Source organism: Malania oleifera, chromosome 13 (genome assembly GCF_029873635.1).
Source record: "Malania oleifera isolate guangnan ecotype guangnan chromosome 13, ASM2987363v1, whole genome shotgun sequence".
NCBI lineage: Eukaryota > Viridiplantae > Streptophyta > Magnoliopsida > Santalales > Ximeniaceae > Malania > Malania oleifera.
Genome location: NC_080429.1, coordinates 76736082 through 76808170, shown reverse-complemented (window position 1 = coordinate 76808170; position 72089 = coordinate 76736082). Strand labels below are relative to the sequence as shown.

Here is a 72089-nt window from a genome sequence, read left to right as displayed (position 1 = left end):
AGATGGGAAACTGGAAGCCACTACATGCATTAAGGCATGACTTAATGTTAAAAGATGGGGAAGTCAAAAGCTATTACGTGCAAAAAGGCAAAGCCTGGTGTTAAAAGATGAGGAAACCAGGAGTCATTACGTGCAAAAAGGTATAACCTAGTGTGGAAAAAGATTGAAAATCAGAGCCATTACGTGTAAAGAGGCATGACATGGTGTTTGAAGACTAGAAACTAGGTGCCATTATGTGCAAAAAGGCACGGCCTAGTGTTGAAAGACTAGAAACTGGAGCCATTACATGAAAAAAAAGCATAACCTATTGTTGAAAGAGTAGAAACCAGGAGCCATTACGTGCAAAAATGCATAGTTTGCTGTTGGAAGACTAGAAACCAATAGCCATTACATGCAAAAAGGCATGACTTGGTGTTTGAAAGACTAGGAACTAAGAGCCATTACATGCAATAAGGCATGGCTTGTCCCAAGTAAGGGTAAGCATTCGGTTGGTTCGGTTAATTTGGTTAATCAACCGATTTAACTAAAAAATTTTGGTTAAAAAATCTCATTAACTGAACTGAATCAAAATTCCATATTAATCAAACTCAAAACCTATCAAACTGAATTTTGATTAAATCGGTTAACCAATTTTATATATTAATATATATATTTAATATATATAAAATATAAATAATATATATAATATATACAAATTTTAATATGTATAATATACAAGAAATATATAAAATTTTAGTATATATATAATATATAAAATATTTTAATATATAATATATATAATTTTTTATTATTACTTTATACTATTTAGCTAATTCGGTTAACCGAATGAACCAAACTCAAAAATTGAACTGAAAACCTAAAACCGAAATTTAATGAAAATGAAAACCAAACCGAATCGAATTGATTGAATTTACTCAGTTAATTCGGTTTTAACCGAATTACGCTCACCTTTAGTCCCAAGTATGAGTAGTTGTCAATTTGTTATAGATGTTGATTGAAATTAAGGTAGAATAAGCCAAACACATTTAAACAATTTTCACAAAAAACAACAAACATCAATTTAAGAGATGCTTTAATTGCATGCTACCCCTGTTGATCACACTAGGAGAATTACATGATTTTAGCACGGATGATAGTCTAATCTTTAGGATAATGTTAGCAAGCCACCTGATCCAAATGATACTATTCCACCTCTACAAACTGCCCTAGTATTGGTAATCTTTATTCTTTTACTCCTTTTTCTAGTGTGTCAATAGCTCCTTCATTTCTGATTATCATCCAGGGTTGGCCTTGGTAGGGATCCATTTAGTCATGTGAGAAGGGTCATGTGTAAGGAAACCTATGAGTGAAATAAGCCTCATACATAAAATAATAATCTCTGCATGGAATTTCTTTGGGATGAAATGTGGCCATAGGTTCCAAAGTACTCACAAAAATTGTATTAATAGGCTCAAAATGTTCCTTTATTTTGATTCTATTAGACTTGGCAATTTGGATTGTACCTATTATTTGAGTCGTAGGTTGCCTACACACCCCATATGGGGGATCAAGTCCTCACGTAGTTTGTCACTGATTTAATTGGGAAAAGATGATGAATCACATCCAACAAGACTTTTTTTTGGTTGTGACGAGGCTAAGATTTTGGGATAGAATAAGAAAGGTATAATAGGCTCAAAAATGAACTTCTAGGGATGCTAGAGTGGTTAATGATATTTTTTTTCCCGCTTTCACTTCTTCAACTTTTGACACTCGGTATATCTTCTCCTCCATCCTCCTCCAGTCTTTCTTTACTTTTGGTCAAATATTTTCGTAGCTTTTTTTTTTTTGTCACCCCCACTTTTTTCCAAAATAAAAACTGCCCTAGTGTTTGGGGTGCCTTTTACATCAAATGTTCCAATGTAGGACGATCCTTAGACTAACTTTTTATCAAAGAATTTCTTAGGCTCAATAGGGTTAAGCAATGAGATACTTTAATGTAAGGATAGCTAGAAAAAACACCTCTTATCATCCTAAGATTTTATCTTTTTTGCAGTTGAAATTTCGTCAAAAGCCAAGTCATAGAATAATAGTAAAAAAAAAAAAAAAAAAAAAAAAAAAGGTCCATTGATACAAGTATCTCTTAGGTTCAAATAGCTAGTAAAGGGATGTTTTATTAGGATCATATGGAATGGGAAGATGATCATATATGGCCATCCTTCATAGATTATCGTTTTATATATAAAGCTTGATTCAAATCACAAAATTACATTTTTCACACATAGAAGTTCTTGATGATATTTGAGTTGATCGATTGGTGAAATGTTTCCGCATCCATGTCTATAAAAATGACTATCCCTAGGAAAAAGCCTTTTTGACAACATAAGGACCTTTATAATTGATCGCAAACTTGCCCCTGGAGCCATTCTAGTTAGCTGAGATTCTCTTTAGCACCAAGTTGCCCCCTTTGAAGCTTTGAGGGAGTTCTTTCTTATTGTATGCTCGCGTGATTATTTATTGGTAGAGTTGTCTATGGAATGTGGCTTGTATTCTTTTCTCATCAATAAGATTTAACTAGTTTATTCAACTCTATATCCATTCCTTCTATGAAATTTCTGCCTCCCTTAGAATTTATAGGGAAAGGATTTCCACTTCTATGCCATAGACCAAAGCTTAAGGGATAATTTTAGTCGAAGTCTTGACATTGTTTTGATATGCATGCAAAGCAAAGGGTTGCATCTCATGTCAGTCTTTGTAAGCGACCATCATCTCCTCCAAAATTTTCTTGATATTCTTATTGATGGCCTCTGCTACCCTATTCATCTTAAGGCGATATGTAGTTGAATTAAGATGTTGTATCTTGAACTACTTGCTTAAATTACTCATAATATTATCATTTATATTGGTGGCAATGTCTAATATGATTTGTTATAGAAGCCCATATCTATAGATAACCTCCCTCCTCATGAACTAGATCACTACTTTCCTAGTGATGCTTGCATAAGATGTTGCTTCCACCTACTATGAAATAATCTATGGCCGCTAAAATGAAGTAGTGGCCATTCGTGGCTTTTGGTGGGATCGAGCCAATAACATCCATTCCCCATATTGAGAATAGCCACGGAGTAGTCATAATATGCAATGGAGTAGGTGAAGCCATCATTTTATTAACATACACTTGACACTTGTAACATCTCCATACAAAGTCTATGTAATCAGCTTACATGGTTAACCAATTATACCCTGCTTAGAGTATTCTTTTTGCCAAAACATGGTTATGAGGATGAGTCGAGCATGCCCCTCCACATACCTCTTCCCATAAGCTGTTTGGCTTCTGTCATACCTACACATCGAAGTAAGATCATATCCTACCTCCTTTATACAATACAGTCTTGCTCAAAAAGTACTTTGTGACCAAGCGTCGTATGATCCTCTTATCATTTTTTGAAGCATGAGGAGGATATTTTTGCTTTTCCAAGAACTATTTGATATTATGATACTATGGTTTCCTATTGGTCTCTTCTTCAATGACCATATAATACACTAGGTTCTCTGCGATGTCTATTTATAAAGTCTAGATCATTTCTTATTTCATTACTTGTATTATAAAGGCTAATGTTGTAAGTGCATCTGCAAATCGATTATTAGTGCAAGGTAAATGCTACAAAAATGTTTGACTTAAACTTTTGTGTTAACTATTCAATTTATTATTGATAAGGTATCAATTTCTAATCCTTTGTCTTCCATTCTCTAGTGTCCTAACAAATAATAAGAGTGGAATCTCAAAAAACCTCTAGATTAATAATTCCCCTTTTCAACACTGCTTGCAATCCTGCTACGCATGCCTCATATTCTGTGATATTATTTGTGTACAAGAAAATGGGGATTTGGTCCTCATGAGGGGACACCAACACTGCCCCTTTGATGCATCCATGGATGTTGGCAGTTCTGTCAAAATACATTTTCCAGTTACAGGATCCTCATTCCATTGTCATCACATTCTCATCATGGACTTTTATGTTCATGGAACTTTGAATCGCTAGGGAATGGTCGGCCAGATGATCAATAATGGTCTATCCCTTCATTGCCTTCGTTGTCTTGTATTTTATGTCTTACTTAAACAACAACATGCTCCAACTAGCGATTCGATCAAACACTATCAGTTTAAAAAAGATGCATTTGAGCGAGTCCATCCTAGATATTAGCTATATGATGTGGTATAACTTGTATTGTCTTAGCCGATGAGCTGCCTATGCAAGGGCACAACAAATTTTCTCCACTAATAGGTAGTTGAATTCTATCAGATCGATTTTTTTGCTCAAATAATAGATTATTGTCTCCTTGTTCCCTAATTCATCATATTGGCATAAAATGCATCCTATGGATTCCTCCAATACTGTTAGGTATAATATTAAAGGTCTCCTTAGGATTGGAGGTCTCAAGCATCGAGGGCTTCTTTAAATACTATTTGATTTTGTCAAAGGCCTCATGGAATTCATAATCCATCTCCCTGGATTATTTTTCTTTAGCAATATTATTATAAGTTCACAAGTTGCAGTTAGCTAGGAAATGAATTGTGCAATATTATTCAATTTTCCTAGAAAAACCTCATATTTGCTTTTGGCTAGTAAGGGGTTCCATCTGTTCAATAGCCATGATCTTGGTGGGATCTACTTCTATTCCATTTTGGCTGACTATAAATTCCAACAATTTTCCTAACTTAACCCTAAAAGTACATTTTGTAAAATTTAGCCACAATTTATATTATCTTAGATGTTCGAATAGCTTCCTTGTTACCATAATATGTTCCTACTTACCTTTCAACTTTGTTATCATATTATCCATGTACACCTCTAGCTCCTTATGCATCATGTTATTAAACAAGGTTACCATTTCTCTTTGGTATGTTGCCCTGACATTTCTTAGTACAAATGGCATAGCATGACCTTGTAACAAAAGGTGTCCTATTATGTGATGAATGTGGTTTTATCCTTATCCTATTTAGCCTTTCTTATTTGGTTGTACCTTGAAAATTCAACCATAAATGAAAATATGCCATGATTAGCTGTATTGTCCACTAGCATATTGATATGCGGTAACACAAAATTATCCTTCGAGCTAGCTTTATTGAGATCCTTGTAATCGATGCACATTCTCACCTTCATATCTTTCTTGGGTACAGGGAAAATATTTGCCACCCACTCTAAATAATGATAGACTTCCAAAAACCAAGCGTCAAATTATTTTTGACCTCATCTTGAATCTTCATTTGCCATTCAAGTTTCATCCTTATGATTTTCTCTTGCATGAGTTTACATCCTGAATTAATAGGTATTTTAGTCTAAATTGAGCATATCCTGATATGACCAGGAAAAAATATCTTTGAATTCCCTCAGCAAGGAGATCAACTTCTGTTGAACTAGTTGCCTTTTATGGACTCAATTTTTACTTCATATGGAGTGTAATTTGTAACGACCTCAAAAATCATACCATTATATATGTATATATTAAAATTTCTTTGATATGCGTGTATTATGTATTATAACATCTCAGGCCCCAAGTGGGCACTGAGGAAATTTTTTATTCACAAGATATCATTCCTATGCAGCGGAAAACATAAAGTCATACACCTATATACAATACCAAAATTCAATATGTACACATCTTTCCAAAAATCCCCCACCAGATCTTCTACAAGCTACTGATAAATACATCTCCCCAAAACCACTTACCCTTTTGATAGGGCAATATAACTATCCCCTTTATCTCCGAACCTGATTTGCTCGTCTAGTTGGATCACCTGAAATATGTTAAATTACTGGGATGAGACAACTCTCAGTAAGGCGAAATATGCTATTACAAGTGTGTGACAACTAAGTTTACATGAATAATATACTGATAAATAATTGAAACTGAGATAGCATGTAAAATAATATACAGTATAACTCACACCTATGTGGCTTAAAATACAACTGTAATATCTGAGCATTCTATTTATTCATGCTTCTAGTATTTTAATATATTTGCTGTTATTCTGTAAATCTGTATACATATAAATAATTTTGAAAACTTCCCTGAAAAACTGTATGTCATAATTTAACCCCTCATGACTGGTTGTGCGGCCTATAGGTGGGACTAAACACTAATTGGCCTACTAGTGCTAGTCTAACTATATGCATAAACATGCCTGTAGTACAAATGGCCCGCTCCACCTGGTCTGGACGCTAAGGAGCACTCTACACTACCTGTGGTACAATCGGCTATTCCATACTCTATCTGAGACGTATGGTTGCACTCTGAACTGAAATAACTACAGTACCGTGTTCTGATAATTGATTTGATTCATCAGGGTCTGATATTGTATAATACTATTATATATATATATATATATATATATATATATATTACTGTTTCATCATGATACTATATAACCATAACACTGTAAAATTGATATAAATTGCATTATCTGAGCTAAAATATCTGTAATATCTGATCTGTATGATCTGTAATATCTGAACTGAATAAATTGTAATATCTGAGTATTATGATTTTGTAATTCTGGGAATCATGGTATTCCGTGAATACTGTAAAATATCCGTCTCTGTATATATTGTAAATCATAATTCTATAAATCTGGTAAAATATATTTCTATGCATAAATATTGTAGATCATGATATTCTGATACTATACTAAACAAATACTAACTCAAGCCACACAATTAATAAATAGAACTCATATACTGAAATTTGTATAACTGTATAATTTATACTTTGTATCTTATAATCAAATACTGTAATTTACTGATAAAATTTCTGAATTTACTAGCATAGCATATTTCCCTTACTGGACTTTTAGAGAACTATTTATTATTTCCCTGTTTCACGCTTGTAGCATTCGTAATTTCAAAGCCCTGAAATTACACACACACACACACACACACACACACACACACAGATATATATATATATATATATATATATATATATATATATTTTCCCCCTGTCAGTTAACTGAATATCCAGAATAATTATCATATTCACATTTCTAAACTATAAACTATTTATCATTTTACGTGGGTTCCTGAGATAACACTCGTTGGGATCCTTAACCCATGCCTGCAGTGTTTGGAAACCCAAACCCTGAAATCACAACACCCTAATTTAATCATCCCAAACACCAGTATATCAATATCTAATACAAAATATGGGTTCAGAAAGGCTTGATAACTATGAAAACCCTAAAATATCCTACTTACCCTGATTTTGGGATGGTGCTTGAACTTCTCAAACCAAAATTCTGCTATGGTTAAGTTGTAGAGAATCTCCTCAGGATCATCATGGTAACTTCTGATAGTCGAACCGGGGAGAAATGGGGCCATAATCTTAGAGAGAAGGTGAAAAGACCGAATTTTAGAGAAAGAAACAGTAAAGAAACAATTCCTTCGCTGAAAATATGATTTTTCCATATTTATAGGTGGCTGGCCACGTGGCTTCGTCGACGAGACACATGGACTCATCGACAAACCGAAGAGGGCAGTTCATCGACGAACCAATGGGTCCAAAATACCCTCTCTCGGTATTTCTTCGTCGGCGAAACACTGAAACTTGTCGACGAGCACTACATGGGAGCTCGTCGACAAAACCAGGACGTTTGTTGACGAACCCTGCTTTTATCCCCTTTTCATTTTCCTTTCTATATATTATTTATTAATTATAATTTCCGGGTCTCTACATAATTGGTCCTCAGATTTATAACCTATGTGTTTTCTTCATAGGGCTATATTTTTTTGTCATGTTGTTTGATTAATCTCGAAAGTTCAACTGAAGTAGCTTTTTCCTCACCCTCCATAAAGTGAATCAAAGGAAAACTATTGCAATTAATGCTACTTTATGCATGTGTCTATCTTTTTGAAAATTTTCCTTATGTTCACCCACTCAATAAAAAGAAAGCAAAGAACACCACATGAACAAAAATGGGGAAATAAGATGCAAAGTGACATTTATTAAAGGAAATGTTTGGCTTATTCTTATAAAGAGGTCCTACTTACATAAAAAACTTCTAACAATCGTAGGCTAACTCATTCGAAGAGAAAGGAAAAAGAAAAAGAAAAAAAGAAAAAAGAAAAAGAAAAAAAGAAAAAAGAAAAACTAACAAAAGACAACTACTTATATATTGGTAAAATAGTGGCATTCCAATTTTGTAATGGTTCACTCATGGCACTGATCTCCCCCTAGTTTGAAACTCCTTCACTAATAACATTGATCATTCAACCTTTGTCGAAGTACATGACGTATGAAAACCTCGGGAAATTATATCGGAGGTGGGTAATATAAATAATAGGTTTATTTGGTGCCCTCCCCTTTAACTTGGTCAACCATATCTCCTTGTGCACCTTTGCCATACAGAACATATCCTACTTCTCTAGCTAGAATTCCAATTTGAAGGTCTCCTGATGTTCCCTTAGCACCACTAGCTCTATTACCCCTTGGGAATGTTTGACCAAGCCTTTGCCTACCTGATAATTCTATAGTAACATTTGTCAGGCCATAACCATGTTGACTTTAGAAAACTTGGTTACTAATTCACTTTCTTTATTCTCGTATGATGAAGATAGAAATTCAAAAGTGTGATAGGAATAGTTTATCATTAGGTGTTCAACTTCGATATATGATATTACTCCCTGTTTGTAAATCCTTTGGGTTTGATCCCTACATACTGTGATCAGAAAATCACTAGCCATGAATTTGAGCTTCTAGTGTACGGTGGATGACACAACTCCTATAGTATACATTCTAGGTTTTACTAGTATCATGTTGAAATTGGGAGCTATTTCCAACACCTGGAAAATGATTGTGAAGGTGTAGGGTCTGATATTAACACTCATATCAATTTCCCTAATATATTTCTTATTGTTTCGTCGAAGCCTCGAATTGTTGGGTTGCTCTCCTGTATACGATACTTTTCAACTCCTAGCCTCCTCAATGTCGAATTAAGACATACATTCAGAGTCTACTCATTGTCAATCAACAAACGGGACACGATCATAACGACCTGAACCCAAACAGGGGGTCCTGGGTGTCCCTGTCCATAACTCAATATAAACATGCAGCGGAAGATAATTAAATCTCAAAACATTTTACAAGAGTTCTAACCATCCCAATTAACCATATGTGTCTCCATGCTATATATTACATCCAAAAATAGAACACAAACATAGTAACCTAGTGTCTCGCTTGCACTTATAATAACTCAAAAATCTAATCCCATCCCCATAGCATGCTAGGCTTAATTCCCTATAGGACTTGAAAAATGAGTTGGGTATTGGGGTGAGACACTTCTCAATGATGGATTAGATTAGCATCATTGTGTGGCTATCATGAGTTTTAGTGTGATCATAAAACATTCATATATTTAACTTTAACTGAAATGGTATTTGAAAATTGTACTCACACCTGTATAATTGAAAATACATAATTTCCTTGATGACATACTTTCGGCTCATTATAGCCCATTTTTCATAAATAACATATATGCATAGAGAACCCTCCTAATTGAATTATCATGTAACATCATATAACATCATGTATAACCCCCATGATCGGGTTGTGCGATCCGAATACTGGACTCTACCACCAAGCTAAGTCAACATGATTCATCTTCAAGTACGTATGCAGGAACGATTTGCCTTACCACATCCTGGTCTAGACTTAGGAGGGTACCTCAACTCTTAGCAGGTCAAATCATCTATCTACTACCTACACTTCTACTATAGTGTGGCTGCACTAGTCTTTTTTACTAGCTACAGTATCAAGCTTCCATTGTATCGAGTCTCTCAGGGTTCATAAACCTTATATATAATTTACATAGTAAAAATAGTAACATAATCTTGTTTTCATAATTCATTATAAGAACCATCATATTCATAATTCTGTATAGAACTTGTCATTTTCATAAATCAATATAAAATCGTCATATCATAACTCTCAATATAAAATCGGCATATCATAACTCTCGGTATAAAACCGGCATATCATAGATCCACATTATTCTTAACATTTCCTCAGATCGGTATAAAATCATATTTTTCATTGTGTAATACCATAAAACATCAGTTTTAATTATACAATAATAATGAACATTCTCATGCCAACGTTTTGAGTGATACATCATAATATCATAAACTGTTCGGGGAAAATATGCTTTACTCAAAATAAAGGTATAATCATCTCTAGTGTTTAATTTAACTCAAATATATGATTTATAGGAAAAAGGAGATGATTACCCTACTCACTTTAGTTTTCCCTAAATACGTATAATAACCAAAATTGACATTTTCATATACCCGATTCATTCATAAAATCATATATAGTATTCCTATAATCATATACTTTAGTTTAATCGGTTTACATTTCAAAAAACAACTGACATAATCTAATCCTATTACTTGTTCCTAATAATATGCCTATAGCATTCGGAGGACGGAAACCCTAGCTTCCTTAACTTGCTGATTATGCGTCAAAGTTATGTAATTAGGTGTTTAAAATCATGCATTAAGGATTATAATATTAATTAAATGCCTAATTGTGTTCAGTATTTCAACATTGAGCTCATTTGAGATAAATATCCTATTTTTGCCATAAAGTTACCGATATTCGTGTTTTATTATTGTAGGATGATTTTTAGAAATTAAAACCAAGTCATGCACGCAAAGAGAGGTCGTGTATGTGAGCCCTGTGCATGTGTGAAGGGACCGGGCCATGCACGCGTGAGCTTGAGCACGTGAAGAAGTTATGCAATCCTTGAGCATCAAATGAGATTATGCGCCAAAGGCTCTCTTGGACATTTAAAGAGAAATCCAAAAGAAAAATTTATGTGTATATATTGTGCAAAGAGCTGGGCTTCAAAATTAAATCAAGGTGGCCGTGAGAGTGCAATGCGCTGGGCTTCAATGTAAGATGGACGCGGGCTGGCGCTGGGGGACCTGTAGCCGAATTGCAAATTGAAAAGCAAGGCAGCCCAATTTGATGCAAAAGGTGATGTGACCCACCCATGCAAACCACAAGGAAGAGAATCGTGAGCTGGGCTTTGTGTGTGCAAGCAGGCCGAATTGGGGGAGGGAAATTAAAGAATGGAAAAGTCAACAATTGTGGGCTAGAGTGGCTTTTGGGGCTGATGTGACCCGACCATGCACAATGTGAGGGTGCCTAGGCCGTGAGCTGGGTCTCCATAAGGCGCTGGGTCTCTCTCTCTCCAAAGCCAAATTGCTAATGGAAAATGGGGCTTTTGATGGGCAATTTTTTAATGCAAAGTAATCTTAGGATATAAAGGGGGAAGCTAGGGTTTTAAGAGCTTTTTTGGAGGAGGGTTTTGTAGGGTTCTTTTGAGAGCTTTGGGAGGAGCGCCATAGGGGGAGAGGACCTGAGCAGTTCCAACACTCCACGACCATCTATAAACTATTAATCATCTTACCTGGGTTTCTAGAAACACCGTCTACGTTCCTTAGCCTGCCTGCAGTATATGCACCAAACCCTTAATTTACAATACCCCAGTTTAATCACCCCAAATACTAATATATCAACATCTAATACAAAATCTCAGTTTAGAGAAGCCTACTAATCAAATAAACTTTAAATAACCTACTTACCCTGATTTTGGGATGGTGGCCAACCTTTTCAAACCAAAATTTTGCTCCGGGTAAGTTGTAGAGAATCTCCCCAAGATCATCGTGGTAGCTTCTAATCGTCGAACAGTGGAGAGACGGAGCTAGAAACCTAGAGAGAAGGCAGAGGGACCTAAATATAGTGAGAGAAAATGAAAAAGGGAAAAAAATTCTCGCTGAAACATGATTTTTGCATATATATAGACTGCTACCACGTGGCTTCGTTGACGAACCGAAGAAGGGAGTTCGTCGATGAAGGTGAAAAGCTTGTCGACGAACCAATGGGTCTGATTTACCCTCGCTCAGTATCTCTTCGTCGACGAACTCTCAAACTCATACACGAACATTATAAGGTAGTTCATCGACGAAGTCAAGACGTTCGTCAACGAATCCTGTTTTTGTCCTTTTTAAAGTTTTCCTTTCTTTCTATTATTTAACTATTATTATTTTCGGGTCTCTACACAATATCGTGAGACTAATAGACCAATGTGAAGAATCCTTTATTGAAGTTGGATCAAGACTATTTAATGTTATATCCTTTACACAACAGAACGTGCAAATCTCACTTATATTTAATGGAGCACAGAGATTCATAAGACGTTTGTAGCATTGCTTCTGCAAAAATTGGATGCTTTTGCAACATCGAATTGTGAATGCAATTGATGAAGATCAATGCATCGTCTGACAGTCTGCTCACGCACCAATAGTATGCTTGGATGAATCGAGTGATGGTCTACTTATGAAAAAGAAGAAGAAGAAGAAGAAGAGAGAGAGAGAGAGAGAGAGGAAATTGTAGAATAAGTGTGGAATTTCTTTTGTGCAACTTTGCTTCAATAAAATGTATAGAAAACTTCCTAAAGAAAACTTCACGTAAATATGACAATTATCAAAATAATGAGTTCCAAGAATTTTATTTGATAAAAGAAAGAAAAATAAGAAAGAATTTGTTTTCTATTTTTCGTTTCCTTTTATATTAAATACTATTGCGTTGCATTGGGAACATAGATTTTGGATCTTGGATTTGGGTAATGCTCAGTATAATTTGGCATTACATCTTATCCCAATCCAATAAAAATTCAAATCCAAGACCTCTATAAACATACTGTTAGCTTTTGTCTAAAACTTGAGAAATATTAGAAAAATGAATAGAAAATATGAAGGGTTCTATTTTTTTTTTCAAATTTGGTTATTAAGAAAAATAAGAAAAAAAATAAAAAGTATATCAAATCAACACACAAATATTTGATTTAACACTTGATTAATTTTTTTTAATAAAAAATTTAATCATATTTTTCATTTTTAGAGTATTTAATATAAAAAAGTAAAATTAAAAATAAATTTCTTTCTTATTTTCTTTTCCTTTACTTCCATCAAATAGATCCAAACTAACCATAAAAAAAAAACTATTTATAATTTGACCAAAATTGAAAAATAAATATCAATGATATATAAAATTAATTTTTTGTTTGACGATTTACTATATTTTATTTCTTTTTTTAACTTTCTTTAGTAACCAAATGTAAAACATTAAATTATTTCCTTTGTTTTTCCTTTCCAAATATTTTCTAAATTACCAATGAAGAAGTCAATATTCTTTGTTCCATGTCTCTTATATTTAGTTCTTTTTTCTTGTTGAGTGACTTTCAGTCTATTTTAGATGAAATTTCAGTATAAATAAAGAGAAATGTTGTGCTTACCTTCTGAATTTTAAACTTTTATTCACAAACTACTTTGTATATATTGGTACAATTATAAAAAATAATGCACAAGCATAAGTGTGATGCGTTATTGCTACAACCATATAAACAAATTATATTTTAGCTATTTGGTGGCAGATTAGGTAAAATTTCATTTCACTAATTTCTCAACATCCCTTCATTTAAGCTTTAGAGTGAATGATCAGTTAGTTCTTATACTTTTAATTAAAGCATATTTTAGTTCGTATAGTTTCAATTTGTACAATTAAGGACTTGTACTTTTTATTTTATTCAATTAAAATTGTCATCCAATCTAATTTAATGGTTATGCATTGGAGAATTGAAAGTAATAGAAGATCCTTCTGAATTTTGCCTTTGGATTAATCGACTGATTTTGAGATCCATGTATTATAAATTATGAAAAAAATATTTATATTTATATATTATTTTAAAATTATTTTATACCAATTATGCATTTAAAGTCATAATTACTTTATGACAAATAAAATTTCTTGAGATTTTTTTTAAAACAATAAATTTATTAAGAATCATAGTCATATAATGTGTAATATCAATTTTATACTTTATATGTGCAAGGAATTTTATTAAATTTACTAATAATTTTAGATTTAATTAAAATAAAATTAGTAAGTACAAGTTCTTAATTGCATTAATTAAAAGTATATGGACTAAAATAAATTTAATTTAATAGCTCTTTAAGTTTACTTCCTTTAAAATCACACACACATTATAGATATATATATATATATATATATAGAGAGAGAGAGAGAGAGAGAGAGAGAGAGAGAGAGAGAGAGAGAGAGCTGCTAATTAAAATATATCAATATTAACTCACTAACAAACTTAATTGAGATAAGATCATTAGCCATTATTCTATTTGGAACGAGCCGAGGATATATCCAAACAATTCAAAATCTAAGTAAATTAATTAAAGAATTTATAATATTCATATTCATTATTTCAGATTTCAGCTAAAGATTTTTTTTTTTTATAGTTAAAATAGAATTCAAATCATGTATGAGCAAGAATATCCTAACTGCCAGTTCAACAGCAAGATGTCTTATTGTCCCTTGCTCATGCCATAACCTCTCGTGCTTAGAAATGAGAAATCTCATTTGGCCACCCATTAAATGATAATACAAGGTCAAAGCTTATGGCTTGGATTTGAGAGTAACGACCTTGAAGAAAGATGGCAAGGAATTTGAAGGCCAGTTTAAATACCTACTTCTCAAGCCATATTTAAATATCACTGATTAATGGCGAGTAATATCGAGCCAAAGTCTTCAATCAATACGAAGTAACAAAAATCCTTTCGAGCATCTAAAAAGTCATGAGAAAAAATCATCATGACTTAGTACTCTTGTACCCAAACCGGCATACTCGTATCATAGTTCATGTCAGGCGATTAATGAGACGACTTAGCCAAAACTAGTCACAAATTAGGCAGCTCATGGATACAGCAGTGAAGGAGCCCAGCTAGTGAACTCACTAGTTGATTTTTTGGGATGATAGTGGAAAAGTTGACAAATAGGTAACCCTTAGTGTGACTCTAAAGAAGACAAATAAGTCACCCTTACTGTCACTTGAAAGAGCTGTACAAGAGATTTTCGCTAACCTTCAAGCCTCTATAAGGGCCAACAACACTATCACTACCCAATGGGTGCTTACGAGAATTTAAATTGAAGCCAACTTCTAGAAATGACCTCATGCTCAGGTAAGGATAAAAGGAAAATTCACATCCAAATCGATGAAAAACACAGGAACAAAAAAAAAGGCACCTCATGCCCAATCCTAGCAACTTCGAACATTCAAGATTTAATTTAGGTACCGGAGAGCCCATTCTACCCTCCAACCAATTTTATTTTTCAAATTCCTTGCTGGAATCTGCCTCCTGGGCACAAACTGGTGCAAAGATGGCATCACTGCATGCCAAATAGCTTAATTTATTTAGGGCGAAGAAAATGTTTTAGGAAAGAGAAAGTAGTATCAAAGTATGTGGCAATCACAGTATCAATAGGCATATATCACATGGTGGAAGATACTCAAAAACAAATCAACTTGAAAAACTCGTCCAGGGAGTCTGAGTATTAGTCTAAATCTAATACCAACATATATCAGTATTAAGACAGTAAATGAGACCATGTATTTTACTCAAAAAGTTATACAATAATCATCAACATCATCACCATCATCATCATCATCATCATCATCGCCTTACAAGAAAAACCATCCAATCAAGGCGAGGTCTTTAATTAAACCTCCAAACAAGAGGGGAAAAAATAAAAGTGTGCGCAGTCATTTGTATTTAGGGACAGAACAAAGACACTAACTGGCATATAGCATACACCACTGGACCTTCCCAAAAAAATTATGGGAAAGAAGGGGACATGTACAACCAACTGTAACTAAGACGCTAAAGCAAAATGATATACTCAAATCATATACAACATACGGCACATCTAACTTACAACACATAAGCATGCTAATTTCTTTCGAGTATTGAAGCACAAGTGATTGGACTCTTCTGTATTCTCCATCCCCCAACAATTTACCCTCCACGTTCATTGTTCCTTCTCAACCTTAAGCCTTCTGAATCAATGGCTGCTTTTGGAATGGGGGGTGACTCAATAAGCAGTAAGCGTGACATGACATATGCCAAGAGTTCTTCACTGTGGGAAAATGTGAAATCCAAATGAGCATACTCAGACTCCCTGTATGAAACCTCCACCCCAGATTCTTTCATCAAATTGTAGTGCTTTTTGACCATGGATGGCCGGATCACCTGGTCTATGCGCCCGGCAACCAGATCAACAGGAACGTTAATGAGCCCATAGGATTTACCCAAATCCAAAGGCTCAGGAGATCCATACATTTCCATATTTGCATGTGCACTCCCATAATCATACATCTTGAATTTTCTTGCTCGCTTCATTTGTGCCAGGTGATGAGCAACACGAAACGACAACCCTGGCATATCATTCATGTTATAGTGCGGTAAACCCAACACTCCAACCCAGTTTGAGCTATCTCCACCAAGAAAATAACCCACTAGGGTTTGAACCAATCCTCCAAATGCAGGGTAGTTATGGAAATCACGAGCCAGCTTGTTCAGCAGCATACGGAAAAATCTTGTAGGTATATACATGCCAGGAACAATGGGCTCCAGGATGGGAGCCAGTGCAAGAAACAGGCACTCCAATACTGAAAACATTCTGTTGGAATCTTCATGGAAGCCGGCAGGTGATAAGAGGATCATTCTGGACAGTCTATGCGACTTCTCTTCAATCTGACGTGTTATGACATACATCAGGATGGCAGCTCCACCCAAGCTATGGCAGACCGCAGAAAGCTTATATGGTTGATCATCATTGGTTTCTTCAGTAATAGGTCGACTACATTTTAGTTCAGATGTTTTTACTTGGTGAATCTTCTCTATGATTGCAGGTATATCTTTAGTTCCAAGCTCATTGATGGAGTACTGCCAGTACCTGCATTTGACCACTACGTTTACTAACTGGATTCAAATTATCAAACTTCCAATTATTACCATTTGTTTTCCAATAATGTAAGCAGTCAGAAAATTGGTAATAGAATTTTTTCCTCTTTAATTAAAAATATCAACTCTCTAGGACACAAATAAGTCAAATTGCACACAGTTCCACATAATGAAAGACCAATGGATTCCTCTTTTGAACTTACCGTTGTGATGAAATGTTCTTGTCAACATGCTCTCTTGAAACCAAACCACGAAAATTCCCAAGGAAAACATCAAACCCTGCAAAGCAAGAAAAAAAGAAGAAGCGTATTTATATCTTTTAATATTGATGCATTTTGGAAATTGAAAATGTGCTTAATCAGATTGGACCAAACCTTGATCAAAGGCTGCAAAAGCTGGAGAGCCAACAACTCCATTAGACACCCAACTGGGCAAACAAATCAACTCATAAGGAAGATGGATGATACAAAGGTAAATACATAAGGCAGAGAGTAAATTGAAGCTAGTATGGATGAATATAAGAACTGATTACTGTATTTGATGCTGGCTGCTCTAAATCATTGGCAAAGCTTAACTTTAACTGTGACACAATAATCTAGTTGCCCTACTCATTACAAAGAAAACAGCCACTCACCAGAACGTAAATGCAATAATCAAGAGTTAAATTAGAATAAAATTAACGATTACAGTTCTCAACACTCTGCTAGAAACAAGTACATCCTCCAAAGGATATAAAGTGAATTAAGACAGTTATATCACACAGGCATCCAGCAAAACTCTTTATAATAATGAATACAAGAAAAGTTCCACTATCTTTAATTCTAAAAACCTCTTATGAGGACTTTGATAAGAAAAAAAAGAAGAAGAGTGTGGAGTGTACTTTCAGTAAAACTATAAAAATGTAAGGAAAAAATATAGAAATGGACAGCAAAGAAAAAACAGTATCTGTTTTTGCGTATCAATCATCCCCTTGGGTTGGAGAAAAGAATCGCAAATAGGGGTGCATTGCAAAAAGGATAGGATTAAGATTACATTTTTCTTAATACTGCTGCAGAAAATACACTGTAGAATTATTAGATATTTGTCAGCCTTTATTAGAGGCTGATCTTTAGGAGATTTACAGCTAACAAATCAGTTGATTTGTCAGCTATTTTTGGTTCCATGATCCTAGGTGATTTGGGTAGCATGTACCTGATTCTATAGATAGTCTTTCCTATTTTATTGCTTTCCATTTTAAATAGGATATTCTATCTTCAGTAGGTTGTAAATATCCCTAGTACTTAGATGAGAATTATCATCTATTTAAAGGTAAATGTAATCTTTTTCATAAGTCACTGGAATATTCAGTTTTCTTTTACACATTTCAACATGGTATTAGAGCATCCGTTGAACCCTAATCTTCCTATATGACCAAATACGGTATGGCCACCGGGAGATGTGACTCCATCTCTTCAGTCTCAGACGTCACCACCAATCAAGAAGCCATGGTCTCAGGCAACAACAGCAGTTCAGATAGCAGCCTCATGCCCATTATAGGACACAAACTTAATGGGAATAACTATCTCCAATGGTCCCATTCTGTGATGATGTTTATATGCGAAAAGGGAAAGGATGTCGGATGATTATCTCTCAGGAGTTGCAGCCCAACCAAGCAACGATGATGTGAAGTTCAAAACATGGAAATCGGAAAATAACATGCTCAAGTCATGACAAATGACATTGGAGAAAATTTTCTTCTCTACGGAACAGCAAAGTAGATTTGGGAAGCTACCAAGGAAACGTATTCTAACAATGAGAATACGTCTGAATTATTCGAGGTGGAAAGTGTTCTCCATGACTTACGCCAAGAAGATTTGACAGTGACCCAATACTTCAACACCCTCAAATTGGAGCACTATTGGAGCTGTTCTGAAGATGGAATCAGGTATAAACAAATTGTTGAAAAGAAAATAATATACAAATTTCTGATTGGATTGAATAAAAATCTTGGTGAAGTATGAGGAAGAATCCTAGGATCCAAACCACTGCCAAACATCCGCGAAGCGTTTTCAGAAGTTTGCCGATAGGAGAGTCGAAAGAAGATAATGATGGGCCCTCAAGATTCTGCAACAAACCTGGAGAGTTCAGCCCTTGCGGTTCGAGGAAATCCATATAACAACAGTGACAATAGACTGAAGAAAGGGAGGCCGTGGTGTGACCATTGTCGACGTCCTGGTCACACCAAGGACAACTGCTGGAAAATCCATGGTAAACTCGCAGATTAAAAACCTTCCCGCTTTGCCAACGACAGAGAAGGACGGGGAAATTTCGTCTCAGTAGATGAAAAACCAACACCACCTGAGCCCAGTCTTTTCAGCAAGGAGCAACTAGAATTATTGCAGAAAATGTTCAACCAATCTTCAGCAACCCCTACTACTGTGGTTGGTACCGGTTCTTTGGCACACAAAGGTAATTTTTAAGTGCTCTCAATGTTAAAAAGGAGAAGCTAGTTCCATGGATTATAGACTCAGGAGCATCGGACCATATGACCGGAGATGGAAAATTGTTTTCTACTTATAGTCCCTGGTATGAAAATTTAACAGTCAGGATAGCAGTTGGTTCACTCTCAAAGGTGGCTGGTACAAGTTTTGTTAAAAGTTCAGAGAACCTAACACTCAACTCAGTTCTATTAGTGCCAAATTTGGATTGCAATTTACTGTCTATTAGTAAACTCACTTGGGATCTCAATTGTGTTACTAAATTTTTCCCAAATATGTGTGAATTTCAAGTCTTGGATTCAGGGAAGACGATTGGCAGTGCTAAGATGTCTTCGGGCACTATGTTCTCGAGCTTAATGATCCTCCTCATGGAGCAACTCACAAATCCGATTGTTTAGTGTCTGTAAGTCAAAGTTATTTTTCTGTCATTCGTTCTAATAATGATATTGCAATTATGTTGTGGCACTATAGGTTAGGACAACCAAATTTCTTGTATCTCAAGAAACTTTCCTTCATTATTCAACAATAAAAATACAAATGATTTTCTGTGTGAGATGTGTCAATTTTCAAAACATGTTCACAACTCCTATCCCAATTGACCCTACAAAGCATCCAAACCCTTTTCAATGATTCATAGTGATGTGTGGGGGCCATCTAGGATAAAGAATATTATTGGATCTCGCTGAGTTATATCTTTTATAGATGATCACACTAGACTTACCTAGATATTCCTCATGAAAGAAAAGTTAGAGGCAGGTTAGATCTTCAAAAATTTTAACACCATGATCCAAACACAATTCGAAGCAAAAATATAGATTATGAAAACTGATAATGCCAAAGAATATTTCAAGTCCATTCCTGATGATTATCTCTTGAGTCAAGGTATAATACACCAAAGTTCCTGTGTTGACACTCAGCAAAATGGAATAGCCGAAAGAAAAAAATGGCACCTACTAGATGTTGCCCACTCCCTCATGTTCTTTACACATGTACGGAAACACTTTTGGGGTGAAGCCATTCTCACTACAACCTACCTCATAAATAGGATGCCCTCTTGCGTTCTCAAATTCCAAACTCCCTGTCAAACTCTACTTCAGTCCTTTCCCAATACTTCATCTCCACTATTCTCTTCAAAGTATTCGGGTGCTCAGATTTTGTTCATGTTCATAGTCAACATCGAGGTAAACTTGATCCTAGAGCCCTTAAGTGCATTTTTCTCAGGTACTCTCCAAACCAAAAGGATTATAAATGCTATTCACCAGCTACTAAAAGATATTATCACTCCATGGATGTCACCTTTTTTTAGCAACAACCATATTACCCAAAATCTGAAATTTAGGGAGAGATTACACAGGAATTCCGGCTTTGGGATATTGAAGAGTTATCTCACCCTTCTTCTGTTTCTGGCCCTTCTCACCTATCACAAATTTCTGAATCTATTCTAACTACTGACTCAATTTCTCCTTCGCATCCCTTCTTAGAATCTCCCGTGAAACATCAACATCTAGACACTATTCAACCAACAAAAAATGATGAGTTGATTACCTATTCATGGAGAAGAAGGAACCAAAAGGAGATAGAACAACAAGTATCTCTTGAGCAAATCCAAGAGTCTAATCCAAACCCTAGATCAAGTGAAAATCCACCAGGTAACTCTAATCCCGAGACTTCCCATAATGAGTTAACTAATGAGGATAGTGATTGTCCTATTGCTATGAGATCATGCACAAAACACCCAATATACACTTTTGTGTCATATCAGGACCCATCATCGAATTTTAGATCTTTTGTTGCCAATCTCAACAAAATCCAGGTTCCTAATAACATACAAGAGGCTCTTGGTACACTTGAATGGAAGTCTGCTGTTTGGGAAGAAATTAGTGCACTAGAAAAGAATGGAACATGGGAGATCACAGAATTACCAACTGGAAAGTGTCAAATAGGTTGCAAATGGATATTCACTGTGAAATACAATGAATATGTAAGTGTTAACCGATTCAAAGCTCGGCTGGAGCAAAGGGATTCACTCAATCATTTGGAATTGACTACGAAGAGACATTTGCCCTTGTAGCCTATTTAAATACAGTGCGGGTCCTCTTATCTTTGGTAGCAAATTTAGACTGGCCTCTTCACCAACTAGATGTCAAGAATGCCTTCCTCAATGGAGACCTAGCTTAAGAAGTCTACATGAAAATTCCTCCTAGATTCGAGACACAAGCTACACACAACAAAGTCTGCAAACTCAGAAGATAAGATATGGGCTCAAGCAATCCCCAAGAGCTTGGTTTAAGAGATTCACAAAGGTAGTCAGGAGGTATGGCTATTCTCAATGTCAATCAGATCATACACTGTTTGTTAAATACTCTCTTGAAGGAATAATTTCTATCATCATTGTATATGTGGACAACATCATTCTAACGGGAGATTATGAGGAGGAAATGAGTAGTCTCAAAAGCATGGTTCGAAATCGCGGTCGCGGGTAACGTCTCGTAACAGTTGCGGGAGACGTGGGGTGTTACGTAACGGGAAGCAGGCATAATGGTCGTGAATTTTTTTCATGCAAGCACAACCATGCCAAAATCAAAAAATAAGCATGCAATCCATTAATACATGATTTTTAATGAATTTTGAAGGCTTTCATTCAACCTACAAATGCTTTTTAATAGGCATTATGATTTTTATATTGATTTTAGTGAGCTGTTTACAAAAAAAAGCATATTTTTTTATAGTTTACATTACTTTAATGAGTAAAAAGATGTAGAAATGTAAGAATCAATTAATTAAAGTCATAAAGTTACTAAAAATGAATCAATAGACTCAATACTCAATATACACATTCCACATACATGAATTTAAAAAGTGATTAATATCAAATATCAATAAATAGTTGAAAATACATGAATACAATATTACAAAGTTACAAAGTTACAACCTTTCTACAAAAATGACAGGAATAATATAATTAGTAATTTAGTAAATATTAAATAATAAGTACTAAATAGTCCTTTTAATTTTAAATACTTATTATGTAAAAATAAAATATAATATTTGATTGAAAATAATAAGTAATGTTTATTTTTTTATATTTAAATAAACAAATTATAAAATATTAGATATTTTATTACAAAAAAATATATTCCTTTATCTTTAAAAATATATTTTCATTATTTTTTATAACTTGATTTTATTTTCATTTATAACTATAAGAAATTAACATTGTAATTTTAAAGGTGAAAAAGACTTGCTCTACTTTCATATACATCACAGCATCACTAATAGAGATCCATACAGTACAAATTGATTATTTAACTTTTTAAGCATTTTCTCAGTATATGAATTAAAATAAATTTTTTCTACAAATTCTAGTAGTAATTAGTAAAAATCAGAATTATTAATGTATTAACTATTAGGTTAAAATTTTTTTATTAAGTTATCAAATTTTACTTTATTTGATAACTAAAAACAAAAAATAGATCATGTAAAGATTTATTTTACCTAATTTTAAATTTAAGGTCAAAATGATGTTTAAAACTTAAAAATATTAATAAATAGGAAATATGTGATGGAACTAGATTTTCATAATTACCTTTCAAAAAATATAAGACAATTAAAATATTTATAAATTAAGAAAATTTTATTTTACATAATTATTATTGATTTCTAATTTTTTACTCTATTAAATTACTCTTTTTTTTAATTCAATTTAACAAACATAATTTACAACAAAATATAATTAAAAAAAAAAACATAATAAAAAGTTTAAGACTTAGTTACGTCTCCGTAACGGCCGTTACTACTGTGAATTTTTTTCGAACCGCATTATCGGCCCATATCGGTTTCGGAGCCTTCGATTTCCGTTATGTATCGGTCGTTACGCTACGTAACGGCCGTTATTTAAAACCATGCTCAAAAGTCTTCTAGCTAAAGAATTAGAAAGAAAAGACCTTGGGAATCTCAAATACTTCCTAGGCATGGAAGTGGCACAATCAAGGAAGGGAATCTTTGTCTCCAAAAGAAAATATGTTCTAGATCTTTTGAAAGATACTGGGATGCTCAGATGCAAGCCAGCAGAAACTCCTATGGATTCAACAACCAAACTAGGAGCCAACAAAGACAGTGCACTAGTGGATAAAGGCAGACATCAAAAACTAGTTGGAAAACTTACATATTTGTCTCACACCCGACCTTATATTGGCTTCTCTATCAGTATGGTGAGTCAATTCATGAACAATCCCAATGAAGAACATATGGAGGAAATTTATAGAATCCTACGATATCTGAAGCTAACACCAGGTAAAGGATTATTTTTTGAGAAGAATCAAAGAAGGGATATTGAAGTATTTAGTGATGCAAAATGGGCAAGATCAATACATGATCGAAGGTCAACTTCTGGGTACTGCACATATGTGTGGGGAAACCAAGTTACATGGCAAAGTAAGAAGCAATCATTTGTGTCAAGAAGCAGTGCAGAAGCTGAATTCAGGGCAATGACACACAACATCTGTGAAGGAATATGGCTAAGAAGGCTTCTAAAGGAAGTAAAGATTTCAGGTGAAGAATCCATGAAGATGTTCAGTGACAATCAGTCAGCTATCAGCATTGCAAAGAACCCAGTGCATCATGATAGAACAAAACACGTGAGATTGATCGACATTTCATAAAAGAAAAAATAGAGGAAGGAATAATCAAGTAGTTGTATGTGCCTACATGTCTCCAAACAGTAGATATCCTTACCAAGGCTCTGCCAAGAAAGAATTTTAATGATTTGAGTTCCAAGCTGGGCCTAATCAATATTTACAGCCTAACATAAGGGGGAGTGTAGAATTATTAGATATCTATCAGCCTTTATTAGAAGCCGATCTTTAGGAGATTTACAGCTAACAAATCAGTTGATTTGTTAGCCATTTTTGGTTCCACGATCCTAGGGGATTTGGGTAGCATGTTACCTGATTTTGTAGATAGTCTTTCCTATTAACTACTTTCTATTTTAAATAGGATATTCTATTTTTAGTAGGTTGTAAATATCCCTAGTAGTTAGATGAGAATTATCATCTATTTAAAGGGAACGTAATCCTTTTCATAAGTTAGTGGAACTTGTTGTAGATGGCTAACATGCTTTACTATGGTTTTGTTAATTACTGCTGGTGAAAGTTTTTTTAGCATCTCTGCTATTAGTAGAGTGAAGTCTAAGAACTTCTTGATCTGCCTTTGTTGTTAAATGACTCCTATTGAACATAGTGTATAGTTTTAGTCCCACATCGAAATGTTAGGATAACCTCACTCTCTTGTATAGCTATATATATACATCTCAAAGTTGTAAGCAAAATACAGCAAGTACTATTCACTTTCTCTTATATAGTTCTCTCTCTTTTACTTTCTTCTTGGTATCAGAGAAAGATTGGGTTCCTTGTTTAAGGTTCAGGTTCTCAATTGAGCCGTATGCTCTGCACTCACCACGTATGTGGAGCTTGTGCGTCAGAAAGCTTTATTGATAGTAGGTTGAGTCGTATGCTTTGTACTTGCCATTTTTAATGGATCTTGTACATCAGAAAACTTAGTTTACTATTTTCCCAGTACCTTCCGATGGCTTCTCCGGCAACTTTCCCACTACTTCTGGCGACTTTTTTGTTGACCGGTAGCTTTTTCGTCAACTTTCTGGCGACTTTCCCAGCAAATGGTGACTTTTTTGGCGACTTTGCGGCAACTTCCGATGACTTTCCCCACAACTTTTCAATTGCTTTTCCGACGACTTTTCCGGCAGCTTTTTGGAGATTTTTCCGATAACTTTTCGGCGGCTTTTCTAACAACTTGCTTTGTTTTGCTACGTTGATCCTTTTGCAGCCTGTTTCTCTTCTTTACAATGGCTACTAAGGATGATGATATGCCTACCAAGGATAGTACATCCACCTCTTCGTCTCTGAACCTTCCACTCCCTAACTTATCTCTGGCTCAAACTGCTCATGTTCAGAAGGTCACCAACATTCTTCTGAATGGTAGCAACTTTCATGCCTAGTCATAGTCCCTTCGCATATATCTTGGGGGAAGTGGCAAGGCTGACTGGTTGTTAGGAATGGAGTTTCGCCCTGCTAATACAGATCCGGCTTATCGACAGTGGTCCATTGACAACTGTGTCATCTTGGGATGGATATTTGCTTCTATGGAAAACTGCCTCTATAGGATGTTCATGTTTCACGATACTGTTCATAGACTCTAGTCTGCCTTGACAAAAATGTTTGCCCACACAAGGTGTGAGGCTTGGATTTTTGAGCTTTATCAGGAGCTCCACTAGGCGACCCAGGCTTCTTTGGGTTTATCTGTGATGGACTTCTTCGGCTATCTCTAGTCTCAGTGGGAGGAGCTCGCCTAGTATGAGCCTCTTTCTGAGTTTCCTACCAAGGCAACAACTATTGAGGCAAAGCGCCAAGATTGTCGGCATACTTATCAGTTCTTGATGGTTTAAAACCTGAGTTCGAATCACTTTGGACTCAGATTTTGAACACGTCCCCGGTGCCCTCTTTGTATGAGGCATTTGCAATGATTGATGGTGATGATAGCCAACGATGTCTTCTCCTTGAATTTACTTCTTCTAGTGTGCCCGAGCAGGTTGCCCTTGCAGCCTCTACGGGTGCTAGGTCTATTGACTGCAAGACTCGATTCTGCCAACACTGCCCACAGAATAATCACACCATTGAGCACTGCTTCATTCTCCACCCAGAGCTGCAGGAGCGTTACTCCAAACAAGCCTCTCATGGTCGTAGTCGTGGTCGTGGCAAAGGGCGAGGACCTTCTAACATTGGAGCTGTTGCAGAATCTCTTCCGGTACCTCCGACTTCTCTTACTCCTGCACCTGTTGCTGCTCCAGATTTCTCTCAGCTCCAGGCTCAACATACTCAGCTTCAATCTCAGATTAGCCTCCTTGCCTCTGCTGCACTGACTGCATCCTCCTCTACAGCCACCTTTGCTGCAGGTAACCCTACTGCCTTTTTAAGTAAGTCTGGCACGCTTGGTGGCACACCCGTTTGGATACTAGACTCGGGGCAAACAACCATTTGATTGGTGAGGCATCTCTCATTACATCCCCTGTCCCTTCGTTGGTTTGTAATGTCCGCATTGCCGATGGTACTTCTTGTTCCATTCATACCCAAGGCACTGCCTATTTATCCTTGACTCTTATCTTTATTCCCTGTTTATTATGTTCCACAATTTTCCTACAACTTGTTATCTAATAACCGGATTGCCAAACAATATAACTGTGCTGTGGTTTTCTTACCCAACTCTTGTTACTTGCAGGACCTGAGTTTGAGGTAGATTTTGGCAAGGGCTTTGAAAGGGACGGGCTCTACTACTTTGGCGATCCGACTTCTTGTCCTGCATCATCCTCTTCTGGCTTTCAGGCATCTGTTTTGACTTCTGATATTTCTGATGTTTTTCTTTAAAAACCTTGGATTTGTGGCATGCTTGTTTGGGACACGCAAATTTTAAATATATGTGTTGGTTGTTTCCAAAATTTAATGAAGCTTGCAAGAATTTTAATTTTCAGTGTGCTACTTGCGAATTATCTAAGCATGTTCGTTCATCTTATCCATCTCGTATGCACCGTTCTCTTGTAGCTTTTGATATTGTTCATGGTGATGTCTGGGGTTCCTCTCCTGTCTCCTCACTCACTCATCATCGATATTATGTCACCTTTATTGACGATTACTCCTGTTGTACCTGGGTCTACCTTATGAAAAAAAAAATCCAAAGTTTTCACTCATTTTCAGGCTTTCTTGCGAATGATTAAGACTCAATACAATACCGTGGTTCGTATCTTGAGGCCTGACAATGGCCGTGAGTACCTCAGTAATGAGTTTCGTGCTGAGTTGTGTCAACAGGGTATTCTCCAACAGCTAACATGTCCCTACACTCCTAAACAGAATGGTGTGGCTGAATGCAAAAATCACTACATCATGTCTATTGTCCGTTGTCTTCTTTGAACAATGCACGTCCCCAAGTCCTATTGGCCTCACGCCGTTCTCACTGCAGCTTATCTTCTCAATCATACCCCGAGTTGTGCATTGCAGAATTCTGCTCCGCTTCATCTTCTGCATCCTGACAAGTCCCTTTTCTCCCTTCTTCCTAGAGTGTTTGGATGCACTTGCTTTGTTCATGACCAGAGTCCTTCTTGGACCAAGCTTAATGATAAAGCCATCCAGTGCATTTTTCTAGGGTATTCCTCTATGTCTAAGGGATATCGCTGTTATGATCTTGTTGGTCGACACACTTATCACTCTCTTGAAGTCATGTTCCATGAGTCTACCCCATTCTACATTGACTCATCTCCTTCCATATCTTCGCCAGTACCATCTCCACTTCCTCGACCTGAGCCTATCTTTCTCCCATCTGTACCAGTGCCCTCTTCTCCGGTGTTGTCTTCATCTTCTGAGCCTCCTACCTCTGTCCCCATTGGGCAGGACCATATCTCTCTCATTCCATAAGTTTACACTCTCCGACCGCGCCCTTTGGAGCCTCTTCCAGCATCTTCACCGAGCTCAGGTATGTCTCCTGTAGTCCCCGATCCCCCTGCTCCCTCCTGACGGTATCCTTCTTGAACCCGTTGAGCTCCTGATAAACTTTCTTTAGCCTGTTCTACTGACCACCCTATCTCCTAGTATCTTTCTTATTAGGATATTTCCTCGAGTTATCAAGCCTTTTTGGGACAGGTTGATGCTATTATCATGCCTCGCTCAATTCATGAGACCCTCCAAGACCCTATATGGGTTGTCGCCATGCGTACTAAGATAGAAGCTCTACATCAGCAGCATACTTGGGATCTTGTTCCCCTTCCTTTCGGTGCACGCATGGTGGGCTGTAAATGGGTGTTCACAGTTAAGCACCTTGAAGATGGTACTGTTGACAGGTATAAAGCTCGCTTGGTGGTTAAGCGTTTTACGCAGATTCCAGGTTAGGATTTTCATGCTACATTTGCTGCTGTGGCAAAGCTCACTATTGTTCGCCTCCTGATCTCTTTGGCGGCTTCTTTCACTTGGCCTTTATATAAGCTTGATGTCAAGAATGCCTTCTTGAATGGTGATCTTACTGATACTATTTACATGGATCCCCCTCCCGGTTTTTCTACTCAAGGGGAGTATTCTGGCAAGGTGTGTAAATTGCGCAAGTCCTTATATGGGCTTAAGCAATCACCTCGTGCATGGTTTGAAAGATTTAGTGATGTGGTTCTCTCTATGGGATTTATTCATTGTTAGTCAGACCACACTTGCTTTATTATGCGTCTCTCCTATGGTCCTTGCATCATTATCTCTGTCTTTGTGGATGATATTATTGTTACAGGTAATGACTTGTCTGGAATTGCTCAGATTAGAAAGGACTTGGGAGACACCTTTGACATCAAGGATCTAGGACCCCTCAAGTATTTCTTGGGCATTGAGATAGCACGCTCCCGCAAGGGCATTTCCCTCTCTCAACGGAAATATGCCCTAGATCTCCTTATGGACACTGGTATGTTGGGATGTCGGCCTGCTTCTACGCCCTTGGATCTGAAGATCTCCTTTTCTGCAGAGTCTGGTGATCTATTGACAGACCCTTCGGTGTATCAAAGACTTGTTGGTCGCCTCATCTATTTGACCAACACTCGGCTTGATTTGGCCTATGCAGTGAGCCTAGTAAGTCAATTCATGCATTCTCCGTCTAGACTGGTTTGGCATCACATCTTGATGTTGTCTATCATATCTTATGGTATGTGAAGACCTCACCTGGAATGGGATTGTTCTATTAATTTGGAATACAACCAGGTCTTTCCGTCTTTACTGATGCTGACTATGCTGGGTCCAAGACTGATAGACGATCTACCTTAGGTATTTGTACTTTCAAGGGTGATCATCTTCTTTCTTGGAAGAGTAAAAAGTAGGTGGTGGTTTCACGTTCTTATGTTGAGGTTGAGTACCGGGCTATGGCACAAGGTACTTGTGAGATCCTGTGGCTACGCTCTCTCCTATCTGAGATTGGCTTTCTTCTGACAGACTCTTCTTTGTTGTTTTGTGACAACAAGTCTGCTATATCTCTCTCTTCTGATTCAACTCTGCATGAGAGGACCAAGCATAATGAGGTGGATATTCACTTTATCAGGGAAAAAAGTTTGTTCTAGGATTATCTCTCCCAACTTTATCTCCTCCAAAGGCCAGGTTGTTGATGTCTTTGCTAAGTCTGTTGGCCTAGGTTTATTACAGACTGCTATCTCCAAGCTTCGACTTGTCAACATCTTCGTTTCAGCTTGAGGGGGAGTATTAAACATAGTGTATAGTTTTAGTCCCACATTGGAATGTTAGGATAACCTCACTCTCTTGTATAGCTATATATATACATCTCAAAGTTGTAAGCAAAATACACCAAGTGATATTCAATTTCTCTTATATAGTTCTCTCTCTTTTACTTTCTTCTATTCCAAATAACCCTTCCCTTCACCCACTATCACAAAAAATAATATGGTGAGTATGTGTAAAAAAAAGACTTGACAGTCTAGAAACCGCACAACTACACACAATCTCTCTTTAAAAGCAATAAAATCAAATGTAATCTCTCTCTCTCTCTCACTATACCAAAAAAACAAACAAATAAGAGAATTCTCTACATCAGTGACAGCTGACACCATTTCACCACCAATAGCCCACCAATTAACAACACCCCACCATTATCCACCAACACTCAGATTATTAAATATGGTGTATTGGATGCTGGAACTGCTACTGGTGATTGTCAATGTTCACATGGCTACTTTTGGGTTGTCCAAGTGGATGGTGGGCACCATCAGTGCCTCCATGATGTGGTCCCCCATTTCTTGATCTCCTCATTCAATGGTGGATCTCACAACTGAAGTAGTAGAAGAAGGGGGTAAATAGATGATCACTTTGACCCAATTTGGAAATCAGTTTCAAAGAATATGGTCAAGGGGCAGTTTGATCCCAAACCCAAATATGTTCAGTTAATTAGTAAACTATTTATATGTGTGTCTAGTTAATTTGTAATAGGCTTATGTGTATTCAGGGGTTTATTTGTAAATTTCATGTAATTTAAGCTTTCTTCTGAATAGGGTGTGAAAGTCATGTAAGAGCAGGTTTTTTTTTTTGGTTGTGTGTGTGTGTGTGTGAACATGGAAGTTTAACGTTAGTTTCCCCCACCCTGCATATTCTTTTCCCTCCTCTATACTTCCTCCTTCAAATCTCCTCTCTTTTTTCATCCAATCCCTATCTCATGGAACCTTCACACTGCTCTGTGTCAATTGGTAACAAAGCACCATTCAATCCGAGTTCTTTCTCCCTTTTCAATCCAATCATCCTCCACACACATATTTATCTCTTGGTTAGTTTCATTCTTCCTTTTCATATTTCAAGTTGAATGAAGCAATGCCAGCTGACAATCAAATCACTACAGTGCCATAGCACAACAATTGCTATTGTTTTCCTCTAAAATTCTCTCTTATGCCAGATTGCCACTTCAATCCTCCTCAACCAATACTCTGAACTTATTCCATATTTCTCCTCCTTAGTTCTCTTTCAAACCAGCCACATTCTTTCTCTTCTAGAACTTCAATCTTACTATTCCATCTTTCCTTCCCACAATCTTTCTTTCTCATCCCTCTCATTAAATCCCAGACATCATCCCTACTGTTCCCGTAACCAGCCCAAGATCCAAAAACAAAGAAGCTATACAGTAACTGCTGCAACTTTTCCAAACATAGCCTAACTAGAAACTTTTCATGACTTGACTATTATCATCAAATGCAGAAACTATTGTCACCAGAAACCACCCCAAGGGCCTTCAAGTGCCACCTGAAAGTCCGCCAGCCACTGCTTCTCTTGGTTGCTCACTCTGCCAGAAGTTTCAGAGCATGCCAGTGGCATGGTTGAGTTCCCATCTTCCGACCTGCCATCACATCTGATCATTGACAGAATCTTCCGGAGAAAGCCCTATGAACATCATCTGCCAACTGCTATGAATGGTCTTCCAAGCCAGACAATCCAGCACGCCCCCTCCTTACCTGCCCTCGCCCCACTTCTTTATTTACAAGCCTAATAAAAAATAAAAAATAAAAAATAAAAAAAGATCCAGCCCATCTTCTTACAGCACAAAACTGGCCTTTGTCTTTTCGTTCATTCTTATGCCCAGACCAAGTTCATAAAACCCAACTACACTGCCATTTCAGCTGACAAATAAGCTGCCACCGTCTGCCATGTCAGCATATTACTCCAGAAAATAAACAACCTCTGACATCGACTTACCTGATTGGGATCCAGATTCCAATTTCATTTTCATTTATAAGTCTATAAACTTTAGATTAGCATCCAAGATCACCCATGAATTGAACAGAAATGAAATCCATAACACAAGTTCCAAGTCTGGAAAATAACATAAAAGAAACCAATCCAAGTTCTTAATTGTCAAAAAAAAAAATATTTAAATTATTAAATATTATATAATATATTTTATATAAAATATATTCATAAAATATCGGTTCGGTTGGTTATTGGATGGCTGAACCTAAACTGAACTGCTAACTGAAAAAATTGAAAACTTCAAACCATAAATGAAACGAAAAAAAATGGCTAGCCAAATTTTCAGTTCAGTTTCGTTCGATTTTTTGGCTTTCCGCACCCACCCTTATTAATAAGACAATAATAAGAGGGTGACAAGAAATCATAGTGAACGAAATTATAGACTGGAGGACACATATTCATTTTACTTTCTGAGCAGCAATAGGAAGATCAACATATTAAGAAATGGGATCATTAGAAGAAAAAACCAGGGGCATAGAAGTAGGAGCAGGAGGAGGCTCCACTCCCGTAGTCACCTGTCATGTTATCAAGAGCCAAACTTGTTTAGAGCAGACCAAATTTTATTCTAATCAACTTTTGACAAAGAGAAAACATCTAAAGGAAAATGCGACACCCATTTCCTCACTACGCAGTGTTTTTAGGCACCAACTTACTACGACCCAGGCCTTCCATAGCCTTAGATAAAAATAAATAAATAAAATAAAATAAAATAAACAGCCTCATAACTCACTTAACATCCCTCCTTTCACCAACCTTCTCTTATTTTTCATTTCGTAAATCAATCTTGATAAGCTACGCAAAGAGAAGGGGAAGAAGATTATAACAGAATGATATAATGATATAGACTCGTCAATTTTGGGCAGTATTTACAAGAGATGCATTAATTAACAATTTTATATGAACGAAGTTTAGTTCATACCAAATTTGGGAAGACATTTGGTTGAGTGATTATGCATTTTTCTCCTTGTCTCTATTATCCTTCACCACATCCCAGCGCTCCTGGAAACAAAGTTCAATAAAAACCATACAGACCTAAACCCTCATCCTACTCATATGTTGTTTCCCTTTTCTTTAGTTGCATTTTTCCTTACCTCTATAATAATATTCTTGTTTACTAAAAGATATTAAAAAACAAAAGCTATTGGGACTCTAAGCTATCTCTCTCTCTGCATCCCAAAAACTGCCTTTTAATCTCCTCCTCTTCAAAAGGCCTCTATCACCATAACACCTCATCCTCCAAAACAGGACACCAATCTGAACCCTCAACCACAGGCCTAAATAAAATCTTATTAGAACAAAATTTTCCAAAAACAGTCCTAACAATCTCACCAACATTATTTTCTAACTTTTTAATCATCCTTTTTCTCTTCTTAATATTTGTAATCTTATGAAAAAATTTAGAATTACAATCCCCTTTCTTATCCCATTTGAACTTAACTTTTTGGCTCCAACACAAGTCCTTTAAAAGCAACTCCCTTGGCTAATTCTTAATAGTCACTCCCCTAGTGACCAGATCCTCTGCCAAAGAATCCTCCACTCTCAATCTCCTTCATGAGATCATGGCCTTCTTAACCCTAACATCCCCAAAGACCTCCACGTTCCACTTTTATAAAAGTCTCCTTAAGATCCTTCAACTTCTTCATAAAACTATACCCTATGAAACGCCGAGACTCTATAAGGTTGAGGGGTTGAGTGTCATTATCCAACACAAACATGCACCCAAAACATGGCCCAACACATGTCGGACGTATTTGATATTAATTAAATTATTATAGGGGAGATGACCTTAAACAATCTACTAAAGGAATCCAATCCAGCATCAAGTTTTCCAAGATTTGAGTCGGAATGACAAAAAAGTTCAGAATTCTAGCAGCAGATTAGATTTGAAACAAGATTGTGGGGTTAAAAGTGCATCAAGTTTCAAAGAGGTATTAGAATGTGGTGTGAAAAAGAGTAAAAATGAAGAAGATGGGTTTGAGAAGAAATCTGACAATCATTGTCTTAATGCTGATAGATTTGCGGGTAACAAGGTTTATGCTTGGAGGAGGGCAGCTTGTATGGATGCTGAAATGAAGAAGGTTTTTGAAGAAAAGAGAACATTCTAGTGAGTCAGTGCAAAAGTTACTACGAAGAAATTCTAAAGGAGAGTTTAGTATTGTGGAAGACCTGAATGCTAAGAAAAAGGCCGGATGCAGTAATGAGGTTAGTAAAGGAAAGATTGTTAAGAAATGGGGGGACTTTTTGAGATTCAGAGAGTGATGATATTAGTGAGTTTGATTGTGTTCAGAGTTGTTACTGGATAAGATTTGAGAACGATATGGCTACATTTCTGATTCTTGCGATGAAATAGAAGATTTATATTATGTTGATCCACCCCCCATTGTAAGGATTGGAGGGAGTTTCTATTTTTTATAACAATGGGTTGGTGCACAAGTTACAGTGCAGGGATGGAATTCTGCCTACACCCATGATGGAAATTCCTTAGAAGGAGTTAGAGGGTCAAAATCTTTTGAATAAAATGGATTTAAAGTTGAGCGACATTGGAGGGAAAGAAGTGCATATGGATAATGGTAAAAGTTGAAAGATGAAAGGACAAAGGGAACTAGTGAATTTGAAGAGCTCGGTAAACTATGATGGAAAGGGTTTGAAAAGGGGGTTCCTTTGGAAATAGATTTTATTTTTTAAGCTTTGTTTTGTCTGTTTTCTCTTTTTTTTCTTTTCCCTTTATTTGGTGCACTGCTTGGCCCAGCATGATGTATCTTCTATCTTCATCTAATATATCTTCTTTTGTTGTAAAAAAAAATAATAATAAACAAACTAGTATTTTCAGATACTTTTCCAACTCAGACAGGCACAAATGGACACAATGAGGATAATGCTGGGCAGCATTATGACTAAAGCACTGCGTTTTTGTCCCTATATTTTTCCTTGGATAAAATGAAACTAAAAAAAAAATTATTTTGCTCTTTCAGCAGATGCTTCTCTTTTGAGTTCGAGCCCTAGATTTTCACCTCTGCATGCTTCACAACTTCACCTCCCCTAGCAGCACTGGAACTGCAATCATCAAACCACCAAAGAGAACCACCAACAAAGTGACAAGCCAGAGGGAGTTGCTGGAAGTTCTTTAGTAAAGACATGGGTTTGTCTTCTTAGTTCTATTCTTATGTTCTCCCTACTGCTGCTCAACTGCCCCCTCTCTCTCAACTCTCATTTTCTCTCTGACCAGCCCACTTACCAGTGAGGCAGTCATTCTTTGAGATTGTCTTTTTATAGAGAATTAAAAGAAGAAAAAAAAAACCTCAATGGTTCACTGCATCTCTATGACCATGTGACACAGCTTCTCAACTTTCTCCCTATTTTTTAATTTTTAAAATTTCTTGATGGCTCAATGTAATATTCTGTTTTTTCTTGCTTCACTTAAAATTTATTTTACCTCAATATTAGTCATCCAAAAGAAAAAAATAAAAAATGGCTCAATATATATTATACATTAATTCATTAATGTATCCCTGTCTATTCAAATGATAGAAGGGTTTGTTCCCGCATTGATAGATTTTCTATTCACCAATGAGTCAGAAGATGTGTTTCCACACCTTATTCACCCCATGCTCCCTAGATCTATCTTTGACCATTGCCCTCTCCTTTTGGAGTCTAACCCTATGAAGTGGGGGCCCACCCCTTTATGTTTCGAGAACATGTAGTTAATGCATCCCTCCTTCCAAGAGAGTGTCAAAGGTTGGTGGGTGAGTGTCGAGTAGAGGGGTGGCAGGTTTTTAATTCACGAAAAGGTTGAAACTCCTGAAATCTAAGCTAAAAGATTGGAACAGAGAGGTTTGGGAATGTCACAAATGCAAAAAATTGTATCCTCTTAAAAATCTCCAGGCTAGATAGGCTTGAGGAGTGCGGTCTTCTTGAGGAAGAGGATAGGAGCAGGAGGCCCAATCTTAGTAATGAGTTAGAAGTGCTCTTACCGAGAGAGGACATGTGCTAGTGTTAGATATCTAGGGTGAAACGGACGGGAGAGATTGTAACTTTGGTTATTTCCACAGGTAGCGAATGGGGGGAGGAGGAAAAGTTACATCAAGGAGTTGATATTAGTCTCAAGCCAGGTGGTAAGGGGTCAATCTCTTATTAGAGTTGAAACTACTAACTTTTTAATACTTTTTCTTGCTAAAAATACCCCAAATATATTGATTGTGGAAGGCCTTAACTGGAGTAGGAGAGTTCTGCTTAGTGGCTAGAAAGGTCCATTGAGGTAAAAGAAATTAGAAAAATGGTCTTGGCTAACAAGGGCATAGACAAGAATCCTTGCTCAAATGACTTCACAATGGCATTCTTTCAAAATAAATGGGGGGTTTTGGAAGTCGATATCCTCCAAAGGTTTTTTTTTTTTTTTTTTCCTTTTTCCTGAAGAATTCAATTGTGATGATGTGGTGAACTAGCACAAACTCTACGTTTATCATCCTTATTCCCAAAAATGAGAGAGCTAGGAAAGTTAGGGCCTTTAGACCGATCAGCCTACATACAAGTTTGTATAAAATCTTGTCAAAAGTCCTTGCAAATAGTCTTGGGGTACCAGCACCATGGCGCAGTCCCCGCACTTATCCATGATAGGTAGATCTTAGATGTTGTACTGGTGGCTTATGAGGCGGTAGAGGATGTTAAAAGGAGGGGGAAGTGGCTTATATTTCAAGGATTTCAGGAAAGTCTATGATATGGTCAAATGGGGCTTCTTAGAAAAGGTTTTAGGTAAGAAAGGATTTGGGGACCTGTGGAGAAGTGGGTCGAGGGATGCCGAAGCTCAAGCCATTTGTCAATCATTGTCAATTGCCAGCCTAAAGTGTGGTTTAGGGCCTCTAAAGGTCTTAGACCAGGGGATCCACTCTCTCCATTCCTATTCACCCTCGCTGTAGACACCCTAACTAGGATGCTTCTACATGCTTAGGTGATGGGGGTGATTAGAAATCTGCATTTGGGGAGGGAGGAAGTGGAGGTGTCACATATAATCATGGTCTTAAATTTCCACAAAAATGTCGAAATTTCCGTCACCCTCGAAATCGAAATGGCAATCGATTTCCATCTTGCATAATTTCCATCGAAATCTCAACGAATCATCCGAAGTTTATCGAAATCTTGAAATTTTAGCAAAACATGTCGAAATTTTAACTGTACAATGAAATTTTATCAAAATTCAAATGAGAGATTTAGGAGTGAAGTGAAATTTCTATTTTAATTTATTTTATCGAAACAAAAGATTATAAGTTCTTTTGAAATTATATGAAAAAATAAACTTACAATAACATTTTATTTAACCATTCATGTCTAAATTATCATTATTTGTATAATAAATAATATTTAAATGATTTATGAATTTCATTTGTATTAACTGAATATGTTTAATATACATTATCTCACAAATATGTTCGATACACATAATATTTTACAACTTTTCCACCTCATACAAAACATAGATGTATTTAATTTGTTATATATTAGTCCTAAAACTAATATTATTATGTTTGTTAACCATTTCTAAAGTTTCACAAAGAATTCCATGCTTTGCTACTAATTTCCATTATTTTTTCAAATCAAAATCGAAATTGACATCAAAATCAAAATTTCTGTCGAAATTTCCATACTTTTGGAGCTTTGAAATTTGAGTCGAAATCGAAATTTAAGACCTTGCATATAATGCCCTGCTCCTAGAGGACAAATTGGCCAAATTTCGGAAAGTAATTTTGTTGCTCAAAATTTTTGATTGGGCTTAAAATTTTTAACTTGTCCAAGTATGGGATTTCAGGCATCAATATGGGGGATAGTGTCCTTCAGAATTTTAAACTGTTAGTAGGTTGTGCTTCCCTCGAATGGCCTATCTCCTAACTTGGCTTCCCTCTTGGGGGTAACCCAAATCCTGAAGGACGCTACGCTAGAAAAGTTGGGTGGGAGACTAGAGGGTTGGAAGAGGGGTTGGAAGAGGGCATATTTTTATTTTTGGGTTTGTGCCACACTCATTAGTGCTTCCCTCTCCAACATCCTAGTTGATTACCTCTCCTTGTTTAAAATTCCCTAGAAGTAGCCAGATCTTTAAAGAGGTTGTTCAAGATAGGGTAGAAGACAGCATCTAGTTAGCTAGGATGTGGTTAGTAAACCTAAATTTGAGGTGCTTGGGGGGGGGGGGGGGGAAAACTAGGCATAATATGGTATTTAAAAACATATCCCTTAAGGCAAGTGGCTTTGGAGGTTCCCTTTGGATGTTGACTCCCCGCAGCATAAGGTGATAAAGAGCAAGTATAGGATCTAGCAGGATGGGTGGGATCCGAGAGGCCTCAAAATCATCTTTTATGCGTTTCCTTGGGAATTTGTGTTCCAAGTAGCTAGTTAGTTCTTTCCTCTAATTTGGTTCAAAGTGGGTAATGGTAAAATGGTTTGGTTTTAGAGCATGTGTGGGTGGGGAGTTCTTTGATGGAGTTGAAGATACCTTGTCTATTTAACCTTTCATGGTTACATAACACTCCGATCAGATTTCATTTCTTTTGAGGGGGATTCTCCTTCATGGAATTTCCATTTTTTAGGAACCTCAATGAAGAGGTCGATGAGCTCATTGACTACTTTCTTTGTTGGACCTATGTATTCCTTCCATTAGAGAGGATGAGTGTGTGGAGAGAAGGTGATTCATCAGGTTCAAGGTTTTAAATTTTGATTTCGACTCAAATTTCGAAGCTTTACAAGTACGGAAATTTCGATTTTGACGTCAATTTCGATTTCAATTTGAAAAAATAACAAAAATCAGTAGTAAAGCATGGAATTCTTTGTGGAACTTTAGAAATTTTTCATAGACATAATAATGTAAGTTTTAGGACTAATATATTACAAGTTAAATACATCTATGTTGTGTATGAGGTGTAAAAATTGTAATATTTCATGCGTATCCAAAATATTTGTAAGATAATGTTCATCAAACATATTTAGTTAATACAAATGAAATTCATAAATCATTTAACTATTATTTATTATACAAATAATGATAATTTAGACATAAATGGTTAAATAAAATATTGTTGTAAGTTTATTTTTTTCATATAACTTCAAAAGCACTTGTAATAATCTTTTCTTTCGATAAAAATAAATAAAATAAATTAAGAGAGAAAATTCACTTCACTCCTAACTCTCTCATTTGAATTTCGAGGAAATTTCATCAAATAGTTAATATTTCAACAAGTTTCGCTAGAATTTCAAGATTTCGATAAATTTCGGATGATTCGTTGAGATTTCGATGGAAATTATGCAAGATGGAAATCGACTGCCATTTCGATTTCAAGGGTGACAGAAACCGGAAATTTCGACAATTTCGTGGAAATTTAAGACCATGACAAGGTTTGTTCAATTCTAAATCCTCTCTGTCACACCTTTTGAAATCCCCATCACCTAACCTTTTCCCTTGGAACCACATTCTTTTGAGGGCCAAGGTGCCTAGGAAGATTTGGGCCTTTGCCAAGACTGTGATGCTGAAAGGGTTAACATGTATGATCTGCCCTACAAGACTGTCAGTCCCGACATGTGCATTATGTGCTGTGAATGCAATGAAACAAAACGCTCATCTCTTTGTGCATTACAGGGTGGCACTGCAGCTTTGAAAGGCCCTTTTTTTTTTGGCAGGGGAAGAGTCGGTGGCACTGGTTAAGGTGGTAGAACTGCTATTGGTTAACATCAGGGGCTTTGGAAACAATAGAGATGGTAAAGCTCTTTGAGCTTGAAGCATGGTGCAATTTTCACCATTCTTTGGACCTTGTGGATTGAGAAGAATGCTGATATTTTTAAGGGTTACACAACCAGCTCATGGCTATTATATTCCTCGCCTTATTTTGCGTCCACTCTTATAGTCCGTTTCAGGGATTATTGCTGTCTGACCTTGAAAGATATTGGAAGGGAGCACTTTTGAAACTAAATACACATACCTTCCTCCCCCCCCCCCCCCCCCTATTTCTTGATTTTCTTAGCTCCGGATCTCTGAGGAGGACACCTTGTCCTCCAAGACTTGGGTATTCTGCTTTTTGGATATTAATAAAATGTCTTCTTTCATAAAAAAAAAAAAAAAAAAAGGAGTCATAACATCATGTCCTATATGTGTGACAGTGGCGCATATTGGTTCTTCTTAGTCCATACTCTTCCCAATCAACAAAACAACCATTTAAGCCTCAAGCAGAGTACAAAAGGAAAGATTCTTAACAAGTTTTCAAAACGAAAAGGATTGTGATCCCACTATAGTTTACTGCACTCCAACATGATAGGAAAATAATTAGAAATAGCTCTAGAAACAACCCCCTAGGAAAGATTGGAAAAAGAACCGTCCCATGCACCACAAGAAAGAAATCAATCTAGACTGCTATGTGCGCTCCCTCCCCCTGGAAAGCAAACAAAGCATTGGACAGTGGGAAAACCCTCATCTCTCTAACAAACTCATCCAAAGCCTTCATTATAAAAAAAAAACAATAATAAAGGGGAATAAAAACCAAAACTGCAAACAACTCATCCCAAAAGGACGAATAAAGGCCAAGTTTAGAAGGCCCATAAACAGCACAAAAACCTCTATTGACACTGACTTATCACCAAAAGAATTGAGGGTAAACTACCCTAGATGAATATCAATCCTAGAAGTAAAAGGATGATGATCAAGGTAAGACCAGACATAAACAAAAGATTTGGAAAGGAGGGACAAATCACCATTTTATTTTGACCATCAGATAATCTAAAAACTTTTTCGTATATCTATCTTCTTCAACAAATGTATAAGCCCCATCATTCTGCAATATCAAAAAAGAGTACCCCTTTCAAGGATCAAAATCATAATTCACGTAGAATGGAAAAGGGCAACTCACCCCATAGATGAATCCAAGATTCCATGCTGTAGATAAACAGCCTTCCGTGCATCACGCCTGCAGCATTACCATGCATTCAAAAGTTGTTCAGTAGAAAGTCCACAAAGAAAAACCAGAATGGTAATTTGGAAGAAAAAGAACAATAATTTATGTGAAACCTTGGAAGTCTCTCCACAAGAAGAACGTATCCATCAGTGGTAACCACATGTATAGCTTCATATGGGTATCTAAAACAGGTAAAGGTTAGAAACTGACAGATGATAGGTAGAATCAACTGTAATACCATAAAAATAAAATAAAGTACACTGAATGCTAGAGATAAATATGAAATTCAATGCAATGGTCCAAATAAATACATAAATAAATATGCAAATTAAGACATGCATAAAAAATATAGAACAAAACAACACAGCCCTCACCCAAGCTCTCTAATCACATCCTGACATGTCCGTGCATCAGTATTGAGTGTCTGTCGAGAAGTAGTTTCTCTTTCTGTAGGAGTAGGATCATTCTCTCCAAGTGTGGCAGTAGGAATACATGCATCTGAACTAGCAGAAGGGATGTTGCTATCTGTGATACTAGTAGAAAACCATCTCGATAGTATTTGAACAGCTTCTGATGGGGAAAGAAGACAGTGCGCTGCCTTGTGAAAAAAATCAAATACAGCTTCTATGAAGATCTCAACTGCTAGATGAAGATCCTGGTTAACCAAAGTTCACAAGTCAACAAAGAGAAATAGTTCTTATTGTTTCCATAAGACAAACAAAGACAAATTGTCAACTAACAATGAATCCATGGTTTTACAATTCCAAAAAGGCTGCACTGTATATACCTCAATCACTCCACGTCTTTTATCAGTGGTGCGTTGAACAACATGGTCCTTAAGAGAGGGCACTTTTTTGTCAGAATGTAAATGTGGAGACTGGTGGATTCCAGGTGTAGAAGGAGTTCTTGACCCCATAAAATGAGATAAATTATAGAGAAAAGAGGGTATTGCCAGCAGAAATGTAGCAGGAAACGAAATCCAAGAAAATATGTATCTTATCCAGTATATCCAGCGGTTATCATACTTAGTGATGCTGCTTGCTCTGGAGGCTCGAGAACTTTGAGATAATGGTGATGCAGGATGCATGTATTCATCATCATTTTCCTCTCCTGATGAGCAATCCATACTTGACGAAGTATCAGAATCCACAGCAAGTTGATAAATGAACTGGTTGAAAGATGATACACCACTTTCAACATCAACCGAAGAAACAAAATGAAAATGTCAGTTGCATCTGGAACAGGTGACACAATCTCTCAAGCAAGACAGACTGAGAAAAAGCTTGTAAAAGGTAGCAATTATCAAACAAAAAGAGGAGAAGAGTTAACACTACATTTTCCCAAGTCCCAACTACAAAAACCAAAAACAGTAATCATGCATATATACCCTATAAGAACAAAGAGATTAAAGATACATAAAGAAAACGCAGTCCATATGAACACTTAATCTGCTATCCTATGTTCTAAGTTAGAAAACTTGCTGGAATAAAATTGCATAAAGCATGAAAGCAAATATTGGATTCATACAATTATCTAGGCTGCTACCTCTATGTCTAGATCAGAAAACTGGTTGGAATCAAACTGCATAAGGCATGGAAACAGCTCTGAAATATGACAAGGTTAATAAAATATTCCTTCATATTAGAATGTTTTAAGTATACAGAACTACCAACAAATCCCCACTTTTAAGAAAAAATTTTAAGGTCAAGAATATTACTAATTCCCTGGTTTTAACAGTGAGTAAACAGAACAAACAAACATGTATAATATTCAAATATTAACTACAGCAGAATATAAAACATTGATCAGATAACCCCTACTATTAACAAAAACAGAGTTATGAGAACTGATTAATTTAACTTCAATTTGACTGACATGCTTGCAGATGGATTATAATCATGCCGAAACAGGGGAGAAAAATCTTTATTAACAATGGCTGGAAGGCCAAGGCCCATGACAGGCTATGGTGGAAGTTGAATAGAAGCAGCAACTATTTGGTCAAATCATATTGCAAGGACCACAAAGAATCATGTTGTTGGAAGGGCCAACTTTCCCTGCAAATATATTTAAAAGATAGTTGCTCCAACTAAAGAAGCTTTTTTATTTTTTCCTGTGAAGCAATGGGAGGACGGTGTTGACAATTGGCAACCTCCAAAAAAGGATAAAGGGTAGAAGTACTGATGAGCCTTTTTTTTTTGGGTCGAAACAGACAGCTGAATTGTTGAGCCACATATTAGTACACTGTCCTTGGAATAGGAATTTGCGGGAGTTGACTTTGTCTTTTTTGGTGGATTCCTTGGGCAGAATCTGGATTTATTTTTGAGAAACTTCAGCCTTGGAGAGAGAAATTCCTGTCGAGAGAAAAGTTCTTTGGTTTTTTACTTCCCACCACTTTTTGGATTGTGTGGAGGGAGGAAATAGGAGAACCTTCAAAGGAGTCATGATGTCACTTTTAACCCTCAAAGAAAGGCAGTTTAAAATTTTATATCTGAATCAGACGACAACATTTCTTGGACATACAAAGACCTTTGGATTTTTGGGGATATTTTATCATGTACATAATGAATTTTTTGTTGTACCAGGGCTGACACTTCCTTGGAGCCTACTAATTGTGTTTTTCTTTTCTTATAAAAATAATAAATCCAAAATTCCCCTTTGCCATCAACATGCCCTGTATAATACATCAATTAGTTAAACTGGTCACATAAATTGAGTTGCTGATTTAATTCTTGGAAGTAGTTCATCCAATGGGTATGGTTAAAAAGGTAAGGCAAAAGGCAATGCATTTTACCCCTAAACAGGCAAGGCATAAGCATCCAGGAATTGAGGTTCTGGGATTCATTCAAAGACATCTATCTTGCAACAAATTGACTTCTTTGTGCCTGTTCTCTTCCTTGTTAACTAATTAACAATTTCTTCTCAATTTCTCTCTCAAAAGATTAACAATGTCTCTGCCCCCCTCTTTCACTTTCTCTCCAGGGAAAAATATCTGAGCTAGGCGTACCTCCATTTTGAAGATTTTTTGTCATCCTATGCTTGGTTATCCATTCATTGAAAAGAGAACTCCTTGAAGAAAAAGGCGTCAAAAGGAACACATCTTACCAAAAAGCATGAGCTTTGAACTAAGATGCAAATGCCTATCAGGACTTGCACCTTTTAATTTGTGCCTTGAGGCAATTCTAGCATGTTTTCTGCATCTTCTTAAACACCTTTTGAAACACTAATTCACACTATTGTAACAACGGTTTGTGCATGTTATTGTACCCAATACTATTCATGCTATTAATTCTTGAAAATCTTACGATTTACCCTTGATAGCCTATTTCTATCTGCTTTGCTAACCACTATTTTTTACATATGTTGATTCCCTTTAAATATTTACTTCACACTTAGTAAACCAATTCTCCTAATATTCACAAAAATTTAGCCACCTTTCTCCACAAGATAAACCACGCCATTAAGACTTCAATGGCCATTCTATATTTCTATGTCAACTCTATCTGCCCCAAACTCATAAAAAATTCTAATCAGATCCACCATGACTCAATGTTTAAAGGTTAAAATCATTCAATGCATAGACTATTAAATTTATTTACTTATCCTTTTTATTAGCATGGAAAAATTACATCTTAAGATCTATTTAAGATGATATGCTGATATCTCTTACATTTTTTTTATAAATATTTTGATATTTAAAAACATCAATGCACAACATGGTGTAATGCACAAATAGTTTAGTTAAAGAAAATACTCTCCCTCATCCACGGTTACCGAGGTCCCTATACCTATCCATATTAGATTTAAAGGTGTTCAATTAAAAAAATGAATAAATAGAAGAATGAATTGAAAATACTACAAAAACAAAACCACAAATAGTAATCAATGAAAAAGTAGAGCCAATAAGCAATTTTATTACATTTATTCAATCCAATCTTCTCTAATGCCATCTAAAGTATTTAGTAAATGACTCAATGTAGACATCCCATAGTTGTGAGATACGCATGCAACTAAAGGAGGAATTTTTATTGTTCAAAAGGGTCATTATGTCCCATATGTGCTAAAAAATTGAATTTCATGCCTTTTATTGAGAAAAAGCTTAATTTCATTAAAAATAATCAAACATGCACGGAAAACTTGCACCCTAACCAAGGGCATCTAAAGGTGATAACCTTTCAAGCTTAGAACGGTCAATGGTCAATGCTTTCCAAGCCTTCAACAGCTAAAAGTCAGGCTTGCATGGATCTCTATATTTCCTCCCTAATTGCAAGATTTTTTACCCTAGGTCTGCTGGGTGGTCTTGGGCCTTCTCAACCCCAAAAGTTAGCTCATGGGGTCAGACTTTCCCTCACACTTAATAACTAACCACCAGCCCCTTCCACAACCGATGTGGGATAAACCCCAACAATCTCCCCCTCACACATTGGGCTCCAAACAGCTCCTTCCACAACGGATGTGGGATAACCCCAACAAGGTACGCCCTTAAAGAAACACACTTTTGAGCTTTATCCCACATTGATTACCTACAAAAACCTAACTCCTCTTGAAGCACTAGAAATAATCCTCCCTATTTGCTCTCAACCATTAACAATCATCCAAGACTTGTGAATACTCCTCTCAATCTTTAGCCTCTCCTCTAGTAAAAATATCTTGAGCTGTTCACTCATTTGACTAAACGATATTTCCTTGGGCCATTGCTCCTTTAAATTTATCCCTAGTAAATTATAGGGAAATTGAAAATTTTACTTTGATAGGCTAAGAGATGAAAGGCCTTAATTTTCTCCCATAATGAGTAAGATGTGACAATGTTTCAAGCTTTTGTTCACTTGGAGGAAAGTGGAACTAAGATATGTGAAAATCATCATTGGATGTAAGGTTTCCGCTAAGGATTTTACCCAACGTCCAAGTCCTAACTTCCAAATAAAAACCCAATGTCCTATTTTTGTAAGAAAACCCAGACCAATATTTGGACCAATTTGAGCAAGGTGAAAGCCTAATCCCTTCCCATCTCATTGCCTAGTCCCCAAATCTATAGTCTTTAGGTCATGGAACTACTACTCATACCCTAGCACAAATAGGAGTCAATACTTTTTCTAATAAATGATTTTTTAGAGAACTTATTTTTCTTCATTTTTCGACGCTTTTTTTCCAACTATTCAGATGTCAAGTGACTTTCTATTTTATTTAAAGGCAAGTGCTGTAAAGAGAAAACAAGTGGATATGGAATCATAAACATATTTATAAATAAATAAATAAATAAAAACTAGCTATATTCTAGAAAGCTCATTATGAGTAGGACAGCTTCAGGCAAATCTTTTGCAATTGGAAGCTTTTGATTATTGAATAAAACATGGTTACAAAGTCTTTATAATATTGAAAAACTATTCAACCACACTGTATCTAGCTATTATTTGAAAATGAGGAAATAACAGATCTGTGCCTCATAAATGTCATGGTGCATCTGTAGAAGATTTGATTTCATCTAGAAACTTAAGTAACATGGCACAGCACCGGGGGATTGACAGGGTGAATCCTCCATGGCGAAGTCTGACAAGGGACAACAGCAACTCAGTCTTTGGATTTTAGTTGGTGTTCTTGCACTTTCGGTTCAAGAGGGTTACTGCCAGAATCAAGGCTTGATCAAGAAGCTTGCAATTGGCATTATGTGAGGGAGAGCTCACAAAAATAACATGAAAGAGGTGTGGATGACATTCAAAGGATACCTATCATCTCAGTGAGAGGGATAAATCTGCTTGGGGAGTTTCCCTTCAGGTACTTGGGTATTCCTTTCGCTTCCACTAGGCTTAACACAATGCATTTTGCTCCTACGATTAACAAGATTGCTAGTTTAATTGGTTCATGGCCAGGGAACACCCTTTCATATGTAGGAAAACTGGAGCCTATTAAATTTGTGGTGCAAGGTATTGATTGCTTTTGGCTTGCTATATTTCCTATCCCTTACCCTGTGCTGGCGCATGTGATCAAATTGTGTAGGACCTTTCGAGAGGGGGGGGGGCATTAGAAGGAGGCCCGTGGTGGCTTTGAGGGATGTATGCCTCCCAAAGAATGAAGGAGGGCTGGGGGTGCTAGACCTAAAAACCTGGAGCAAGGCCCTGCTGACTAAGGCATTATGGAACATTCATAGTAAGGACACACTCTGGGCTAAGAGGGTTAGCCATGTATACCTAAGGGGTGGAAGTATTTGGAAGCTTCAACGAAACATGAAGACTCCCCATTGTTCAAGAAGATAGTAGAGATTAAAAACTTGATCCTTTAGCAATGCAGTGACATAGACAATGCAGCTCATCAGATTGAACAAAGGACTGTGGGTGGGAATTTTGATTGCTCAAAAGCTTACCAGTTTTGGAGAAATAGGGGATGCAATGTTCATTGGAAGAATCTACAACAACAAAACCAAGCCTTAGTCCCACTAAGTGGGGTCGGCTATATGAATCTTTTTCCACCAATTTATGCGATCATGGACCATATTTTTTTGATAGATTCAAGGATATTAAATCCTTACTCACTATCTCCTCCCAAGTTATTTTAGGTCTACCCTTACCCCTTCTATTGCCCCCCACAATAACTAAGTCACTCTTCCTCACAGGTGCACTATAAGGCCTACGTTGCAAGTGTCTATACCATCTGAGTCATCCATCCCTTATCTTATCTTCAATAGGAGCCACACCTAACTAATCACGAATATGTTTATTCCTTAATTTATCTTTCAATGTTATACCACTCATCCATCTAAGCATTCTCATCTCGGCAACTTTTACTTTTTGGATATTATGTTTCTTCGTCGCCCAACATTCCGATCCATATAGCATAGCTAGTCTTATAGCTGTCCTATAAAACTTCCCTTTCAATTTTAAGGGTATTCTACAATCACATAGCACACTTGAAGCACTTCTCCATTTTACCCAACCTGCTTTAACTCTATGCATTACATCATCTTCAATTTCTCCTTTAGCTTGCATAATAGATCCAAGGTATCGAAATCTTTAAGTGCTATTTATTTCTTCATCATCAAGCTTAACTTTGTCTCCAATATTCCTTCTATCATTACTAAAATTACATTTCATATATTCTGTTTTATTTCTACTTATCCTAAAGCCTCTAGATTCCAAAACTTCTCTCCATAATTCTAACTCAGCCTCTACTCCATCCCTAGTTTCGTCAATTAATACAATATCATTTGCAAACAACATACACCATGGAACCTCCTTTTGAAATACTCTTAGTCAATTGGTCCATCACTAAAGCAAAAAGATAAGGACTCAAAGCAGATCCTTGATGTACACCTATGGTAATTGGAAATTCTCTAGTTTCTCCATCTATAGTCCTTACACTAGTCATTACTCCATCGTACATGTCCTTAATGACATCGGTATACCTACAACATACACCATTTTTTTCTAAAACCCACCATAGAACTTCCCTAGGTATCCTATCATATGCTTTCTCAAGGTCAATAAATATCATATGCAAGTCCCTCTTCTTTTCCCTAAACTTTTCCATTAATCTTCTTAAAAGATAAATAGCTTCTCTGGTAGATCAAGTTCATTGGAAGAATCTGGTGTCGAAAAATGGATGCATACCAAAACACTCTTTTGTTTTGTGGCTTGCTGCTAAGGGTAAACTGCAGACTTGTGACAGGATCAGTGTGGAAGGACTCAACCAAATCTATGTTCTCTGTAACTCAGAAATGGAGACACTTGACCATCTTTTCTTTCAATGCAGAGTATCTGCTGCTGTGTGGAGTAGTTTGAGGGGCTGGCTTGGCATAACAAGATCCATGTCCACTTTTACAGCAGCCCTCAAATGGCTTCAAAAAAGGTCAAGGGTACAGGAGTGCAGGTTGTATCTAAGAGGGCCTGCCTGGCCATCACGGTATATAGCATTTGGCATTTTAGAGACAAAAGGAGATTTGAAGGCACGGTTACCCACCTGGATGCTATAATCAAAGTTGTTTAGACTCACTTATATAGAATTATTTATGAGAAGTTTCCTTTCCTTTGTATTTGAGTTGTAGTTTATGGCCTTTGGCCCCTGGGAATGTCCAGGTTTTGATGTAATTGAGTAGTAGTTGATATGGCTCTAGCCCCTGGGAATGCCCAGGTTCTTGATGTATTTGAGTTCTGTTTGCTGCTTGCAGTCTTGGCCTTTGTTTGGCTCTTAATTGTACTGCTTTGCAGTTGCTTGTTGGGGAGTTCTGCTCTCCCTCTCCTGGGTATGCCCAGTGATACTGTACATGTCCTTTTGGTCTTATAATTATAATTTTCAGATAAAATAAAACAGTGATTAGGTTGAAGAAAAATCGAGAGGGGGAAGGGCAATGAAGGCGAAATGATGCTTCCATCCTCACAGTGCCCCGAAGCATCAAGCCCTCAAACATGGTGATACACTCGTTGAAATTCTCCCATAATACCCCCTCTTATCCTGCAACAATAATCACACATCCTCGTCAATCCCATCTTTGCTCGTCACCCATTCTTTGAACCTCTTGCCGACACCACATAACTAGGTTGTCTTTTTGACTAGTGTTACCTTTCGAAACCCTAACGCAGAAACTCCTCTCACTACTAACCACTCTGGTGATCCCAAATCCAAACTCCAGAACCAAGGATTGTTTCGATCCGCCCCTGTTTTGCAGAAATCGGCACCTTCCTACTCTGCAACCCAAACAATGACGTGGGCTTAACCTTCGTCCACCTTGATAGCCCTAGTATTAGCCTCGAGGATGTGCCTATCCTTCTGACCTTCTTCCTCTTGTCGACTGACCTTGTCACTAGTCTCTCTAGGGCTCGAAGTGGAAATGGGTGAACACATCGCTCTTAAAACTGTGAGGAAGGTGATCACTATAACCTGACTGGATGCTTTGAATTTTTTCATGACTGAATAAGCAGTCAAATTTGTTTTCTTCATCATCCTAGCTGAGGAACTCGTGTGGGTAATGAAGTTGATGGGGGTTAAGTGTAGCCAATGAAGGGGGCACAGCAAGCCACAGTGGAGTTTTGTGCTGAAAGGCAGAGAGCAGTGTTTCGGTGTTCTTGAAAATCTCTGGGGAAGGTTCATGAGCTTGTCAAAGGCCAATAGCAGGAATCTCTACAACATACGAATTCCAGAAGGGGGCTGGAAAAATGGGTGGATGGACTTTCCCGCTGCCCTGTTGGAATTATCTGTGCCGTCGATAATGTATCCAATCCTAACAGTGGTATATGGAGATGTTCTGATTGCGAGTCTTAAAAACATTCAGAGAGGTGAGGAGGAAAAGGAAAGGAATAGCATGTTCCAGAGGTTATCATCAAACTCCTACGCAGATGTGGCCAGACAAGTGCCGGTGACAAGAAAGGAAGATGCAATGGAAATAACTCACTACCAAAGGGCTCTGGGAGGCCATGCGACTATTACTAATCCTACTCCAGGACAAGTGAGGGTGGGGACACTAGGAAAGAACTCATTCTTGCTTGGGGGGGGTCTTTTGTGGGGCCAACAGGGGTGGCTGCAGCCAAGGTGGCATTTCAGAGGTCTAATATTGGAGTGGAAGAAAACCAAGGCTGTGTGTGTCATTAAAAGAAAGGGACCAAATGCTGTAAAGGGTCCAACTCCAGAAATGCAGCAATTAAGGCCAGCAGAGGCTGAGAAGAGCAGTCATGATCAAGTTAATTTGGATGTCCTGGCCAAGCAGTTTTCAGAGGACAGCTTGGATCCAAAAAAACCAGCAGCAGAGGGTATTATTGAAGAAGCTTCTATGAGCAGCAAGAAGCAAGGTGACCGCTACAATCAAGTTGTGCTATCAACTGCAGCTCCATTAGTGAGGATGAACTCGACATCAGAAGGAATACAGAGGATGATTTGATGTATGATTCAGAAGAGGAGATGGGCAGTATGTTCAGATTTTGGAAAGGGCGGGCTGGTTCAGATATTTGAAGACTTCAGCGAGGATCCTAAAGAGGCTGGGTTAAATAAAGCTGATATTCCAGTAGAGAGTTCTCAGCATTTTTCGAGAGGGTTAGCCTTCATTCAGATTCAAATTTTACTTTAGCAGATCAAATGAGAGCTGAGGCTGAACTTGCTGAAGAGAATGGATTATTCCAATTATTCGAATGAGCAATTGAAAATGAAGATCTGAATGGCAATACCTCACTACAAATGGAGAATAATGGTCAGCAAAGGAGAACCCGTAGGAAAGGAGGTGAGGTCAGGTTTGAGCCCTAGAACCTACGAGAACAGGAAGAAGAAAGCTCAGAAAAACTAAAAAACTTAGTTTCCTCCATTAATTATGGAGGTGGTGAGGAGATTGGGAAGGGTGGAAAGCGGGTTAAGATACAAAGATTATCAGTTGGAATGTGAGAGGTCTAGGGGGTGTGAGTAAAAGGAGTTTGCTCAAGGAAGTGCCGTCTAAGGACTCCCTGGAAATAATTTTGATTCAGGAAACTAAAGTAGAGATGATTGACCAAGAGATTATTAGGAGCAACTGGGGTGGCTGGTCTAGGGAATGGGCCTTCTTACCCTCCTGAGGTGACTCTGATGGTGTTCCAGTTGTGGTATTCTCGATCTATCTCTAAAGTGGATTATTTAGTGGGGTTCATTTTCCTTTCTGTTTTTGTTGCAGTGAAAGGGAGGGGACAATGGTGGGTCCACTGTGTATGGTCACAAAAAGGATTTCTCTAGAAAATGAATTGGAAGATGTAATCTTCAAGGAAATGAGGAGTTGAAGATAAAACCAAATTTAAAAGGATCAGAGAATGAAATTGTAATACTGGCTTCTTCCATAGGTGTTAAGATGAGGAAAATATGATTAGAGAGTTGGAGGTCTCTTCTTCTTCTTCTTCTGGAATCCCCACCCTCTGATCTGCCTCCAGCCGGAAGCTCATTGCTGGAGAAGCCCTGCCAGCAGCTCACGCGCTCCAAGCACCAGCCATGCGCATGGGGAAGTTCCCGGATTTCCCCTGTTTTTCCCAGATTTGCAAGAAATTGCTTCCAGCCTCGAGAATTTGGAATTTTTCCCTGATATATTGAGGCTTTTTAAGTGAACATTGAAGTATCAAGCTTGGTTCGCATTCCTAAGGTCAAATACAGCCTAACCTTGGGCTGCCCGAGCAAATTTCAGAAATTTAAAGCCTTGCCAGCATTCAGATTGAGATCCCGCTGCTGTTTGAAGGCTGTTTCTTGAGGATCTGAGAATACATACTTGAGAAATTGCTGGACTTGCATTGGAATTCGATGGAAAACTCAATTTGTACTCAAATTCTCTGGTGATGTGACCAATTCTCACATTTTCTTGATTAATGTTTGTAAGGGAAAATTTGTAAATTGCATAATTCCAAGTTTCTTATCACCCTTAAAAATAAAAAATAAAAAGAACAGCCCTGGTCTTGTAAATTTCCGTAATTAACTCATCATTGCATCCTTGTTCAGACTCATACCTAGTTATCCATGTTGCCATGTCATCTGAGACCATATCCATTCATATGCATTATGTTATATAGCTTCATGTATGTGCATTGTAGTAATTTTAGGATTCATATCATTCATAGTCAAGTTTTGTCTTCCTTAGCATCATTGAGCATATTGCATTAACCATGCTCACCAACAAAATCACTGACCCCAATCCCACTGAACTTGCACCAAACGACACCCAATCCTTGTCTATCTAATTAGACACTTTTCAGGAGTCCATGGACCAAAAGTTTTAGCACCTCACACAACAGTTTGACCCAAGTCTTGAAGATGTTAGGCAAACACCCTGTTGTAGAAGTCATAGAGCCATCAATTAGGCATACTAATAAGTCCTGATATTCAGTAGGGTCAAGCCAAGGTATTCTTCCTACTCGATGGGTTCCTCTAGCACCTAACAATATAAGCGGTAGGCCAATTCAGCCCCTCCAACCACAGGTTAATCTAGACTCCAGGTTTGAGGAAGATAACCTTGAGGAGTTTAATGATGTAGGGTATCAACCTAACCCTAGTCATCCTCTACATTCCTCTAGACAGGGTTGGGAAAACCATGGAGATGTTACAAAAAAGGTCAAGGTGGGTCTGCGTGCTTATGATGGGAAACTAGACTTTTTAGACTGGTATTGGAGATGGAGGATTTCTTTAATTGATACCATATATGAGGTGAGAGCAAAGTTTGGTTTGCTAAGATGAAACTTGTAGGATCAGCAAATAAGTATTGGCAAACTACGCAACAAACCCTGGAATGGTTGCGTGAACCTCCTATTCCCAGGGGAAAGCGATACGACAACGGTTGAAAAAAGAGTGCATCTCTCCTTCTTTTAAAAGCCAATTATTCAGTGAGCTTTCGAACTATAAATAGACCACTACTATAGCTATCTACATTGATTGATTTGGGGAGCTGATGATTAGAAGTGCTATTGTCGAGGTCACGCATCACACTATGGCTAGGTTTGTGAATGGTCTTAAAGGGGATGTTAGGCAAGAGGTTGAGTTGTTCTCTCCAGAGTCTTTAGAGATACCCTATTAGAAAGTTCTTGCCATCGAAAGGTACCTCGAGAGCTCTTGAAGGTTTTCATCCCAGGTGAGTAAGCCACATCATTCCAAATCCTTTCGTCAACCTAGGCCTACCATATCTTAGTCTACCCTTAAAGGAGAGAGTTCCACGAGAAGCAAATAAAATCACATCATGTTGTTCGCCCCAATGGACCAAGAATTCCTCAAGCTAGTAGCTCATCTATGCAGTGACATCGTTGCCACGCTAGAGTTCGTATTGCTGCTCATTGTCCGCAACAAGCTTTAGCTTCAGAGCGTGAGACTGATGATCTACTAGATTGAGAGGATTAGGTTTTTGATGTTGTTAAGTACTTGAGAAATGAGGGTGAGAGTAGATGATTTTTGGGAGGATGACCAACATGTTAGTGTTGTTAGGTGTGTCTTATCCACTACCATGGATAGTGAGAAGTGGAAACGGACCACTAATTTCCACACTTCCAATCATTGTGAAGATAGGACATGTAAGCTAGTTATTGAAGGGGTAGTAGCATGAAATGCAATATCTAAGGCTGCTCTAGGAAGATTAAACCTTAAAGGAGAGCCACATCCTCAGCCTTTTAAGGTGAATTGGGTAAAGAGGACAAATGTACTAATTACTGACAAGTGTCTTGTACCCATCCAAATGGGAGATTATAATGATAGGGTCTATTTTGATGTACTCCTGATAAATGTGGCCCACGTCTTGTTAGGAGGACGATGTTTATTTGATCATGATGTACCAATCATGGAAAGAAAAAAACTTGTGTTTAAGCACAAAGATAAGAATATCATTTTGACCCCTACCAAGCCCACTCCCAAAAATCCTAAGCTAAGAAACAAGGTAGCCTGTCAAGTCCCAGTTTGAAGAAATATTCACTTGTTTGATCATAGGGGTTTTGAGCAAGAGAGCTTAGAAACAAGGTGCATTTTAGCAATCATCGCTTGAGTGGTTCCTCCCGAGGATTGAGAGTCTTGATATAAGTACCCACCTGACGTAAGGGAGTTACTAGTTAAGTTCTCTTATGTGTGCTTAGTGAGTTACCTAGTGAGCTACCATTTATGCAACACATTTAGCATGCCATAGATCTCATTCTAGGTTCACAGTTACCTAAATTGCCACATTATAGGATGAATCCTAAAGTACTTGTTGAATTGAATAGGCAGGTAGGAGAACTCCTTGACAAGGGCTTTGTGAGACATAACTTAGTCATGCCCTTTGGACTTTCTAATGCAGCCAACACTTTTTACGACACATGTTTTGCATCCATTCATAGGAAAGTTCCTAGTGGTCTACTTTGATGATATACTAGTCTATAGTAAATCTTGGGAGGAGCACTTGATGCATCTTCATGAGATCTTTGCCACATTAATGGAAGAAAAGTTGTTTGTTAACCTCAAGAAGTGCAGCTTCTTACAATATAGTGTGCTCTTTCTTGGTTTTTTTATCTCTGTGCAAGAATAGCCACTAGTCTAGAAAAGGTTAGAGCCATTAAAGAGTATCCTGAACCTAGGACTATTACTGAGGTTCATAGTTTTCATGGCCTTGCTACTTCCTATAGTTGCTTCATAGGACATTTTGGCATTATCATCGCTCCTATCACTAAGCGTTCGAAGAGAGGTCAAATAGAAGATGACTGAAGCACCTCTACTTAGGCATCCGAACTTTAGTAAAGTTTTTGAGGTGGCCTGTGATGCCTCTGGGATAGGTATCGGTGGGGTCTTAAGTTTGGAAGGACGTCCTACAGCATTTTTCATGAAAAGCACTCAGATGCCAAACAGAGATAAAGCACATATAATAAAGAGATCATGTTGTAGTGAGATCCCTCCAATATTCAAGATACTACTTGCTACCCCAATATTTTGTACTCTTCTTTGACCACCTTGCTTTGCGATATCAGAGCTCGTAGAAGAAGCTGAGTGTGAAGCACATTGGTTGGGTAGAAATCCTCAACAAGTACACTTTTGTTCTTAAGCATCGTTCAAGTGTTGCGAATAAAGTGGCTAATGGCCTTAGTAGGGTATTAGCTATTCTCCATATCTTGAGAGTCATTAGGTTTGATCGTCTGAAGGATGAGTACTCCACTTGTCTTGGTTTTGAGATTATCTTTCTGGTGGAGGGTGAGGACCACCATAAGGATTTTGTAGATTTCATCATTTAAGAAGAATACCTATTTAAAGTTACTAGGTTATGCATTCCCCATATTTCCTTTAGATATCTTTTAGTTTGGGAATTGCATGCTAGAGGGTTAGTTGGTCCCTAAGGAGGCATAAAACCATTGTCTTAGTTGAGGATAGGTTTTATTAGCCTTCCTTAAAGTGGGATGTTGCTAGGATAGTGTCTCAATGTTGCACCTGTTAGTTAGCCAAACATAAGAGACACAACACTGACCTTTATACCCCTCTGCCATTGCCACACATGCCTCGGAGAGACCTACGTATGGATTTTGTTCTTGGACGCCCCAAAACAGCCTAAGGACATGATTCCATATTTGTTGTTGTTAATAGATTCTCCAAGATGGCACATTTCATTCCATGTAAAAAACTTCTAATGCATCTCATGTAGCTAAATTGTTCTTTAGAGAGGTTGTCAAATTGCATGGGTTGCCAATCTCCATAGTGCCTAATAAGGATATTAAGTTCTCTAGCTACTTTTGGAAGTCACTTTGGAAAATGTGTAGGATCACTTACTGTTTTCTTCTGCTTGCCACCCCCAAACCGATGGGAAAATTGAGGTTGTGAATCGTAGTCTTGGTGACCTGCTTAGCTATGTCAAAGGAGAATTATTAATGACCTTGATAGAATAGCCTCCAAAATCTCTAATTTTTTTCATTAATCATTTCGATAATATTTATTCTAAATAAAAGGGTTGTAGACCAATGGTTAACGCTTTAGAGTGGGATCCCATCTCCAAAAATCAAATGCTTTGGTTAGAGATCTTTCGAGGAGGAGGATAAGGTGACAGATTAGTGATGGAGGACGACCTATATTTCCTAGGCCGCCCATTCAACTCACATATTTTAGGTGCATGGGTTTAGGACATTTTAAGAAGGTATTTCGGTTGCCCATTCAGCACACATATTTATAGGCGTATGCTTAAGAAGGTTTAGGGCATATTTTAGGCATAGGTAGGTCGCCATTCTTCTTCTTCGCACACATATTTATAGGCGCATGCTTAATAAGGTTTAGGACGTATTTTAGGCATAGGTTTAAGAAGAATTAGGTGGAGGGGGTATGCTAGTCTAAAAAGGAGGAGGGCAAGGTCTTGGAAATTTGGTGTCTAAAAACATTGCTCTCCTAGCAAAATAATTATGGCGTTTTTCCTTAGAAGATCATTCCCTTTGGCATAAAGTGATTAGAAGTAAGCACGGGTCGGGTGTGAATGGGTGGGATACTAATGCTAGTTTGCAATGTTCTTCAAAGAGTCCATAGAGATCTATTTCTCAAATTCATCCCTTATTCACTCCTCACATTAATTTTCTTGTGGGGAAGGATTCTCATATTCGTTTTTGGAAAAATCTGTGGTTGGGGAAGGATTTCCTATCCACAAGTTATGCTCACCTCTCCCGATTGAGCTCAGGGCAAGATGGTATGATTTTTTTTTTTTTTTTTGTGGTCAATTTGGTAAGCCCTTTGGTTTCTTGGAACTTTCCTTTCAGAAGATCTCCAAATTATAGAGAGATGATGGAACTTTCCTCCCTGTTGTCTTTATTAAATAATTGTCATCTTTCTTTAGCAAGTGATGCTTTGGATCATTGGGGGGTATATTATTGTAAATATATTTTTGAGTTTTTGATACATTCTAACTCTTCTTTTCCTCTATTTTCATGTATTTGGAAGGCCAAAGCTTCCTTTCATTTGGCTGCCTGTGCTTAAATGAATCAATATTAATAATTTGGTGCAAAATAGGAGACTTTTGAATGCCTTATCTCCAGATGATTCTATGCTTTGTTCTTTAAATTCTGAGTCAGCTCCTCGTTTGTTCTTACACTATGATTTTGCTTGGAGCATCCGGAATAATTTATTTGGCGTGTTAGGAGAAGCTTGGGTTTGTCCAACAACTGTGGATGGAATGTTGGCTATCTATTTTGAGGGCTTCAAAAGAAAAAGGGTAGGGCCACTCTGTGGAAGTGTGGAATATTTGCTGTGCTGCAGGGTTTATGGTTGGAGATATATGAACTGATTTTTCACGAACAGGCAGCTGGTTTGGGAGAGGATTCAATATTAGGCTTCTCTATGGTGTGTTGGCTCTGGATGCTTTAAGGAAGCAAGCTTTTTGGAATTCAGCAAGATTGGAGAAATTTTTCGCTTTGATATTTCAAAAGTTTTTTTTTTTTTGCATTTTTAGTTTCTTTTTTCTGGATTTTTCCAGAATTTTGATGGGAGATGTCTTATTCTCCTATTTGTAAATTCTTCTCTCTCTAATGAAATCTCTTTTTTTTTTTTTATAAAAAAAAAATTCTAACTACTGCATATTATGAAACCCCAAAGTGTTCAGAAGGGAGGTACAGATGTGAGGAGTAGAGTAGCAAGGATAAGGAGAAGGAAAAATGGGGCGATAAGCCGCATAGTGATAGTATTGATATTAGCAAATTAGAAGACAAGAGTGGTTTGCCTTTGGATGAGGTTTTTCAGAACAGCGTACTAATGATTCTGAATCATTTGATTTATTTAGGGATTTTTATTGCACATGCTGCCATCTCCGATGGAAGATTTGGAGGGCACTTTTATACTTGTGGAGGATGGAAGGATAGGAAGCAGTAGTGCAAGGATGGATTTTGCCCACTCTAGTAGATGAGGTTGATCCGAAGGGCTTAGATGCTTAACAATTGACAGATGAGATTGGTTTGTGGTCTTCCAGTCCTGGTGGTAACAAGGTTCACTTGGATGGGGATAAAAGGAAATTGAAGAAGACAGTGTGAATTAGAATATTTGAAGTGTAGGGTAAATTATGAATGCAAGTGTCTAAAGTGGGGATTTCTTATTTGAATTGTCAGTTAACTTATAGAGTTAGCCTAAGCAAGAGGTCCCATTCACTTTGAGGATAAACTGCTATAGAGATATACTGGAAAAAAATATATATCAGTCCATTACCAATGGACATATATATTTAAATAGTTCATGCAATTTTCCTCCTTGCTCTCTTCTCCTTAACATCCCTTGGTCTATTTTTCAGAATTCCACCAATACCAATTTAAAGGGGAGGGGAAACATACACAACCGTAGGGTTAGGGTTGGGGGAAAGAAGCATTATGCAACTAGTATACAAACCAAGAGCAGATGTAAACATCAATTTAACAATCAAAACTTACTTTTCCATCCAGCGTGGAAATCGAGGCCCACGAAAAGTTGGCCTGAGTTCCCATCCATTAATACCTTCAAGAATAGTAGTCTTCCCAGGCAAAAGGGCTAAAAGAAGAGCAGAGACTCCATTTATCAGCCTCGCAATATTGTTCAAGGACTCATAAGTGAAAGTTTTAACTGATCTGCACAAAAAACAAAAATATAAAGACGCTTATTCATGGATAGTAAATAAGCATTAATGAATCAATAACTCGCACTAAATCCATATATCACTAGCTTGTTACACAATGAAAAAAAAGTGAAAACTTCACATGATTTGGGAAACAAGTGGACAGAGTTAGTTGGCCAGAAAAGGAAAGTCAAATGATTATGAATAATTTTTAAAATGTAAATCAAATAACTTAAACTAGGCTGGCTAACTGATCCCAAAAACAATTCAATAGAACATTTGGGATTGATCAAACCATATAAATTTTTGTTTGTGATGACTCCATGACTAAAATTTATTCTTAAACTGGTCGGGTACACTGACACTCTTGAACTCCAAAACGTATCAAAATCCCAGATATGGATGACTAATCCAGACATCTTACTCAACTTCTAAATTGAGGAAGTTATACAAAACAAGATATGGATTGATACTCAACAGATAAATTTATGACCTAGTTCCAATCACTAGCATCAATATGACCAGCTGAACAAATAATCCCACCTCTTACTTCATCTAAGGGAGAATAAAATTCAGATCTTTGACTTTGACTTGTGTGGATTATGTATTGAGTTTCTTCCAAACCACACAAATCCAAATCAAAGTCCCAAAATCCACGATCCTAAATACTACTTTATATCATTTTTGGAAAATTGAAAAAAAAAAAATTTCTTTTTTGTATCCAAACCACACAAATCCAAATCGAAGTCCCAAAATCCACGATCCTAAATACTACTTTATATCATTTTTGGAAAATTTAAAAAAAAAATTTCTTTTTTGTAATTATTTTGAAACCTAGTCAAAAAAAAAAAAAAAACTGTTTTTACAGCTAACAAACTCTTTATTTCTACCTTCTTAAGATGACTCTTGGGAATCTAAAAAAAAAACTCTGATATTTTTACAATTCATTGGAAAACTAAGAATGGAAAATGTTTTCCACAACTAAACAGACCCTTATAATTCACCTTTTTTGGCCAAGCATTGTGATTTGCTAAATTAATCAGTATCATAATAAGCATATCTTAGAATACTGAAATGCAATAACACACTGATCATCTCAACCTACAATGCGATAACACACTGAACCAAAAATATTTATCAAAACGGTCCCAATTTTTTAATGACCTATAAGTGGAACCTCAAAAACCAAGCATGGCCTCAGGTCTTCCAATAGATTGCTTCGCTGAACATTGATTGATTAATTTAATAGATATTCAGAAGAAGCTCCAACTCAGCTAGGATCTAGAAGAGCCTTAATTCCCAGCTACACAAAATATCAGTTTCCTAATTGGGCTTGATCTAGGTTTGAACTCTCTATTGGATCAACAAATATGAAATGGAATGCGTATATATACACATGAACCACCTGATACTTTTAAGACCACTTCCATCAGATCAATAGAAACATTAAAAAATAAAGATTACGTCTCATTTTCTCGAAAGGCTTGAATGAATGCCCATCAAAACATTCCAATTTATGCAAAAACCATATATATTTTTCACTTTTTACCCATCACTATATTGCATAGTTCCTCCCCACCTCCCAACCCGCTAAAAAAACTACAAGTCAACCTTCTTCACCGAATTTGAAAAGAGAGAAAATCATACATAAAAAATGCAGAGTCTGAAAAAAGAATCACAAAACAGAAGCAAAAAATCACACCTTCCACCAATCTCATAACCAATTTTTTTTAAAAGCAGCAATTAAGACAAAGAAGAAGATGGCCATTTCACCAAACGGATGAAATTCACCTCGCCTCGCTCATACCCAAAAAGGAGGGCGTGCGAGAAAAAAATGGTGAAATCATAAATCCGGATCAAACGAGAGAGAGAGAGAGAGAGAGAGACTGACTCTTTGGCGACTGCGAGGACGTTGTCGACGATGCGCTGCATTGCCGGTTTTCAGGCTTGGAAAAGATCAAAATCGCAATACAAGCGAAGACGAGAGAGAGAAATGCGAAGGGGGGCGATTAATGAGGAAGCCAAGCAACGGCCATTCCTGCCGTATGCAGGAAGTCTGTTTTATTTTTTTTAATTATTATTATATTTTTCTATTTTTTCTTGTTATTATTTTACCAGAGGTCATTTTCCACGTGGCAGTCAACTCCACATGTCGATTGAAACTGTTCGTGGGACCCACAGTCTGGTATGTACCAAAGCACTAAGCTAAAAACAAAAGTATGCCGTCGGTGGCCGTTACTTTTGAAGTAGGAAAATATCCACTTCAGAAAATAACGGATTTACTCTTTAACTACTAGGGGCCCCACTAGGCTTTTATTTTTATTTCTTATTTTTTAATATTTGTGGGTTCCTTTATGTAAAAAATCTCTATTTTTAAATTTTAAAAAATAGCCGTGAAAATTTTAATTTGAAAATTTTGTGGATAATTTATTGCATATGTAATGTTTAATAAAAAAAAATTTGAAATGAAGGTATCTTCTTTGAATTTCTAAAAATTTGAAATAAAATAAAATCATCCAAAAATTATCTTTTTACCATCTTCAATTTTCATTTCAAAACTGTTATTAATATTCTTGGACTAATAAAAATATAATAATTAAGAGAAATAAAAAATTAATATCATATTTTTATTGTAACATTTAAATTTTTTTTTTTATATTTTCATTATTTGTTCGGTCTCTCAGGATAAAGATGAGCTTGCACTTAATTTGGTCTTAAGTTTATTTTAATGTTAAAGCTATTTGTTAACAAGTTGCAAGCTTCTCGATTTTAATTTGCTTCTAATTTTTAATTTTTAATTATTGCTTTCATATATATTTCAAAAATGATAGTAGCATGTCATTTAAGATAATAATACTTATCTTTATTACTATTATTAATAAAATCCAACTTCTATAGTTCTATTTATCACTAACAAATCGTAACTTTAAAAACACAAAACACATTAATGGGACGTGCAGCGACCAGGTATTGATTGAGAGAAAAGGATATAGTTTTTAATTAATATTTTTCCTTTTCATTATTTTTAAAATTTCTCAATAATACAAGTTGTCATTTATTTACACTGAACAAGAGATTATTACGAGAACATTGCTGTTTCAAGAAACTAAAACACAAAAGATCAAGACATGAAAATTTCAGGAAAAAAAAAATTTAAATCAATAATTATAAAATAAACAACTTCTTCTTCTTCTGTCATGTGGATTATTATTATTATTATTATTATTATTATGCAAAAATTAAGATGCATTTAAAGTTTTTGCACTTTTTGCTTTTCATTTTTTCTATCTATGTTGTTTTTAGTTTTGTATTACGAATAAAAGCTATGAATACGTCGTGTTTTTTTTGCCTTTTGTTTTGTATTTTGTGTTGTTTTCTCTGTAATATACAGACAAAAGCTAATACTTCTTTGAATTAACCTTGTGTTGTTTAATTTTTTTTTTTTTGCATGAAAGCCCAAACAAACTTGACCGCAATTATTCTTTTGTATTTCAAAATTATTAGGATAAATAAAAAGAATCAACATAAGCGACCACAACTGATTGTAATACTTTTTTAAACATTCAAAAATATTAAGTTAAGTTATTAGGATATGTCATACCATATCCTATACTTCTAAAATTTTTTGTGTCATGAAATTTATATAGTACCGTAACATTATGTCACGTTTGTGTTTATATTTTATAATTTTAAGTAAATCATAAATTTTTAAAAATAATTTGAATACTAATATTTTAATATTTATAAGTTAAGTTATGATAGTATATTTTTAATTTGATTTATAATTTTTAGTTTGTGTAAAGTGTCTAAATTTATTCAGATATAAATTCAATAATAAATTTTAGAAATAAAATATAATCCTAGAAGTAACCTCTAAATAATAAATTTTATATTTATTTAAAAAAAATCCATTAATTGATCATTAAGTAAACAAAAGCAAAAATCATAATATTTTAGATTGAAAATCAAATTTTAAAAATTATAATAAATTAATTGATATTTTCATTTGAAGAAGCCACGTTTGAGATTTTAAAAAAAATAAAAGAAATGAAAATTATATATGCATTTAATAAGATCTCATTTATTATTTTAGATAAATATTAAATTTAATATTTCTTATAATTTTAGTTCCACCAATTACATCATAACCTATGTTTTTAAAAATTTTCATCTTACTAAATCTACATAATACCATAATAATAATATAACACGCCTATGTTTATATCGTACAATTTTAGTTCTTTCATATATTTTATGTCTGCAAAATTATTCTAATAATGCTGATAATTTATCTAATCCAACAAGAATTATTCTCATTTATATGAGAAAGTTTATAACAAAAATGATTTCTCTTTATACAATATTAAATGTGCATGTGCATAATTAAATGTAAAGTGGATAAGGATTTGGATTTGTTATTCTTTCCCCACGGTAGGGAAATGAATAAAATATTTTAATCATTAGATATGTTTTAGGATAAAGATCAACATTTATTGTGGGAGTAGGTATGCAATTTAGTCTTATGACAAAATAAAGTGATAGTTACATTCAAATATTGAATAAAAATTTTTTTTAGATTCTCTAGAAGAAAAATATTTGATTCATTAACTATTTGAGAGTTATTAATAATTATCAGCTTTTAACTATTTTTATGAAAAAATTAAGCTCAAATTTTATGTTTTTTAGTTGTTTTAACAAATACTACAACACTTCGATTTCTAGAACTAATTTTTTTAAATTAAATAATTCATTAGATATGTAACTATAAGTAAAACTAAAATAAATGACCATGTGAATTTAAGATAGTAAACTATTTGTCGTGATGTCCCTAGAGGCAATTAACTCTCTAGGAAGGGGATGACGAATCTCCGAATCGCCTCGACTAAGGGGCAAACTTGATATTATGTGAACTTGGTGTAAATGTTGAGCTTGAGAAGTGGGTAATTGTAAAACAACTGAGTCGTTACTAACCTATTTTTATTCAATTACCTTGCCTCACCTCAGGATCTCTAGAAACGCATGAAGGACACAACCTCCAATGATCCTCTAAAGGATTATTTGCTTAATTTGTTTTCTTTATTTTTTATGTGCAATCAATCTAATCTTTAGCTTGTTGGGAGGCTTGCATAAGAAAAAGACCCCTCTCACCTCCAATTCTTAAAGGCATGCAAAGACATCTCCCTTAAGAGAGAGGAAGGTTCCTCATGGATTTAGGTTTTTTTTTTTTATTTCAGCAGCATACAAGCATAAGTAAGGAAAAAGATAAATAAGCAAGCATATTAAACATATATACGAACATGGAACTAATTATATATGCAAAAATTTGTACAATATATATATATATATATATATATATATGCTAGGTGTGCACTGAAATTAGAGAGCATAGTAAAATCACTAACAAGGAGACTCAAAGTGATTCTATTAGAGTTTCTAACTTTAGGATATAATTGAAGACTAAGTGACCTCAATTTACTGAGTATTCCTTATAGGGATAGTGTGCGCGCACACACACACACATGCAGACATATGCACATATAAAAGAAAAAGGCAAACACACATTTATGTGACAAGCAAAATCATGCTTGGAGCAAGCCATACAAGAAAACATGCTGGAAAATGACCAAAATCATTCAAAAACAGTTCTAGAATTTTTATTTTATTTGTTTTTAAAATTGTGATTTTTTTTTTGGGATTTTTTTTTCAATTTTTAAAGAATTTTCCCAATATGTATTTAGTTTTATGATTTTTAAAATTTTTTGAGTTTCTTGAGTTAAAAATGATAGGAATCGTATAATCCCAAGAGGGGGGGAGAGTGAATTGGAATTTTAAAACTTTTTTCGGAATATTTAACCAATTCACCAAACAATATCCCAACTAAAATTAAATGTGTATGTAAAACAATCACAATATTAATTAAACCAACATACACATGCGGAAATATAAATAGATAAGGGAAAGAGAAAATCACACAAAGTTTTTTAACAAGATTCGGAAAATCCCGCCTACGTTATCGCCTTGGGCAAATCCCCCAAGGATTCCGCTAAACCTGCTCCCTTAATCCGGCAGAACAAACCGTTACACACTCCTTCAAATAGGATGGAGTCATCCTCTCCAAGCGATACCTCACGCTTGGTACGGTTCACAATCCGAACTGTATACCACTCCTTCAATAGGGTAGAGCTCCCCTCTTTGAGTGATGTACCCTCACTTAATACGGATCACACCGTATACCACTCCTTCTAAGCAGAGCCACCTCTCTAAGTGATGTATCCTCACTTAGCATGGTTCACAACCCGAACCGCCATGGGCTTGTTTTCAAAAACAATTTTATGTGCAACACAATACTCCTTTAAGAGTTGATTTGTACAATTTAAAACTATATGCACTCTCAAATGATTTATAAAATGAAGCACAATAGAGTTAGGGTTTTTTGTTAACCTTATAGGTCACACCCAGTTTTGATAATGATAAATACTTTGGTATTAATGGTTGCCAAGTTTGTGTGCAAGTTCTCATTGACAAGTTTATATAATGGCATGCAGCAACCTGAAGAGAAGTGAAGACCCCGACACATTTAATATTTTTTTGTAATATTATTGGGTTTGTAATAGTAATTAGGATATCGGTCTGTAATAATCTCTGCATGTCATGCATGTAGGTTTTGTAAGCTCAAAATGACCATAGAATGACTATAGGGACCGAACGACCTTAGGGCACCCTTCGATCGACCGACGTCAAATTTTTGCGATAGGATAGAGAGACCTTAGGTCCCTACACAAATGCACAAAATAGTCCCCATATCACATATATTATCAGGAGAAATAATTGAATTAAAAACCGAACTTAATAGGCAAATATGTGAGAGGTCGGGCGACCGAACCCCTGGAGTTCAAAACTCCTCGGGCGTTCGAACTGCTGGAAAGTTAGTAGTTTAACCTTGGTTCAGGCTACCGAACCAGAATGAACGCATCGCCCTCAGGCGCCCAAACCCTTTGAAAAAGACATTTCCCCAACTCGGGCTGCCAAGCATGTTAGTTCAAATAGGTCCCGGGCGACTGAACACTTGTGTTCGGGTTGCGGAACCTAGGACCGGGCACCTGAACTTACGAACAAATGTTTCTAACTGTTTTTTGGGCTATCGAACCTACACTCGGGCTGCTGAACCATTTTAAGGACTTTTAAGATCGTATCTATTCGAGTGACCGAACCATGATTCAGCCACCCGAGCCTCACCGGGTTAAAAATAATTTAACTATGGTAAATTGAGTTAATTTGGGTTAATACTCCCTAAGCATTTTAGAAGTTTTCTAATAATACCCTATAGGTCCTAAATGGTTATATTTTGGTCTTGGCCTATATATATGGTTTCATTTATGTGGATTAGATGGTGATTAGTAGAAAATCATTAACAAAAATTCTTTCAATTTCAAAATCCTATTCTTGCCCAAATACTCTCACAACTTTATTCCCTTAATATATTTTAGTATTGTGAGAGCATATTGGTTGTGCTAGTGTACATTAGGTATTGCTAATACTTCCATTATTCTTGTTTGGTTGATTTATTTATTTTTGGGAAGTTAGCAAAGTTACCCCACAGATTTGAATATAATAAATCTTGTGTTGGGATAAACTAGCAAGCTTAGGATATTTGCATTGTTATTGCAAGTGTCCCATAACTTTGATTTTGTTGTGCAAAATATTTTTCTACAAGCTAAAACATTTTCAAACTACTCTTGTGCTCATTACATTGAAGGAAAATCTTTTGAGCTAGTTTGAATACTTGATTAACATCTTTGAAACCCTGATTTGCTATTGAGATTTCATTTAGTTTGTTTCAAAGATACGTCTTGTTTAGAACACTCTTGAGCATATTAGTGATCATATCTTGTTGAGTGTATCTTGCACAAAAATACACATCACTGAGCTTACATTTACTTACATTGTTGATGTATATGTGATTGCACGTATTGGGTACATATCTGCTTTACATGAAAGCATAATTACTGTATCAGTTGATTGTAATATTGTTGTATTTCATGCGTGGCCTGAGGGGTTTTGATCTAGCCCGGAAGGATCAGGTTGGGGTCAGCCCTGTGAATTTGACCTAAGGTCTTCTTCGTCCCGCAAGGAGAGTTTGTAAAGGTTTAGGTCAATCCTGTGCTAATTGACCTAATTGTATTAGGTGCTGCTCTACCCGTTAAGTGAACCATTAGTGGAGTCCTCGGGCTTGCGAGTTAGAGGCGGGGACGTAGGCACAGTTGATCGAACCCTAATAACATATCGTATGTTTGTTTATATTTCCGCACTTTACATTTATCGCACGTGTATATTATAGTGTGAATGATGCACATGATTTAAATTTTCGCATATTTTATTTATCGACGCATTTGGGATTGCATAAAAAGACCCTAAGTTATGATATTCTGCTAACATCTGGTTTAACCTAGGAATAAGTTTTAGAAATTCCAATTCACCCCCCCCCCTTCTTGGAAATACACGAAAGTTAACAATTGGTATTAGAGCCTCGTTGCACTAGACTTTAACATTTTTGCAAAAAGATCGCAATGGCTCAATTTGGTGTATCCCCATTCGGCAAGGGACAGTCACATTCCAGCCCTCCATTCTTTTGTGGTGTTGATTACACCACTTAGAAAATTAGGATGAGCATATTTATAAAATCAATGGATTGGATGGCCTGACAGGTGATTGTTAATGGGATTAGTATGCCCTTAAATGAAAATGATATTAGGTTAATCCATGCGAATTCATATGCCATGGACTTATTATACTGTGCTTTAGATTCTAATATTCTACTTGAGTTTGTGGCATGTCATAGTGCACTGGAAATCTGGGATGAACTAGAAAAGAAATATGGAGAATCCTAAGAGAAGGAGATAGTAACTCGTCCGAATGCTCCGAACTCAAATGATCAGGAGGAGGTAAATCATGTGCTAGAAATCAACGAGGAGGTATATGATTCTTACTCTAGCTCGTTTGATGATTCTTGTGATGAATGTTGTGATGTGTCATATACTGAATCATCTATTGATAATGCTATAAATGGTTCATGTGATGTTTACTATGAAAAATCTTGTGATGAAACATCTAATATTCCAAATATATATATATATATATATATATATATATTTTTCATTTCCTGCATCGTTCAGATAATTATACCAAAATACTTATATTTTTATACCTAAATCTAACCATTTTAAAATTATTAAAAATCTATTGTAAAGTATTTCCCCTTACCTGCTCCTCGGGATTCCTGCTCAAATTCAAACAAAACGAGACCTTGTATTCCAAAAATCTCAACTTCCTCAAATCTTAGAAAAATACCCATTTAATATTTCCTAGGCTCCAAATACCTCAAAATAATAATAAAACCTTAAATTATCTCACTTACCCCCTAGTTTTGGTATGTTTCCCAAACTTCTCAAATTGAAAATTCGCTTCACCTATATTGCGGAGAATCTTCCCAGGAGTCTTGTGGTAGCTTCCGATCATCGAATCGAGCTAAATCCGGCCCGAAATCGAAGAGAGAAGGCAGAGAAGCCATGGTTAAAGAGAGAAATAGAAGAAAAATAAAATCCTTCATTGAAAATCTGATTTTTCCCTATTTATAAGCAACTTGCCACATGGTCTCATTGACGAGACATTTGGACTCATCAACGAGCCTAAAAACACCACTCGTGGACGAGACCGGGAGCTCGTTGACAAAATTAAAAAATGTAAGAACCTCTCTCGGTAAACCCTCATCGATGAGACATGCATACTTGACGACGAGGCTTAGAAGATTGCTCGTTGACGAACAAATCTAGCTCGTCGACGAGCGCCTGCTTAGTATCGTTTAAAATTTCTTTTCCCTTTTCTCATATTTCTCCTTTTTCCTTTTATTATCTTTCTTATTATTTTAAATAGTTAAAATTTTCCGAGTCGTCACAGTTTTCCTCTCAAAATATTTTTCAAGTAAAGCTGAGAGTATGGAAAATGATTTTCCTTAAGATTGACCTTTTGTAAAATCAAGTACGAGAAGCTTTTCAAGCAAGTATATATGAATTGAATATATGCTCAAAGCTCTTTTGATTTACTCAAAGATTTTCTCCAAAAAAAAATTTCTAACTAAAGTGTATAGGAGAGTTTGATCTTTGAGAATGACACAAGAAAGAAAAGGCTTTCAAGCAATATATATGAACTTGGATATAAGCTCAAGCCTTTTCAAGAAACCCTTAAAAATTTCTCCAAAAAGATTTTTCAAAATAAAAGTGGAAGAAATTTGAATTTGATCTCTGAAAACGAGTATAAAAATAAGAAGAAATCAAATAACAATAAATAAAGCTTTCAATGCAATTCTCTAACATTTGTAAAGTGATTGAACCAAATACTTACAGGGGATTTCAAAATATGGCCATTATATGACCGTTAGGTATTAAAATAATATTTTAATTCAAATGCTTCAGCTTGAGAGGTCCGGTTGACTGACCAAAGGGCGATTTTCCTTTTCGCGAGCTTCAGTATACCAGGCACTATGATTCGGTCTACTGAATCAACCTTCATATAAAGGCCGGTCGATTGACACAAGAAAGCTTTCGAGAAGTTGGTCAACTAGGCCCTTTTGTAAATTTCCCATGTGGTCAGTTTGGTCGACTAGGATGAAACATCCAGTTGACTGACCCTTTATTAAATCCTCATTTTTTACCAGATGAACACTCCGGTCGACTGGCCTTAATAAAAATAAGTTTTTGGCCTGTCTTTGATTTCAAAAACATTTTAAACCTTTTGGATAAGTTAAGCATTATAAAGAAAAGATTTTTCATGAAAGTCTTGGGGTCCTAAGGTCAATTCATGGTCAGGGTTGAGTTTCAATTTAAATCATGAGACATGCATGCACAATTGAAACCTAATTACTATTGCAATTGAAAAATGAATAAAGTCTTCGGTCTTTGCTCTTTTGATGTTCATAGAATACGCCTCAAAATGTGGTCGATGAAGTGCTTCCAAGGCTTCTATTTAACCTGTTCCACGCTTAGTACACAAATGAGATATTGTGTTTTTTCATAATCAAAATAGGGATCAGACTAAAAAAGTCAACAATCTCCCCCTTTTTGAGATGAGAAACGCAGGAGCAAAATTGGGTTAGCCTAAAAAGGCTCCCCCTAACAATATGCATAATTTAAAAGATAGGTAATATAATTTAGGCATGTTTAAAATGACGACTTCAAAATTTTTCAAGTTTAGAATTTAAGTTTAGTTTGGTTCAAATGTGCATTTTATGTCGAAGCTGACTTTAAAGAAAGTATTCAATTTAAACACAAAGTTACATGATACAAAAATGGTTTCATTTTAGCAAAAGCATCATGTCTATCATTTTCCAAATAACAAAAGGGTAGGAGGCGGTTGCAAAGGCCACTATATCTATTACAAAGGCTACTGTTATCTTCTTATTCTACATTAATGCAATAAGTACCCTTTGCTTCTTAATGTTATTTGCTCAAAAATCTTCTCCCCTTTTTGTAAGACAGAAGTTAAAGAATTTTGCTCATAACTCGTCTCCCTCTTTTGTCATCAGTAAAAGGGCTAAAAAAAATATCTCTTTTGGTGAGAAGACCATTTAGGCAATCAAAGCCCTTAAGTTTAGGAATTTCATGACATAAAAGGAATTTTTATAAAAATTTGCACATGTCACGAATTTAAAAAAAAAAAATCTTCCCTTTTAATATCATCTTTAAGTCTTAGGGATTATGCATGCTGAAAAAGAAACTTTAACATAAGTTTCAAGCAAGCTATGTTTTTCTAGTAAGCAATGTAAGAATAATTCATATATTAACTAGAAAGAGCAGCCATATAGATCCTAAATGTCAGACAATTTAATTGCAAGATCATATGGCTGGGCCAAAGATGTGTGGCTAAGCAATGTATTTTCATTTAAATTTTTCAAGAAAAACATTATGCTTAAACAACCATGCCATGATACACTTCTATTCTAAGCTGAAATGTGGGTGAGCATAAAAAATATAGTATTTTAATTTCGAAAGCTCCCCCTTTTGATTTGAATATGAGCTTAGATGCTTTTAAGTGCTGAAATGTATCAACCAGTGTGAATAACTTATTTGAATCTTTAAACTACTTTTATTGGATAATTATTAAGGCATTTATCTAACCAAAAAAATCATTTCTGTTGACTCTACGAGTCCAATCTTATTTTGATAATGAGAAATCATTTGATATTTGATTTGTGCATTGAGTTTGTGAATAAGACTTACACTAAGCATACACGGAAAGTTAACAAATCTTGGCAAGATCCATGGAACTCAAAGAGTACGAGAATCAAGATGCAAGCGGCAAAGTTCAAGAATATCTTGGGAAAGGGTATTTAGAACTCATGTATTAATATTTTCATATGATTTAATTTGAGGCTCATTATAACTTAGAATGGTTTTAGGATTCATGCATTTCATATACATCATTAGGAAACTCTCATGGACCTTGAAATGTTTTCAAAATCATGAAAAATATATTTTATGAAAGACCCAAGAAAAGAAGCCAAGCAGATTTTTTAGTTAGAAATGAAAATTTGAGAGAATGGGGAGTTTGGTCGCTTGAACTCAAACCTCAGTAGCCTGAAGAATTTCTTCGGTTGCCTGAAGATTAAGTTCAGTTGCCTGAAGAATTAAATGGAGAAGATAGAACCTGGCCGAGGCTCTTCGGTCGCCTGACCTTGGAACCTTAAGCACCTGAAGTTGATACTTCAGGAGCCTGAAGTCGAGTTCGGTTGCCTAAACTCGCGGGAAAGCCTAAAAATCAGCTCTTTATTAAAAAGACATGCGAAGTATCTTATTGATCCAACGGCTGAGATTAATTCTAAGGGTAATATAATATATATTATGAATATTTAAACCCTAGAACATAAGCTAAGGGACATAACAAGAAAGATATACATCTCATTGTAAGATTTGAACCCTAGAGCCGATTTTCTGCACTTCAATCTTCTTCCATCTTCATTTGGGAAAATCTCTACTGAAATCAAGAAGGGCATTCATTCATCCAACTAAACTTTGATCCAGTATTAAGGTTTGATCTGTCAAGTTATTACTTTTCAAGAACCTCTCATCTCTTTACGTGTTTATCATTAGAAAGAGGTTTTGATCTTGAGTGTGTATTCACATATAAAAACTGATTTTCGGGAAGATCATGTTTTGAGAAAAACTTGTTAGCTTGGTTGATTGATTTGAAATTCAAGAAGTACATAAACACATATTCATATATATTGTTCATTGGGCTTCTTATTGAAAAACCTACTTTGATTAAAATATTGGAACTTGAAGGAAAACTTTTTGATTTTTGATTGAGTTGTATTCAAGTCAAATTTTTGTTAAATAGCTCACTTCAAATATACTTGAGAATCTTTACAAAGTGAATCAAGAACCCTAGTAGACTCCAAAGGATTCCAAATATATTTTCACTTGGGAGTTTTGATTAAATACGAATTTGTGTGTTGACACATATCATACATCAAATGATTGTATCGTTTTTCATAC

At 36.2% G+C, this 72089-nt stretch overlaps 1 protein-coding gene across 1 annotated transcript; it reads right to left on the bottom strand.

Annotated features, from left to right (window-relative positions):
- Nucleotides 1-15499: 15499 nt before the first annotated feature.
- On the bottom strand, nt 15500-60621 carry LOC131146070 (uncharacterized). Its single transcript, XM_058095354.1, has 9 exons — nt 60434-60621; nt 58382-58555; nt 41365-41767; nt 40952-41232; nt 40691-40759; nt 40533-40589; nt 17225-17277; nt 17054-17129; nt 15500-16842 (listed from the first exon to the last, which is right to left on the bottom strand). Exons 1-9 carry the CDS (start codon nt 60472-60474, stop codon nt 15903-15905), a joined length of 2094 nt encoding a protein of 697 aa, XP_057951337.1. The 5' UTR covers nt 60475-60621; the 3' UTR covers nt 15500-15902.
- Between the last annotated feature and the right edge of the window lie 11468 nt (nt 60622-72089).

Bases quoted from the DNA above. Each gene is read 5' to 3' on its own strand.
- LOC131146070 (XM_058095354.1), bottom strand. From the start codon at position 60,474: ATGCAGCGCATCGTCGACAACGTCCTCGCAGTCGCCAAAGA. The intron at 40,590-40,690 runs GTTTCACATAAA...GTAATGCTGCAG, and splicing joins CTTGTGGAGAGACTTCCAAG to GCGTGATGCACGGAAGGCTG. The intron at 16,843-17,053 runs GTAAGTTCAAAA...GGTCAAATGCAG, and splicing joins AAGAACATTTCATCACAACG to GTACTGGCAGTACTCCATCA.